Below are 65022 nucleotides of genomic sequence, written 5' to 3'. Positions count from 1 at the left end.
AGAGTTGCGTCCCTTAGGTGTGCCAGAAACCAATAACCATGGATGTTAGCCCCAGACTTGCCTTGATAATGATTCTAGATTGGTCGGGTCAGTAGGGGGTTAAACTTTACAATTTAACGTCGTATTGGAATTATTTCAGCCATATCGCGACGGTCGGCCCAGTAGTGGGTTAAAATTTATAATTTGACGTCGTATCGGAATTATTTCAGCCATATCACGACGGTCGGCCCAGTAGTGGGTTAAAATTTAAAATTTAACGTCGTATCGGAATTATTTCAGCTTTATTGCGAGGGCCGGCTCAGTACCTGTGTTTGTCGGTGTGTTTGTCAGCACCTTACCTGCCTCATATGTTTCCCCAAAGTCGGAAACGTATCAGACCTTCATCACTTCTGGCTTTACTCCCCCATGAAGAGACCCGTGAAGATCCGGGGTAGAATAGGTCTTCATCAACCCATGCTTGCCGTAAAAGGCGACTATGCTTGTCGTAAAAGGCGACTAACGGGATCGGGTGGTCAGGCTTGCTGACTTGGTTGATGCATGTCATCGATCCCAATTGCGTGGACCGATGCTCATGATATTAATCACTGGATTGTCTGGTCCAGACTCGATTATTTACAGACCGCCTTCATATAGCTGGAATATTGCTGAGTGCGGCTTTAAACAACAAACCAACCAACCAACACCCATGAAGCTGACATGCCGTGATGTAACTAGAATATTGTTTAAAACGGCGTTTCATCAAACTCACTCACTCACTCATGTTCCAGGTGGGTTGTCTCTTGGCAAGCGGCCTGCTTGTGTTTCTGGTAGTACGGCAGAGCAGAGAACAGAGCCTCAACAGAGCCTCAAGACAGACCAGTGTTGGACTTGGAAGTAAGGTCTTCGTGGTAATAAATGTACAGTGTTACAGTTTATGTGTTCATAGCATCAGTCAGTTCAGTTATGCCCATCGATCCTCCCGAAGCATAGGCCGCCGACAACAGTCCGCCAGAGGCCTCGGTCCTGGGCTGCCCTCTCTAGTTGTTTCCAGGCGTGTTCATAGCATCACAAAGAGGTTAAAGATACAATTGTTATTTAAATTCCATAGCATCAGGTGGAGCAAAATGGGCCACTGAAACGGGGAATATGTTCCAGATAATTCGGCAGTGTATGGGTATCCGGTGGGAAAAGATGCAACAACTAACAAGCTGTCATGGTTTCACATGGAACATGCGCATTTTGATTGAATAGATTTTGTGGAATAATTATAACAGTAACAGCAGCAACAACAATACTACTATTTCTACTTTCACTACTACTACTACTACTACTACTACTACTACTACTACTACTACTCCTGCCACTACTACTACTATACCAAGTCCAAATTTGTTCGACTCCTCATTGTTCTCGGTGCCTTAGGTTTGGTACCTCCCAAACTGTTGACTGACATAGGGAGAGTACCCGGGTTTGCTACCAGGAATACAGCCCTTCTGACAATCTGGGTAATGCAGAAGGCTGCAGTGTTGGGGAGTCTTCACATTCTCCGAAAAGTTCTGGGTGGGTTTGACTAGGCAGCACTTCCTGGGAGAAGTCCGATTCGTTGTCTGGGCTGCGTGTAGAGGGGGCAAGGGCCCTGAGCTGCTGATGAGCCTAACCAGTCTGCCTGTGCCAGGATCACCCAAACCCTCTTTGCTGCATTTTATATTTTAATCTGTAAATGATAATGATAATAATTGTGTCATGTATACCCTTCCGTCAGGCCCGTCAGGCCCGTCAGCTGAGCTGGTGAGCGGCTCCTACCAATGGGAAGGTCGGGTTTTCATCAGGGGTCCCAGTGGTAAATATGGCGCCCTGTGCAGTTCGTACGTCACCTCAAAGGATCTCGACGTGGTCTGCAGGAGCATCTTTCCTAATGAGTGAGTGTTGACTGGGAACATAATGGCTTCATCGTGACTAAAACTGAATAAAATGTATAAGTGTTGACTGTGAACACAAGGGCTTCATCGTGATGAACATTGACTACAATGGGTGTTGACTGTAAACACAAGGGCTTCATCGTGATTATAATTGAATACAATCAGTGAGTGTTGACTGTGAACACAAGGGCTTCATCGTGATTATAATTGAATACAATCAGTGAGTGTTGACTGTGAACATAAGGGCTTCATCGTGATTATAATTGAATACAATCAGTGAGTGTTGACTGTGAACATAAGGGCTTCGTCGTGATTATAATTGAATACAATCAGTGAGTGTTGACTGTGAACATAAGGGCTTCATCATGATTATAATTGAATACAATCAGTGAGTGTTGACTGTGAACACAAGGGCTTCATCGTGATTATAATTGAATACAATGTGTGAGTGTTGACTGTGAACACAAAAGCTTCATCGTGATTATAATTTAATACGATCAGTGAGTGTTGACTGTGAACACAAGGGCTTCATCGTGATTATAATTGAATACAATGAGTGAGTGTTGACTGTGAACATAAGGGCTTCATCGTGATTAAAATTGAATACAATGAGTGAGTGTTGACTGTGAACATAAGGGCTTCATCGTGATTAAAATTGAATAAAATGTATGAGTGTTGACTGTGAACACAAGGGCTTCATCGTGATTATAATTGAATACAATGAGTGAGTGTTGACTGTGAACACAAGGGCTTCATCGTGATTATAATTGAATACAATGAGTGAATGTTGACTGTGAACACAAGGGATTCATCGTTATTATAATTGAATACAATCAGTGAGTGTTGACTGTGAACACAAGGGCTTCATCGTGATTATAATTGAATACAATCTGTGAGTGTTAACTGTGAACACAAGGGCTTCATCGTGATTATAATTGAATACAATCAGTGAGTGTTGACTGTGAACACAAGGGCTTCATCGTGATTAGAATTGAATACAATCTGAAAGTGTTGACTGTGAACATAAGCGCTTCATCTTGATTAAAATTGAATACAATCAGTGAGTGTTGACTGTGAACATAAGGGCTTCATCGTGATTAAAATTGAATACAATCTGTGAGTGTTGACTGTGAACATAAGGGCTTCATCGTGATTAAAATTGAATACAATCAGTGAGTGTTGACTGTGAACATAAGGGCTTCATCGTGATTATAATTGAATACAATCTGTGAGTGTTGACTGTGAACATAAGGGCCTCATCGTGATTAAAATTGAATACAATCAGTGAGTGCTGACTGTGAACACAAGGGCTTCATCGTGATTATAATTGAATACAATCTGTAAGTGTTGACTGTGAACATAAGGGCTTCATCGTGATTAAAATTGAATACAATCAGTGAGTGTTGACTGTGAACATAAGGGCTTCATCGTGATTAAAATTGAATACAATCAGTGAGTGCTGACTGTGAACACAAGGGCTTCATCGTGATTAGAATTGAATACAATGAGTGGATGTTGAATGTGAAAATAATGGCTTCGTCATAATTAAAATTGAATACAATGAGTGAGTTTTGACTATAAACATAATGGCCCCCGGCAGCGTCATACCAAAAGATGTGAAAAAATGGTACTTGTTGTTACCCTGCCTGGCGCTCGGCATTAAGGGGTTAAAACACAGACTGATCGGCTCGGAGTCAGGATTATGTCTCTGAATGGGGTATTCATGTTAAACTGTGGCATGGTATCTCAGTGGGCTAGGACTATGAATCGGTCCCGACTAGTAAAAGCAGCCACAACACACGTCCATGCACGACGCAACATAAGTGCAATAGTCTTGGACGTGACGTTCAACCCCATTAAACCTCAACTTGCGTCTCTCTGTACCAGCAATCCTTAAAGTGAAAGAACAATGCATTGGCAACAATATGCAGGTATGTTGTAGTCTAGCAACAGATCCTGATATAAAACTATCCGATAACCCCAAGCACGTCTACTGCACATTAGCAAAGCTAGATTTCAACAGTTTCAGTTGTTTACCGCCTGGTTTAAGCTACACGAAATCAATTTGATTATAAATGCATGACTAGACCGAGAGGTTCATGGCTCACAAGTCTTTCATACAGACCTTGAAACAATATCATCCGACATTCCCAAGCAAGTCTACGGTAGTTTAGTAAGTCTATATTTCTTCAGTTTGAATATGAACAGATTATCCAGGCTCCTTTCTATCACATACAAATTAACACAATATATCTGAAAATAGTTTCATTCTGTCTCTATGTAATGTGTAATCTGTCTTCAGGGAAGTCAAGGGTTACAGCAGTCCAGTGACAGCCTTTGGTGGGAGTTTAGAAAATAACGTCATGGCCAACTCTCCCCGTTGCTTTGGGACCGAGACTGACATCCTGCAATGTCCAGGGGGTGTTATCACCTGGGTTGATAAATCTGTCTGCGTCCGGGGGCAAGCCGCGGTCAACTGCCAAGGTCAGTAGAGGTCAAGGTCACAGTTTCCGTAAATCTTAACCAAAAGCGAATTCAGCTCGAAAAAGAGGGCCTCACTTCAATTTGTGAACACACTTTAACAATCCGCACCAAAAGTGAAAAAGATATCACGTTTGTTAACAATAAACTTTTAATTATTCACGCTAATCTTTTTAGTATTTCATATTTATAAGTGATGCTTGAACCTTTATCGGTAATGTATTATTTAGAGTGATTAGTTTTTACTTGTTTCTGATATTACCCAGCCAACACCCCTATGCGGCTGACGGGTGGCACTTCACTCTACGCGGGGAGACTTGAGGTGTTCTCCAACTCCACGTGGGGCTCCGTGTGTAATGTCGGCTTCACCATTCTGGATGCGCGAGTCGTTTGTGATAAGCTGGGATACTGGTGAGTCCAGAATGAGTGAGTGAGTGAGTTGGGTGTGGCGCCGGATTGAGGCATAGCTCAGCTATATCAAGGGTTGATGTGGGAGGAAAGCCCAGAGTGATGCAGGTCTTGTGCTGACAAGTATAGAAACACAATCAGAGAGAATCTGATATTCGCACAGTGAATTCCGGCGCCACAGATGTCCGGTGGGTCTAGATGTGGATGAGGAAATGTGTCAATTAAATACTTGGTTGTTCAATATTTTCATGTTTATATACCTCATACTTGCTATTCGCTGTTGTTTCAAAATAAAGAATTGACGTCAGTCACTGGATTGTCTCGCACAGATTCGATTTTTACAGCTGGAATGCAGCTGAAATATTCCAGAAAGCAGCGTTAAACAACAAACAAACAAACAAACAAACAGCGAGTTATTGTCTACGTTTTATCGACACCCCAAAGAGTTCAAAACGTTTATGCTTTCGATAACCATCTTTTTGTTCGAAATTTTTTGATAGTGTCGCTTGAGTTAATACGGTGTTCCGTGATCAATACAACACACAGAATGCTTCACTGAAAACATTTCACTATAACAATCGGCCACAAAAAATTCAAAGCCAACTAAATTTAATTTTTACTTCTTGCAGAGGGTTTGTTGTTGAGATTGCGTTCACAAAAGTGTTTCAGAATACAGTAAAGTACGGTTATAACGAACTCAAAGGAAGTACTAATTTTAGTTCGTTATAACCGTAGTTCGTTATAAGCATATATACAGCATAACTACAGCAAATAGTCTGGACCAAAAAAGTAGGTTCGCTATATCCGTCAGTTCGTTGTAAGCGTGTTCGTTATAACCGTAGTTTACCGTATAACAATCAACTCTACCACCAATATCGTGTCTTTACAATTCAACAGGTTCAGCTTGTATTGTACTTTTTTAACAAATAATTATTTTTATAGGAAATAATTGGGACCAGTCAGGAATAGGAATAATTTACACCAAAATATCGTTTGACGGGATTGATGTCCGTTATAAAATACAACATATTGTAGGGCTTGTCTGTTTAAAGGCGACCGCCTCCGTGGTCTAGTGGTAGAGCGTCCGCCCGGAGAGCGGAAGGTCCGGGGTTCGATCCCCGGCCGCGTCATACCAAAAGACGTTAAAAGATGGTACTTGTTGTTACCCTGTCTGGCGCTCGGCATTTAGGGGCTTAAACAAGGACTGGTCGGCTCGGAGTCAGTATACTGTGTCTGAGTGGGGTATTCATGTTAAAACTGCGGCATGGTATCTCAGTGGGCTAGCACTATAAATCGGCATCAGTCCGGACTAGTACAAGTAGCCACACAAACACACACACGTACATGCACGTCGCTATATAAGTGCAATAATCTTTGACGCGACGTTAAACCCCATTTCACCTCGCCTCACCTGTTTAAAGGCATTCCGGTGCTGTTGTGGCATCGGCAGCGTCGTATGGGACGGGGACAGGACCAGTGCACATGGAGAACGTGACGTGCAGGGGGACTGAGCCGGACCTGGCGTTCTGCTCCTTTGACGACGACACGACCTGCAACCACACAAGTGACGTCGCCATCAGCTGTCAGCCCGCACTGTTGGGTGAGAGTTGTTTTGCGCCGCAGTAAGCTGTCTGTAACTAATCGAGGCTAGCCAGCCGTTGGTATTATGAGCAGTATTCCATCTTTCTATCGGCTGTTGTTTAATATCGAATCGGGACCGGACAAACCAGTGGTCGATATAATGAGCAACATCACAATCCTATTAGTCGGCACTTATGGCAAGATCCCGAGAAGATCTGGGCAGAAAATCACAATGGCAGACCTTTCTTAAGGGTCAAACAAATGCCACAGGTATTGACATATACAAAATAAAAGATAAACACAGCAAAAGAAATGGGAAGCTGTAACCGCAGTGAGTGTGAGTGAGTGAGTGAGTGAGTGAGTGAGTGAGTGAGTGTGTGAGAGTGAGTGAGTGAGTGATTCCACCACCATCAGGGGAACAATTACTTTTGGATTCACACATTGTTCCCATGCGGGGAATCGAACTCGTGTGACAAGCGAACGCTTAACCCACTAGCCTACCCAATCCCGACATCTGAAACCCACTTGATGGCAATCATATGGTACTTGGCAAACAAGGATCAAGCTTTCAGTTATTCATTATATTTGTGATCTACCTTGAACGACATGACTTTGGAAAGTCTAACGTTGAAAATAGTTTGTTTTAACTTGTTTAGCTGCCGGGTACGTGCGTCTGACGGACGGGGTACAGCCATGGCAGGGACGGGTGGAGCTGTACAGCGTCTTCCGTCACGCCTGGACCCCGGTCTGCAGCAACAGCTGGACAACCACCAACTCGAAAGTCACATGTACCAACCTTGGATACAAGTACGTCACATTGCATTGTTTCACGCCATTGTCAGCAATTTCCGGCGGCCTCGAGTCGGAACCAGACACTCCAGTGATTGATATTATGAGCAACTGTCAACGCTGGGGTACGATGACACCTCAAGAGAGCCTTAAACCCGATCAGTCAATTTCGCCTCTCACGATAAGTATAGCTTGCTTTGGACAAGTCCACACTCGGAATTTCCATACGGTCGCGAGATGTTGTAACTACAAGAGCATAGTTCTGACGTTCTAGTGGCCGGTCGGGGTAGAAGGGTTTCGGTGTATACATGTCACAGAATATAGTCGTGAGTTGTGCATATTGTTAACATTGTCACGTTCCCCCCTCATAAGCTCTTTTACTCAAGTGGGGATTCATGGATAGAATAGATCCCCGACAACATGCGCTCGTTGCTCAAGGCGACTAGTGGATCAGATCGGTCGGATGGACGACGTGGTCGATTAATGTTATTATCTCCGCTAGCGTACGTTGTTGCTCGTAATATTAATCATCAGATTGTCTGGTAGTCAAAGAGCTGGATCATTGCGGCGTTAAAACAACAAACAAACAAAACATAATTTTTTTTGCGGAGTGGTGATGGGAGCGATGCCCGAGGGAGGTACACGTGTCTGGTCCGATGTTCCGTTATTTCTTCCCATGAGTATGTTCCCATGTGTCAGGTACGGCGGAGTGGTGATGAGTGCGATGCCCGAGGGAAGTAGACGTGTCTGGTCCGATGTTCCGTTATTTATTCCCATGAGTATGTTCCCATGTGTCAGGTACGGCGGAGTGGTGATGAGAGCGATGCCCGAGGGAAGTAGACGTGTCTGGTCCGATGTTCCGTTATTTATTCCCATGAGTATGTTCCCATGTGTCAGGTACGGCGGAGTGGTGATGAGAGCGATGCCCGAGGGAAGTAGACGTGTCTGGTCCGATGTTCCGTTATTTATTCCCATGAGTATGTTCCCATGTGTCAGGTACGGCGGAGTGGTGATGAGAGCGATGCCCGAGGGAAGTACACGTGTCTGGTCCGATGTTCCGTTATTTATTCCCATGAGTATGTTCCCATGTGTCAGGTACGGCGGAGTGGTGATGAGAGCGATGCCCGAGGGAAGTACACGTGTCTGGTCCGATGATCCGTTATTTATTCCCATGAGTATGTTCCCATGTGTCAGGTACGGCGGAGCGGTGATGAGTGCGATGCCCGAGGGAAGTACACGTGTTCTCCTGAACCGCCTGACGTGTCACGGCAACGAGACGAACCTGGCCCAGTGCCTGGGCTACTGGATGAGACACAGTTATGACTGTGGCGCGTTCCCCCCCACCACTGCTGCTCTAGACTGCTCAGGTAAATAGGACACCCGCAAACAGTACATTAAGGCCTTGTTAGCTCGTGAAAGTTCAGCTCACTTTAACCCTGCAGAGGAACTAGGATATTCAGTCCTAGAAAGGTTTAGTGAGATTAAGTCTCTTAATAGAAGAAAACATACTCAGTGTCTCATATGGATCGCAAGGGTCGCCTGAAATCGTCGAGTTTTGTCACTTTTATTCAACTAAATTGCAATTTTTTGTCACTTTTATTCGAAACATAATGGTGTTCAATCAATGGTGATCACGCTATCGACATCTGGTTTGCTTGGCTGCTCTAATAGGTCGTTATATACCAGAAGTTCTTATCCATAAAGCTGTGCGTTTAATACACTGATAATGACGGCTGGACCTGGACACACACACACACACACACACACACACACACACACACACACACACACACACACACACACACACACACACACACACACACACACACACACACTATGCACACACACACACACACACAAACATACGCACTTACTTACACACAAAGACAAGCACACACACATAGACAGTTCGGGAAGCACAGGTCGAAACCTGTTGGTAATGTCAGGTAATAGTAAATAGAACAAGGAGGCATTAAATCGACGTACGCAGCTTATTTATAAAGTCTTCTTATTCAAGGGTGTAGCCATAAGCCCAGGATACAGGCAATAGGCACAGTACATTTAGTTCCTGCATGGAACCTCATTGCTTACTGCATGTATTCTTCTTCAACTAATCCATCCATCCTTGCATTTCTGTGTTGGTTCCAGGAGGCATCAAAGTCCAGCTGACGGGTGGCACGAAGCCTCTGGGGGGTCTTGTGGAGGTCCTTCAGTCTGGAACCTGGGCGACTGTTGACAACAAGTCCGTGCAGACTGAAGAAGCCTCGGCCCTCTGTGCTTCTGTTGGATATCAGTGAGGACACATCATTGGGGGACCGGCAATTATTTTAGAAACAATAGTTTTTCGATAACCTATTACCGACATTCATTTTTCTCTCTTCAAGCAGGAGCAGAACAATATTTTTCACAAATGTAAAATTCAACGCCAGAGAATAACCAGTCTCGATTATCTGCCGAAACATATTCCACTGGGCTTAAAGGGCCAAATGGTGCTGAAATTAAATTAATAGATCAATGAAAATCCGTGATGACAACAGGTGTTGACATGAGTAAGCATGTCCTGCCTTGCAACACCCTTCTTTGGTACAGCCAGCACGTTCGGTGAACCGATAATAAAATAAAAACATTTTTTTTGAACAATATTCTTTTTTTTCTAGAAAAACAGCCCAGCCCAGAATATGTTAAAGTAACCTTTGACATTACAAAACAGCTTACCTATCTAAAAAAATAGTCATGTTATTTTATTCGTGTAATGGGCAGAAATCAATCTTGTAATATGGCGGCCATCGGAATTCCCCGGTCATCTATAAGAGAACCATTGCAGGAATCAAACATGGAACGTTTCATTTTCAGCCCTGGGGGTTTCATAGATGTCGTAAATGAAACAAATACATGATAGATTCTTATTAAAGACAAGATAACCATGTGCTGAGAATGTTATTTTTTTCAGGAACACAAAGCCGCAGGTGTTACCTGGCAACACGTTCGGGAGGGGCACCAACAGTACCATCTCGACTTTAGTGTGCTCGGGTGCCAGGCAACACATATCCCAGTGCACCATCTCTGCTCCGGTCGTCAACACTAAGTCCATCCATGCTGCTATCCGATGTTTCAGTGAGTCGTTATGGTGTTAAGAGACCGTGTTGTGTGTGGAGGTAGGGCAGCCGAGTGGTTAAAGCGTTTCTCGTCACACCTTAGACCCGGGTTCGGTTCCCCACAAGGGTACAATGTGTGATACCGCCGTGATACTGCTGGAATATTGCTAAAAGCGGAGTAAAACCATACTCGCTACCTCACTTTATTATGTGTGAATGAGTTGGGTTTAACGCCGCTTTTAACATTATTCCAGTTACATCGCGGCGTATCAGCTTAATGTGGGAGGAAAGCCCGAATTGATGCAGGTCTCAGACGTTAACCACTTCGGTATGGTGCTGACAAACCTACAAACATAATCGGGGCGAACAGGGATGCGAACCCACAATCATAGGTTTGTGGTGTGCCCAAGGGACGCAACTCGCGGTGCCTTAGACGACTAGGCGACCCGTGCCCTAACTGTGTTATGTGCTTGTACTGATGCTTCGATTGCATGGTTGGCTCAGCCCTCTTAGGCACCTTACTTCGTTGTGTAGAACTGCGCCATAATGCGTACCAGAAACCTATCATCTCGGGTTCGAATCCAACATCCAGACCGATTATGTTTCTAAGTGCGTTCACGGGTATCCCCAAAGAGGTAAACGTCTTAAACCCGTGCTTCCCTTTAGCCCGATTCTGTTTGCTACCGGGGTCCCGTTATCTCCACAGGTGATTGCACATGAGGTCAAGAAAGTAACCCGTATATCTCGTCATGTCGGCTTACAATTTTAGTCTTGTAAGAGAGGAGGTGAGGTGAAATGGGGTTTGACGTCGCGTCCAAGATTATTGCACATATAGCGACGTGCATGTACGAGTGTGAGTTTGTGTGGCTGCTTGTACTAGTCCGGACTGATGCCGATTTATAGTGCTAGCTCACTGAGATACCATGCCGCAGTTTAACATGAATACCCTACTCAGACACAGTATACTGACTCCGAGCTGACCAGTCCTTGTTTTAGCCCCTTAATGCCGAGCGCCAGACAAGGTAACAGCAAGTACCATCTGTTAACGTCTTTTGGTATGACGCGGCCGGGGATCGAACCCCGGACCTTCCGCTCTCCGGGCGGACGCTCTACCACTAGACCACGGAGGCGGCCAGTCTTGTAAGAGATGACTTATTGGCTGACCACCCGATCTCGTAAGTCGCCTTTCACGACAAGCATAGTCTCTTCTCACGGCAAGCATGGGTTGCTGAAGACCTATTCCAACCCGGATCTTCACTGGTGCTGAGCGATGCACCGGCCTCATGTATGTAGCCACGTACATCCACCCCACACACTCGTATCAATCTTGATTATACTGTGGTCTTTTCTCCTCAGCTTGTGGCGACACCTACAGATCGGACTCAGGCAGCATCCCCTCTCCCGGGTACCCAGGCAGCGCCTCTAACAACATTGACTGTCTGTACCACATCAGCCCACAGGGTTCCGCCAAGCGCTACAAGCTGTGGTTTACTAATTTCAGACTGTCGGCTAATGACCTGGTTGAGGTACAGTACAGACGACCTGGATGCTCCAGGTGGACATTGTTGGTTGTTTAACGCAGTACTCAGCACTATTACACGATTAACGAAAAAAGTAATTCTTGAAAAAACAAGATTTATATTGTTGCAAGTTGTTTTTCTATAAAAAAGAGATCATAGTTTTAAATAAAAGAATATATTCATGATCAAAAGTACAGCCCCTTCCCCACACCCACCCACCCACCCACCCACATACCTCCGAAGATCAAATAGTCGGTCCCCTAGAATAGTCCGCCTATAAATGACAATTGCGTAGATCGATGTTCATGATGTCATGATGGATATTGATGAGTGCGGCTTAAAGCAACTAACAAACAAACAATTGGCTGCAATATTGCTGAGTGAGGCTTTAAGCAACAAGCAAACAAACAAATAGTTTGAATATTGCTGAGTGCGCTTTTAAGCAGCAGGCAAACAAACAAATAGCTGGAATATTGCTGAGTGTGGCTTCAAGCAGCAAGCAAGCAATCAAACAAATGGCTGCAATATTGCTGAATGCGGCTAAAAGCAACTAACAAACAAACAAATGGCTGTAATATTGCTGAGAGCGGCTTTAAGCAACAAGCTAACAAACAAATAGTTGGAATATTGCTGAGTGCAGCTTTAAGCAACAAACAAACAAAACACTAGCTGGGATATTGCTGAGTGCGGATTAAAGCAATAAACCAACAACAAAATAGCTTGGATATTGCCGAGTGCAGCTTTAAGAAATAAACAAACATAATAACACGTCTCTGCCAAGGTATAACTCAGCAATATTCCAGCTATATGACGGTGGCCTGTACATAATTGAGTCTGGACCAGACAATCCAGTGATGGACATCATGAGCATCGATTTACGCAATTGGGATCGATGACATGCATCAACCAAGTCACCGAGCCTGACCACCCGATCCCGTTAGTCGCCTCCTACGACAAGCATAGTCGCCCTTTACGGCAAGAATGGGTTTCTGAAGACCTATCCTACCCCTGATGTTCACGGGTCCCGTTTCTAGCTAGATTCTACAATAGTAATACTGTTTTCCTGTTCCTCAGATCAAGGAGGACCCCCTGTCAGCGCCTCTTGCCGTCTACAAAGGCGGCGCCACGCCAGGAGAACACCTCTTCAACAAGGACGTTTACATTAGGTTCAGATCGCAGTGTTGTGGCTCAAGGATGTTTTACGTAAGATGGGAAGGTAAGGGTACATCTTTGTGTTCTCGAGGATTATCGTGCACGTCTGAGATGTAGTCACGATATGGCTGAAATATTGCGATGTGACTAAGTATCTTATGAATGGATTTTGAAGTCACTGGAATGTATTGACCTCCCTGACCGACTACTCGTTTTACTCAAGTCTTTTATGAATTGCTGGTCAACTCAAATTGTGATGTATTCGCGGGAGCAGGCGGTGACTTCGGTACCCATTTCTTTCAGAAGAGGAATATCTCAGGGCGATTCATTACGTCCTTTGTTTTTCTGTTTGTCACTAAATCCTTTAAGCATTTTGCTTAGCAAGGAGGAAGGTTATCATCCTGGATCTCCTCAGCACAGATCCTAAACACCCCTTACTCACCTCCTTTATATAGGTGAACTTGAATTTATTGCCAATGGACTCGCTTAAAAAGAAAATTCTCCTTGACGAGTCCTTATCGGCATGTCCTTTTGACTCGACAAATGCAACATTCTTCATCTGAAATGTCGCAAGGTAGAAGATCAATCACTTTACTTGGGGGAAGAGTCATTGACACCAATGTGATTGACAAGATTCAGTAAAAAAACATGGCAAATATGCGGACCTCGCTATCGAAATGTCACGCTTGCACCCCATGTACCAAGTTCTCCGTCTCCCCATTGGTCTCTGTGCCTTCGGTTTGGCGCCTCCAAATCTGTTGACTGACATTTTGATAGAACCCGGGTTTGCTACCAGGAATACAGCCCTTCTGACAATCTGGGTAGTGCAGGAGGCTGGGGTGTTGGAGAGTCAATCATAAGTAAGCACAGATCGGGAGAATGACCGGCTTTCCATTGAGAATACAGACTTTCTGACAATACAGGCAATACAGGAGGATGCAGTGTTGGGGAGTCTACGTATCTTTAGGAAAGTTCTTAGTGGGTTCGACAAGTTCCCTTTACTATCTGGGCTGCACGCGGAGGGGTCAAAGGTGTGGAGGGGACAAAGGCACCGTAGCTACTACTGCTACTACTACTACTACTACTACTAATAATAATAATAACCCAAGCCATTTGATCCACTGGCTACTACAGCTGTCACCATAGAGAGTACGGTGTCCTTGACCTGCACCGACGCCGCCATGGACATTAAAGTCAACATCACGCAGCTAAGATGGCTGTACCCGGACACAAATCCCGCCTACATCTCGCTGGTTAACGAGGGTTGCACGGGATCTTATGCTGGAGACACGTGGAGCATCAATAACCCCCACTCTCAGTGCTACACTAATAGGGCGGTAAGTGGGGAATTAGTTAAACTTGTTTGAAATGTTAAATACTTTTTAGCAATGTTCATGCAAAACTATTTAGAGAATTATCAACGAGTATGAGTAATTACAAAGTACCTGTCCGTAAAAAAGAGGGAATGGGGACAACCAAGGCAAGGGGCGTAATCATCATTCATCAATCATTCACGAGGGAGAGATAATCCTAATTTCAGTGTATAGAGTAGGCTATTCTGTATATTGTCCCTCGTCTTTTCAAGAAAAGGGGGCACGGGTGGCCCAGTCGTCTAAGGCGCCGCGATTCGCTGTGCAGAGTTGCGTCCCTTGGACACGCCAGAAACCTATGATTGTGGGTTCGAATCCCGGTTCGCCCCGATTATGTTTCTAGGTTTGTCAGCACCATACCCGTGCTTGTGGGTTTCACCGAAGTGGTAAACGTCTGAGACCTGCATCACTTCGGGCTTTCCTCCCACATTAAGCTGACACGCCGTGATATAACTGGAATACTGTTAAAAGCGGCGTTAAACCCAATCACTCACTCACTCTTTTCAAGAAAGAAAAGACTATAATCCCTGCAGAGAAACGTCATTAGCGTCAACCTGTTGTTTAAATGATGTAATGTTATCAATACGTGACGTCATGAACAATGGATCACGTAGTATCATATTCTTCGCAACAATGAAGGAATGTGACGTCATATGGGTTCAAATGATCAATCACGTTTGACCAACGAGAATAGCTAAAATGCACATGTGTACATATATACAAGTTATTACACGCGGTTGTTCTCCCATTAGAGGTAATCTTACACAGAACAGTTTAATGCCATAAAGAAAACGGTCACATTACCGGCGTTGAAAGCTGCAGCGTCCAGCAAGTACGCTCAGCAAAGTGAGAATAAGCTCCATGTATGCCTCCGCTGTACGTTGACCAATGAGATGAAGACACGTGTCTGGTCTCAACTGGTTGAATTCAAATGATTATACCTGCGCGTTGTCCGTCACCCGTATCTCTGCTGTCTGTAAGCACTAAAATGTGTTTAGGTCTGGTCATTTGACTTCACGCAGCGTTTATATTTTGCTGAACACTTGAGATCAGAAAGTGAAAAAGATATGAGACGTAGAGTAGCATGAGTAGTATTTCTGCAGATCGACCCGACGTACGTCACGTACCGCAACGCCCTAATCTACAAGGAAATTGGTAGTGGTCCAATCGTCAGAGAGCACCGCTGGAGAGTGGATATGGAGTGCGCCTTTATCAGGGAGAGGAAGGTCAGTGTCGTGCAGTCTTGGTGTGTGTGTGTGTGTGTGTGTGTGTGTGTGTATGTGTGCGCGTGTGTGTATGTGTGTTTATATGTGTGTTTGTGTATATGTAAGTGTGTATATGTTTGTGTATATATGTCGGTTTGTGTGTATGTATGTGTGTATATGTGTGCTTACGTGTATTTGTGTGTATGTGTGTATGGATGTGTATATATGTGTGAGTATGTGCGTGTGTATGTGTGTGTTGTTTTTCATAACAAAAACGTGTTTGTGAAAATATATTGAATTTCTTATGTTTCTCTTTTCAAAGCACTAAATTTTAAAAACTTGAAAAGTCGCCTATCATTCGGGGAGTCACTAGCAATGTCGAGGCCTTCCTCGTTCCTCAATATGATCCACGTGGTCCTTACAATGTTTCTTCCCACACATTAATGTCACAAAATCCTCAAACGAATCCCCTGTCCTTGCGTTCTGAACACAATGTCTGACGCTGTGACGTTGGCGCTATTTCGGCACATACCTTACTCGGGATTTAGTACATTACGTACGGAACTCTACGATTTCTGCCAAACACAGTCGTGCCTTAAAAAATGTGCGTGACGCCATAACATGCAAATAAAAGAATCTACGCATGACTTGGAGGATATGCACGGTTTTAACAATAGTAGAGTGAGTGAGTATAGTTTAATGCCGCTCTTAGCAATATTTAAGCAATATCGTGGCGGGGGACACCAGAAATGGGCTTCACACATTGTACCCATGTCGGGAATCGAACCCGGGTCTTCGGCGTGACGAGCGAACGCTTAAACCACTCGGCTACCCGACCGCCCCTAACAATAGTAGAGGCTGTCGAGATCATCATCCGGCTGACGGATTCTCACAAGAACTGGATACTTGTCTCAATGAAATGCGACTTTGACACGAAGAGCTGTAGTATTGACTTCTCAAAGTGCTCCCTTCTCTCCCATTTCTTCAGATAAACCAGCAGTACAGTGTCAAAAACGAGTTCAACTACTTCCGGAATCTGTCATCCGACTACTCAGCCGAAATCCACCTGTACAACGACTCCACGCTTCGTAACGAGATGAGCTTTGATCCAATCAGAGCAAAGCTCGGAGATGACCTTTATGTCAAGGTCAACCTAAAGGGCAACTGGAACGTCTCAATGAGGATACAGAGCTGTGTTGGCAAGCCAGATCCCAACTCCACCATATCATACGCTTTGGTGCGAAACGGGTAAGTTGGATAATATTTATACTATTTTTGACGTTGAAGACCTAATATTTGGTCAGATATGTCGAAAGAAAACTCAGTAGAATACCTGAAAGCTCTACAATCAGCTTTTTTGACACATTTTAGCCTTAACTGTACGTTTAGTGTTGTCATGAACACGTCCGTTTATTTTCATTATGATCTGTAAGGTTAAAATGATTTCTTAAGTGATTCATATTCTGTTCTAAAAGTTCTAACAAACCCTGCCATCTGAAGGCTGAATCTGCCAGACATAACACTACTAGTTGTTGAACATTGCAGGTGCTCGTCTGACAAGGAAACCCACGTAGTGTACGAGAACCCTACCACCACACTGTTCCACTTCAAGGCATTCGAGTTCTACGCAGGGTACAGCACGGTCTATCTCTCTTGTGACGTCAAGTTCTGTACTCCAGGGGACGCCACGTCCGCGTGCAACTGGAAGTGCAACACTCTGCTCAGGAAACGCCACATCTCCAACCTGAAGGGCACAGACTACACTGTAACAAAACGTCTTCAGATTGTATGAAGTTAGCTCTCATTATGTCAACATATGAAATAAAGATAGCATGAAAGTTATCCCGTAGTCAAAAATGTTTCAGCTTTTTCCGGTGCACGTTTGAAAGTTCAATACGGGATATATTTACAATTCCAAAAGAAGTACCCATGACATGAAACTTTAGAAAAAATGTCTTTTTGATCGAAATTAAACATATTTTTTTATATTCCGATGTTTTTTCAAAATGCAGATGCATTTTAACATTGTATAAGAATGTAGTCTATTTGAAGTTATTGGAAGGTGCGTCGGGGTAGCCTAGTGTTTAAAGCATTCGCTAGTCACGCATGAGGTCCGGGTTCGATTCCCCATAGGGTACAGTGAGTGAAACCAATTCCTGGCATCACCCGATGGGATATTGCTGGGATGTTGCAAAAAGCAACGTAGAAACCACTCACTCACTCACGTTATTGATCCTCTAATCAGCAAATTATAAATCACCTCTGACAAGTGATACCATAAAATAAGTCAAATAAATTGGGACGTTTTGTTTTACATTTCGGGGAATTTATACTGACGTATGGTGATACACGCGGGCACGGATCTGGTGCTGACGGTTCCCTCCCATTTTCTACACCCACCATTTGTCCCCCCGCCCCCGTCTGCAGGGGTAAGGTGCTGGACAGTCTTGACTCATAGTTTAGATAACTAATCCCAATTATGTTTCTATGTTTGTCAGCACCACACCCGTGCTCAGTGTTTTGTCAAATTGGTAAACGTCTGAGACCTGCATTATTTCGGGCTTTCCTCCCACATTAAACTGACACGTCTTGATACCATGCTGTGGGTACCCCACTGAGACACAGTATACTGACTCCCAGCCGACCAGTTCTTGTTCTAACAGCTTAATGCCGAGCGCCCAACAGGAAACGACAAGTGCCATTTATTTTGTAAATGTCTTTTGGTATGACGTTTCGGATTAAGCAGCGTTTGCTATGTGCACTCAATAACTACCTTTCATGTTTGAGGTTTAATGCGACTGCAGTTACATGAATAGCCTATACATTACTACGGGGCAGCCTCCGTGGTCTAGTGGATAGTGTGTCTGCCCGGAGAGCGGCAGGTAGGTGGTTTGATACCCGGCAGTGTCAGACCAAAGTACTCTAAAAGATGTTATCCTACATGGAGCTCGACATTATAGGGATAAACCAAATTGTTTATCGCACGGAATTGTGATGATACCATGAGAAAGTAGCGTTAGTAATGACAACACAGATTAACAAACACACACAGACAGGTCACTGCTAAAACAAGAGAAAAAAACCTTTGTGTATTTACTTCACGCGGCAGTGCTCGACAGGATTAGATGAACGCTGGCATGTAGAACGTGGGCATGTGGTAAGTCACTGAAAAAAAAGTATGTGTTGTATATGTTTTGAAAGGGGTTCGAACTCATAAACAACATGGTGGAAATGTACATTGAGTAATAGGTAATAGGACATAAGACACTAAGAGTTATGTCCCCTTCACCTAACGGAAGTTAACGCCAGACATGTATTCAAGCATGTGTTTGTGTCGGGACCGGTAACATGCTGTCGGATGGAGTGTGCACGACCTATAATACAACATGAAGCCATGAGAGGTTGTCCGAACAAGATGATTGGAAGGGAATGTGTAGAAGAAGGAATGTCTTACCATTGAGAATGTATTACCACAACTCGACAGTGTCGTTGTTAAATACAGTTATAGTCTGATTGCGCATAAAATAATGTCACCATCCACAGTATACTAAACTGAAATTTGTAAGAATAAAGTTAAAGGATAAACATTTCGCTATGGAATTACAGATTAACTGTCGGACAAAAGAAATTATACACCATGTTTGATGGTGGCTAGAAATTAAACAAACAAGATTTTTATTTTATTTGATACGATATCATTGATGTGTTCCTATGGAGTATATGTATTACCACAGGTTTCATTGATGTGTTCCTATTGAGTATATGTATTACCACACGATATCATTGATGTGTTCCTATTGAGTATATGTATTACCACAGGTTTCATTGATGTGTTCCTATTGAGTATATGTATTACCACAGGTTTCATTGATGTGTTCCTATTGAGTATATGTATTACCACAGGTATCATTGATGTGTTCCTATTGAGTATATGTATTACCACAGGTATCATTGATGTGTTCCTATTGAGTATATGTTTTACCACAGGTATCATTGATGTGTTCCTATTGAGTATATGTATTACCACAGGTATCATTGATGTGTTCCTATTGAGTATATGTATTACCACAGGTATCATTGATGTGTTCCTATTGAGTATATGTATTACCACACAATATCATTGATGTGTTCCTATTGAGTATATGTATTACCACAGGTATCATTGATGTGTTCCTATTGAGTATATGTATTACCACAGGTATCATTGATGTGTTCCTATTGAGTATATGTATTACCACACGTATCATTGATGTGTTCCTATTGAGTATATGTATTACCACACGATATCATTGATGTGTTCCTATTGAGTATATGTATTACCACAGGTATCATTGATGTGTTCCTATTGAGTATATGTATTACCACAGGTTTCATTGATGTGTTCCTATTGAGTATATGTATTACCACACGATATCATTGATGTGTTCCTATTGAGTATATGTATTACCACAGGTATCATTGATGTGTTCCTATTGAGTATATGTATTACCACACGATATCATTGATGTGTTCCTATTGAGTATATGTATTACCACAGGTATCATTGATGTGTTCCTATTGAGTATATGTATTACCACAGGTATCATTGATGTGTTCCTATTGAGTATATGTATTATCACAGGTATCATTGATGTGTTCCTATTGAGTATATGTATTATCACACGATATCATTGATGTGTTCCTATTGAGTATATGTAGTACCACAGGTATCATTGATGTGTTCCTATTGAGTATATGTATTACCACAGGTTTCATTGATGTGTTCCTATTGAGTATATGTATTACCACAGGTATCATTGATGTGTTCCTATTGAGTATATGTATTACCACAGGTATCATTGATGTGTTCCTATTGAGTATATGTATTACCACAGGTATCATTGATGTGTTCCTATTGAGTATATGTATTACCACAGGTATCATTGATGTGTTCCTATTGAGTATATGTATTACCACAGGTATCATTGATGTGTTCCTATTGAGTATATGTATTACCACAGGTTTCATTGATGTGTTCCTATTGAGTATATGTATTACCACAGGTTTCATTGATGTGTTCCTATTGAGTATATGTATTACCACAGGTTTCATTGATGTGTTCCTATTGAGTATATGTATTACCACACGATATCATTGATGTGTTCCTATTGAGTATATGTATTACCACAGGTATCATTGATGTGTTCCTATTGAGTATATGTATTACCACACGTATCATTGATGTGTTCCTATTGAGTATATGTATTACCACAGGTATCATTGATGTGTTCCTATTGAGTATATGTATTACCACAGGTTTCATTGATGTGTTCCTATTGAGTATATGTATTACCACACGATATCATTGATGTGTTCCTATTGAGTATATGTATTACCACACGATATCATTGATGTGTTCCTATTGAGTATATGTATTACCACACGTATCATTGATGTGTTCCTATTGAGTATATGTATTACCACAGGTTTCATTGATGTGTTCCTATTGAGTATATGTATTACCACAGGTATCATTGATGTGTTCCTATTGAGTATATGTATTACCACAGGTTTCATTGATGTGTTCCTATTGAGTATATGTATTACCACAGGTATCATTGATGTGTTCCTATTGAGTATATGTATTACCACAGGTATCATTGATGTGTTCCTATTGAGTATATGTATTACCACACGATATCATTGATGTGTTCCTATTGAGTATATGTATTACCACACGATATCATTGATGTGTTCCTATTGAGTATATGTATTACCACACGTATCATTGATGTGTTCCTATTGAGTATATGTATTACCACACGATATCATTGATGTGTTCCTATTGAGTATATGTATTACCACACCTATCATTGATGTGTTCCTATTGAGTATATGTATTACCACAGGTATCATTGATGTGTTCCTATTGAGTATATGTATTACCACAGCTTCATTGATGTGTTCCTATTGAGTATATGTATTACCACACGTATCATTGATGTGTCCCTATTGAGTATATGTATTACCACACGTATCATTGATGTGGTCCTATTGAGTTTATGTATTACCACACGTATCATTGATGTGTTCCTATTGAGTATATGTATTACCACAGGTATCATTGATGTGTTCCTATTGAGTATATGTATTACCACACGTATCATTGATGTGTTCCTATTCAATTTCCATAACTCTGTGTAGGAATTCAATCAGGCCTATTTTTACACATTTTATCCCATTGGTCATCAAAGAAGCATATACTTGCATGAAGAAGACATAAATTGTAACATACTTTCATTAAACTTTGATTTGTTTGTAAAAATGTACTTTTGAAAAACTTGAATAAATTTACTTTAATCTTGACTTTTAATGGGAAATAATGATTTCATTCATGAAAATAGGGTAATTTCTTCTGCATACTACAAACTTCATATTTTACTTACATTAATTAATCATATTACACAATTAATGAAGTTCGGTGTAAACGGGAGGGCGTGTGGGTGTGATTGATTGAAATTGACTTTTAAATATGTTTTGCATAAGTCACCAAAAGTATGGCTTTTGTTTGGCTTTTATTTTTGTCTGGCCTTTCAAGATTATTCCAAGTGTTTTAACGCACTGCCATGATATTAGGTATGCTCTCCCTTCTGTCCATACGAGATGTCTGTACATCCATTCCACACAACATCACGCAAGTCTGACAAAAATACTCATTTATATCCTTAATGACAGATTCATGTGTCATTTTCGGAAACTGTGTCACATTTGATGTTATTTGTTCACACTTTGCAAATTTCTATTCGTGACCGCATTTAGTACAGAACGTCATGTGAAAGCAAGTATATGATATTTATAAGGAGGGTAAGTTAAATGCAGTTATAATACCCTCAATACTTGCAGTGTTTGCATCTATAAGTAAAAATGTGGAGCAAATGTCATTTAAGTTACTATTTTTGTGTAGTGTTAACTCATGTCGGTGCTATTCCGACGCTAATAGCACCAGTGGCACTAGTTGACACTATTGCGAGTCAGCTACATTAACAAAGATAAGCGAAAGGTCAGAAAGACGTCTACTTACTTTGATTGCTCTGAACTTGACTGTTTCCTCGTGGGTTCCCGGCTAGCTGATTGGCTGGGAGGATTTCCGGGTCCTGCTGCTTCCCGGGCACGGGCTGCGGCTCTCGGGTAGCTTCGGCAGTATTGGCGGACATGACCGACCACCACATTTGTGAAAAAGCATTAGGGTTGGAAGTATTTTATAGGGTCGGTAGGGTAATCGAAATCACAAATCTCGTTTTGTTAGGCCTTACCGATACCTGTCACTGTTTGTAATTGTCGTACCTGGACAGATTGCAAAGGGCAAAACGATCGCCAATTCAGGGAATTGATGTGAGGTCAGCCACAAGACCGCAGTTTCCAGGAAATGCAAGAGAAGCACTCGTACTGTGCACAATGACACACGACGAAAATTAAATTATATTTGAGACTTAAAAAGAGCTCAGATTGAACAGAATACGGGAATAGCTATACTATCTATATCATTTAGGCCTTTTGGCCTAAAATAAGCCCCACGATGCTAACTATACGTCCACGATACTCTGAATTTCGATTGAGCTTGAAAATCGACTTTCTGTCATGCTCATGTTCACTGATCCAGCATAGTAAACACTTCCATATATAGAATGTTTCCAAGAACTGACGAAACTTACTGCAGTAACAGGTTGATGACAAGATTCTAGCTCGACCTCATGAGGGATATTAGGCCTAACCTGGGGAGCACTTACCTACATTCTGCAACAATGTTAACATCACTATGCCAACAGGTATTCAACAGGCCTAACTGGCTTTACTAACCCAACAGATGTTCATGTTGCAGTAAATGTATTTGAGAAGGTTATTAACAATTTCTACGGCGGATACTCAAAGTATATTTTCGAAACAAGGGGTGTGTTTGTAAAAAAATTAAACGGTAAGAGTGCAAAGCATAATGCCACGTGAATGCAAATCATTCGTTGAACCATTTTCGTTGTTACCCTTGTTGAATATATGTCACCAAATGATTTAGGTATTAGTCCTGTTATAGGTAAACATGAATAGAATGTTCCACAAAGAAAGGGAGGGATGCGACGGTGCACCCTGCTCTGGATCCAGGTATGACTATTAAATAACTATTCTGATTTGGGTTGAAGAAATGTAACACTTACCCATGTACGGTGGTGCGGTGTCTTGCGGTGGTAAAACTTCCATCCTGCGAAACACTGAATTTCCATGAAATTCATCCGTTAGTTTGAGTACACACATTATAACACGATTCCTCAAATTGTACACAAGCCGGTAGAAATCCTTTGAGAAGCATGCTTGGGGAATCTGGGCAACCTTCACTATCACAGCTAGGTATCCACCAAGATTTGAATCACAAAACTTCATGCTTGGTAACAACAAAACGGCACCGTCCAATACCGCAAACTTGATGTTCCAACTGACAGCATTCATCACAACATACGGCATGTCAAGTGTTCCTGACTGTCTTCTCGCATACAACACATCGATGTGACATTATGAAGAGTGATCTGACAACGCCCTGTCATGCATCGTAAACATTGAATAAACTAGTGGGGCCTCTACACAGGATGGCGACCTTCGTGCCTCCCGTGTGCGACCATAACATTTGCCAGGTCGTCGTTGGAGGCTCAAAGGAGGCAGAATGGTTGCCTAGGTCATTCCAAGGTGGTACACAGGAGGTTCAGACATCGCCATGGACGCCATGGTCGCTGTGAATTTTTGAACATGTTCAAAACAGTCGGACAAAGGTCGCCGAGGAGATTGGTTGCTCAAAGGTGGCTCAAAGGAGACAGAAGGGAGGCACAAGCATTGCCGTTGTTGCAGAAGGAAGGCACAGTGGTCGCCCAATTGTCGACAGGTAATTTTTCCCTTCAGTCTGGGTGATGCTTCTGCCTCCCTTCTGCCTCCTTTGGGCGACCAACAGCGTGCATTGAACGATGACTGTGGCGACTGCCGTGACTCCATTCGGCGACCACGGCAACCCTTGAAACACAATGGCAATGCTTCTGCCTCTTTTCTGCCTCCTTTGAGCAACATGTAATCCCTACTCAGCCTGCCTATAAATAGAGGGCTTGTATCTGTAGTGTTTAATTGTGATTGCAGACGCTGCACAACTCGAGCAGTTACTGCTGAACAACTGCTAGAGCAGTTACATAGAAACATAATTTTCTGGGTTTAGGCGACCATTGTATGTCCTGGCCAGTTTTTGATCGCTCAAAGGTGGCACAAAGGTCGCTGCCCTGTGTAAAGGGGGGTTTATTTAAATTAAAACACCAAAGTGTGTGATGGTTTCACAATAACGTTATTTGTGTGGCCAAGTCAAGTTTTAAGTATTTGTACATATAAGTTAGATATTTCAGATGTTTCATTTTAGCTTTAAACTTTACATACAGTACACTACAAACACTACAAAGAGTTATACAAGCCCTCAATACAATAAGCCGAGTCCTGCACCCTGCATTAGCCACCTTACTGGGTTCATTGGTTGGTTTGTTTTTAACGCCGCACTCAGCAATATTCCGGCTATATTACGGCGGTCTGTAAATAATCGAGTCTGGACCAGACAATCCAGTGACTGATATCAGGAGCATCGATCAAAGCATTTGCGATCGATGACATGCATCAACCAAGTCTGCGAGCCTATTTATAGTTAGAATCCGAGGGCTTCTTCAAATGATAATGCTCTAAAAAATAGCGTTACCGTTATTATAGCTAAAATGAATGGAATTTGTACCAAATAAAAAGAAACAACAATATTTTGAAACATTTATTGCAATCAACACAAATATCAGTGACCCACTTTTACAAATATGGAAACGTCATAGAACAAACCAGATGGCGCTACTATTGAACGTGACGTCACCTATCCCTACCTATCACGTGACCTAACAACGGGCGTGATAATGGCCCGTCGTCACGCAATATGAGGGCATTATCAAGTTACAGTGGACCGCTGATATCTGATAACATGCGGACGGTTTAATGATAATTCTATCCATTTCAGCTATAATACTAGTTACTAGTATATGACGTACATGCCAGATGAGTTGCACGAGTATATGGCGTACATGCCAGCTGAGTTACCCGAGTGTATGACGTACATACCAGCTGAGTTACCCGAGTATATGACGTACATACCAGCTGAGTTGCCCTAGTGTATGACGTACATACCAGCTGAGTTACCCGAGTATATGACGTACATACCAGCTGAGTAGCCCGAGTATATGACGTACATACCAGCTGAGTAGCCCGAGTATATGATGTACATACCAGCTGAGTTGCCCGAGTATATGACGTACATACCTGCTGAGTTGCCCGAGAGTATGACGTACATACCAGCTGAGTTGCCCGAGTATATGATGTACATACCAGCTGAGTAGCCCGAGTATATGATGTACATACCAGCTGAGTAGCCCGAGTATATGATGTACATACCAGCTGAGTTCCCGAGTATATGGTGTACATACCAGCTGAGTAGCCCGAGTATATGATGTACATACCAGCTGAGTAGCCCGAGTATATGATGTACATACCAGCTGAGTAGCCCGAGTATATGATGTACATACCAGCTGAGTTACCCGAGTATATGACGTACATACCAGCTGAGTTGCCCTAGTGTATGACGTACATACCAGCTGAGTTACCCGAGTATATGACGTACATACCAGCTGAGTTTCGGAGTATATGACGTACATACCAGCTGAGTAGCCCGAGTATATGATGTACGTACCAGCTGAGTAGCCCGAGTATATGATGTACATACCAGCTGAGTTCCCGAGTATATGATGTACATACCAGCTGAGTTTCGGAGTATATGACGTACATACCAGCTGAGTAGCCCGAGTATATGATGTACATACCAGCTGAGTAGCCCGAGTATATGATGTACATACCAGCTGAGTTCCCGAGTATATGATGTACATACCAGCTGAGTTTCGGAGTATATGACGTACATACCAGCTGAGTAGCCCGAGTATATGATGTACATACCAGCTGAGTAGCCCGAGTATATGATGTACATACCAGCTGAGTTCCGTAGTATATGACGTACATACCAGCTGAGTTCCGTAGTATATGACGTACATACCAGCTGAGTTCCGGAGTATATGACGTACATACCAGCTGAGTTCCGGAGTATATGACCAGTTACCAGTTGACTTGACCAGTTACCAGTTGACTTGCCCTGGTATATGACGTACATACCAGTTGACTTGCCCTGGTATATGGTGTACATACCAGTTGACTTGCCCAAGTAGATTACGTATCTACGAGTTGACTTGCCTGAGCAGATAACACATGTATCAGTTGACTTGCTTGAGTAGATAACACATGTACCAGTTGACTTGCCTGAGCAGATAACACATGTATCAGTTGACTTGCTTGAGTAGATAACACATGTACCAGTTGACTTGCTTGAGTAGATAACACATGTACCAGTTGACTTGCTTGAGTAGATAACGCATGTGCCAGTTGACTGCTCGTACATCCGAGCCACAATATAACTGGTATACTGTTAAAAGCGGCGTTAAACCCAACCCACACTCGTACATCCGATCACATGACACTCACTGTATGCTAAAGTAAACTCAGCACAGAACCTTGAGCGACAACAGATTGCAGGCAAATCATGTATTCCATGCAGTCATAGTTAGGTATATAAGGGTGTGGTTTGGGTGATGGTGGATACGACAAGGCGTCACATTATCTATGTAGAGTTGCGTCCCTTCGCTGCGAGAACTGTGTCCGATCTGGGCTTCTTTGCATATCCCTGCTCCGCCCAGCTGACACAAAATGGTATAACTGATAAACTATTTAATAGAGTGTTAAACCAGACACATACAAATCATCAGGTTCCATGTATTTTTACTGATTATTATTCGGCTGTCCTTTCATCCTCTCGTGCAGTACTCCTGCCCTTCCGGTGGGTCTGAAACACAATAATTTTATTTATTATTTCCCTGGATGTAATCCAGCATAATTCCCACAATGATACAACATGGTCCACGCCCACTCGCGGTCTACTGTTTCCTGATTGGCTGAGTTGGCGGGACTGGGCGGGTGCATTATTGAACTGAACCGTGTCCCCGATTTCGTATGGTTGTCTACAGTTCTTTTGTGTTAATAATAAAATAAGCAGTCTAATAGTCATTAACGTTGACCTATTTTCATAACGCAAAAAGATATGTTTGTAAGAATGCATCTATTATTCCAGCAGTGCATGGGTACCCGGTCGAATGATGCGGGTCCTGCACATTGGCGTTAAACCCAACTCACTCACTCATCGGACATTGACAAAAACGTTTCTGCTAATAAAGGAAACGTGTAATTTGGAGTGGTTCTGTCAATGTGAATGAGACTTGACCTTGAACGGAAAAAGGCAAGGTACCCCCTGAAACTCGTTGATCTACTTTGGTATTGTTTTCGGTTGCTACCGGTAGGGCAGGACATGCTTACCCTTTTCGCAACACCCTGATGCCATCACTGATTATTTATAATCCATTCATACAATTTTCAGCGTTATTTTGCCCTTTACTCGCAGATATTTTACACGCATTCTGTCTAAATATGTTTTGGCGGATAATTGATATACTTGAGGCCAGATGAAACAAGTATTAAAGTCAATCCATTCGACTGTGTATTAAAAATAAACATTACCAAAAAATAACCTGAAAACACATTAAAAATGACAATAATCATTTCATACTCAATATTCAATCATAAACAGCACCTGTTGTAATCATGGGTAGAATCCTGTTGATGAAGACACATTCGTGATGGACTACCCCATGTCCTGCTGCTAAGTTGTTGCCCACGTCAAGGGCCATGTAGGTGAGGTCAGTGTTGTCAGAGGCCGGCCAGTCCACCTTCACTGGGACAGGAGCGTTAGGGTCACTGCCAATAGATGTCAAATGTTCTGAACGTCTAGGATGTTTTTAACAATGCCTGCATGTTGTGTACCATGTAAACATGATCGGGTCAGTGTTGTTTTACGTCACTTTCAGCAATATTCCAGAAATATCATGACGGGCTACCACAAACAAATGGTCTTCATACATTGTGCACATGTAGTTATTAGAGCCCAGTTACATACCCTCCCCCGAACGACACCCAACCCCTAATCAAAATTATTTTAAAAGGATAAATACGTCTTGCTGCGTGTATGATTTATAGACGTTAAGTTTTTGTAACTGACGTAAAGTTGTTTTCCATCACTGATGTAATGAAAAATTCATTCACTCAGGTATATGCGGTATAAGTGTGTGGTGCAAAGTGACATTCTGTACATCAAAGACCCGTGAAGGTCCGGGTAGAATAGGCCTTCAGCAACCCATGCTTACCATATGAGACGACTATGCTTCTCGTAAGAGGCGACTAACGGGATCGGGTGGTCAGGCTCGCTGACTTGGTTGATGCATGTGATCGATCCCAATTGCGTAGATTAATGCTCATAATATTAATCACTGGATTGTGTGGTCCAGACTCGTTTATTTACAGGCCGCCGTCATATAACTGGAATAACGTTGAGTTCGGCATTTAACCACAAACCAACCAACCAAATGTGCATCAAAATGCCATCATAGCATGAGAGTGAGGTATAGATAACGAGTGTTGCGACTGCAGACTGTTGCGACTGCAGACAATATCAGACTGAGTATCTTGGCGCACTAATACCTGATACTCACTCACTCACTCACTCACCCTGACTTGGCAAAGTTGGTCCAGTAGGTCATGATGGTCCTGCTGAGTTCCACCTCCTCCTGTGTACATCCTAGAGTCTCATCGATTACCAAACCAAACACATACTCAACCTCGTAGGAGTGAGTTGCTCCTATCCACTGTGGATAGGGAATAATTGATAGCCGGTGGTTAAAACTGTACACATACGTAGGGTTAGCGGGAGAGTACAATCTGTCAAACTCAAGATGAGGACATTTCATTTCCGTATCCGAAAGCAAGTGATTTACGACATCAAAATAGTGTGCCTCCTTTAAGGGGGCTTTCTGACTTTCATAAAACAGACGAAGGGGTTCTGGAATTCCTTTACCACTTGCAAATCTTTTTAAGACAACTGAAAGAAAACGATCATACTCTGGGCGACTTAAAATCAATGTTTCCGGTAATGTCGATACGTTTCTCATCTGCATCAACATTATTGCCGAAAACAGTGTTGTTTCATCTTTAGTAAAACCATGCAATACACTGGTCTGTTTGATGGAACCGCTGGACAGAAGAGTTGTGGGGTCATCGGGGAGAAAGTAGCCATCCACAACTGGTATGAATCCAAGTCCTTCGTCTAACATACCGAGCTGAACGTCAGCCATAGTTTGGGCATCTGCTGTCTTCAAGCAGTCATAGATGTCTGCATCAGTTGAAGATGATGGACATTCGAGGAGATCAGCAAACCACTTCATCTTTCGTTTTGCTGTTTTGGGCACAGCGTAAGCCCATGGAGAAATGTGAGTCCCGCTCTGCATGATGGCTCTGTCAAACACATCGCGTGACAGAGGTGACACTAAGTGGTGACCTACGCTGCCACTACCAGCACTTTCTCCAAATATGGTCACTTGGGATGGATCCCCGCCAAAGTTGGCAATGTTATCTTTCACCCACTGTAAAGCCAGTCTTTGATCCATCAAGCCCATGTTGCCAGGAATGGTATCTGGCCCCAGGTAGCTGAACCCTAAAGGCCCTAATCTGTAATTCATTGATACAACGATGACGTCATTCTCTGCTGCAAGGTATTTACCTTCATACGGTCGTGTGGATCCAAAATACCAACCCCCACCATAGATCCAAACCATCACTGCTAGATGGCCACTATTGTCTGTTGGCGCCCACACTGTAAGATGAAGACAGTCTTCACTGTAATCACCAGGGGTCTGTCTGTAAGTCTCAATAGGCACAAACGCATGTTTAGGTTGAATGCAAGATGGCGTCGGTTTCTGTGCATCCCTAGCTTCCGGTCCCCAAGACTCTGAAGGCTGAGGGTACTTGAAGCGGAGGTCGCCCAGAGGGGGCTTAGAGTATGGGATTCCATAGAATACGTCAAGAGATTTGCCTAGCACTGACAAACGTTGTCCCAGAAGAAGGCCATTTAGAGTTGACACTTTCTGTAGCCTCGCAATTTGAAACACCGCCAACAAAGCCACAAGCGCAAACCTCATTCCTGTCCACATTCTGAAACAATTTCATGATTTCATAGATTTTGGTGACCTAATTTCACTCCTGTGTCATGTTCACAGTTTATTTTTGTCCCGCTGCTCATGACAGGTGATTCTAATGGTCCAGACAGTTACGCCAAATACACTACTATCTATGATTTTGTTTAAGTCACTCTATTTGAGATGCGAAGATAGTGAAACTGTTAATTTTATAATTTTCCATGGCGCCGTCTTTATAATTGTAGGTCGTTCAATGAATGGAATCAAAACCAAAAGCTTGGCGAAGACGGTAATATTTTTAGTAGTAGTAGTGGTAGTCGTGGTAGTAGTAGTAGTAGTAGTAGTAGTAGTAGTAGTAGTAGTATGCATTCACGAGCTGTCTTATGAAGTAGGTAGATGTGGAAAACAAGGCGTTCAGATCTTTCCTGACATAAAGATTTTAAATCCTGTATTTGCTAAAGATGGAAATAAACCGCTATGGTTGGGACTTACTCTTTTGGGGCTCTCGTATGTCTTCTTGATTGTCAAGGTGACTAAAAATGTAATCAATCACGACAAGAAATAGTCTTTGTATGACTTCTACCGGTGCAGGCTGACAGGGTAATGATTTGGGGTCTAATCAACTGACTATTAGAAGGGACAATTAGGAATTAAGATATTGTATTCTACGATATTAGTGTTTAATACACTACGATTTTGGGTTCGAATCCCGGTTCGCCTCGATTATGTTTCTAGGTTTGTCAGCACCATATCCGTGCTCATTGGTTTCACCGAAGTGGTAAACGTTTGAGACCTGCATCACTTCGGGCTTTCCTCCAACATTAAGCTGACACGCAGCGATATAACTGTATTTCTGTTTAAAGCAGCGTTAAACCCAATCACTCACTCACTCACCTTACACCCGACCGTACAGCTGAGCTCAAGACTGCATTATCTGTACAAATCGACGCGCTGTTATACGGGGTGGCATATCACATGATGACCTGGATACTGTGACTCAAAGATATGTAATGTCATGTTTCAATTTACCTGATACCTGACAATACGGGTGTGCTCTAGGCTCCACTACGTGTGTACACAGCAACGCGGTGTTATGCAGGGACAGTTATCACATGCTGACCTGGTTACTGTGCACAATCTAAGTTATAGCTACGTACAAAACGTCTGTTTACCTAACCACATTCGCACATACCAGCTGAGTTGCTCGAGTGTATGACGTACATACCAGTTGCGTTGCCCGAGTATATAATGTACATACTGGTTAGCTTGCCCGAGTATATGACGTACATACCAGCTGAGTTGCCAAAGAAGATAACTTATCTACCAGTCGAGTTGCCCGACTATATAACATATATACTGGTTAACTTGCCCGAGTATATGACGTACATACCAGTTGAGTTGCCCGAGTGTATGACGTACATACCAGCTGAGTTGCCCGAGTGTATGACGTACATACCAGCTAAGATGCCCGAGTATATGACGTACATACCAGCTGAGTTGTCCGAGCGTATGACGTACATATCAATTGATATTTGATATTAAAGTTATAGCTACGTACTAAATGTCTGTTTACCTAACCACCTAAATATTTAGAGTGAATGTGTTTCCTGGGTGGTTGGATAGGTAGGATTCTATCAATCAGTCAGTATTCTATTTGCTCCACAGCCTGGTTAATTTGCACGAGCACATGACGTACATGCCAGCTGAGTTGCCCGAGTGTATGACGTACATACCAGCTGTGTTGCCCGAGTATATAATGTACATACTGGTTAACTTGCACGAGCATATGATGTACATTCCAGCTGAGTTGCCCGAGTGTATGACGTACATACCAGCTGAGTTGCCTGAGAATATGACGTACATACCAGCTGAGTTGCCCGAGTATATAATGTACATACTGGTCAACTTGACCGAGTATATGGCGTGCATATCAGCTGAGTTGCCCAAGTGAATAACTTATCTACCAGTGGAGTTGCCCGACTATATAACGTATATACTGGTTAACTTGCATACAAGCTGAGTTACCCCAGTGTGTGACGAACATACCAGCTGAGTTACCCGAGTGTATGACGTACATACCAGCTGAGTTACCCTGAGGGTATGACGTACATACCAGCTGAGTTGCCCTAGTATATGACGTACATACCAACTGAGTTTCCAAAGTTTATGACGTACATACCAGTTGAGGTACCTGAGTGCATGACGTACACACCAGCTGAGTTACCCGAGTGTATGACGTACATACCAGTTGAGTTTCCCAAGTATATGACGTAGATGCCAGTTGAGTTTCCCAAGTATATGACATACATACCAGCTAAGTTGCCCGAGTATATGACGTTCATAAAGGCTGAGTTACCCGTGTGTAGACGTACATACCAGCTGAGTTACCCGAGTGTATGACGTACATACCAACTGAGTTGCGCGACTATATGACGTACGTACCAGCTGAGTGACCCGAGTGTATGACGTACGTACCAGCTGAGTGACCCGAGTGTATGACGTACATGCAGTCTGAATTGCCCGAGTATATGACGTACATACCAGTTGACGTGCCCAAGTTTATTACTTATCTACCAGTTCCTGAGTAGATAACACATGTACAAGTTGACTTGCTTGAGTAGATAACACATGTGCAAGTTGACTTGCTTGAGTAGATAACGCATGTGCAAGTTGACTTGCTTGAGTAGATAACACATGTGCAAATTGACTTGCTTGAGTAGATAACACATGTGCAAGTTGACTTGCTTGAGTAGATAACACATGTGCAAGTTGACTTGCTTGAGTAGATAACGCATTTGCAAGTTGACTTGCTTGAGTAGATAACACCAGTTGACGTGCCCAAGTTTATTACTTATCTACCAGTTCCTGAGTAGATAACACATGTACAAGTTGACTTGCTTGAGTAGATAACACATGTGCAAGTTGACTTGCTTGAGTAGATAACGCATGTGCAAGTTGACTTGCTTGAGTAGATAACACATGTGCAAGTTGACTTGCTTGAGTAGATAACACATGTGCAAGTTGACTTGCTTGAGTAGATAACACATGTGCAAGTTGACTTGCTTGAGTAGATAACGCATTTGCAAGTTGACTTGCTTGAGTAGATAACACATGTGTAAGTTGACTTGCTTGAGTAGATAACACATGTGCAAGTTGACTTGCTTGAGTAGATAACACATGTGCAAGTTGACTTGCTTGAGTAGATAACACATGTGCAAGTTGACTTGCTTGAGTAGATAACGCATGTGCAAGTTGACTTGCTTGAGTAGATAACACATGTGCAAGTTGACTTGCTTGAGTAGATAACACATGTGCAAGTTGACTTGCTTGAGTAGATAACACATGTGCAAGTTGACTTGCTTGAGTAGATAACACATGTGCAAGTTGACTTGCTTGAGTAGATAACACATGTGCAAGTTGACTTGCTTGAGTAGATAACACATGTGCAAGTTGACTTGCTTGAGTAGATAACACATGTGCAAGTTGACTTGCTTGAGTAGATAACACATGTGCAAGTTGACTTGCTTGAGTAGATAACGCATGTGCAAGTTGACTTGCTTGAGTAGATAACGCATGTGCAAGTTGACTTGCTTGAGTAGATAACGCATGTGCAAGTTGACTTGCTTGAGTAGATAACGCATGTGCAAGTTGACTTGCTTGAGTAGATAACGCATGTGCAAGTTGACTTGCTTGAGTAGATAACACATGTGCAAGTTGACTTGCTTGAGTAGATAACACATGTGCAAGTTGACTTGCTTGAGTAGATAACACATGTGCAAGTTGACTTGCTTGAGTAGATAACACATGTGCAAGTTGACTTGCTTGAGTAGATAACACATGTGCAAGTTGACTTGCTTGAGTAGATAACACATGTGCAAGTTGACTTGCTTGAGTAGATAACACATGTGCAAGTTGACTTGCTTGAGTAGATAACACATGTGCAAGTTGACTTGCTTGAGTAGATAACACATGTGCAAGTTGACTTGCTTGAGTAGATAACACATGTGCAAGTTGACTTGCTTGAGTAGATAACGCATGTGCAAGTTGACTTGCTTGAGTAGATAACACATGTGCCAGTTGACTTGCTTGAGTAGATAACACATGTGCCAGTTGACTTGCTTGAGTAGATAACGCATGTGCCAGTTGACTGCTCGTACATCCGAGCCGCAATATAACTGGAATACTGTTAAAAGCGGCGTTAAACCCAACCCACACTCGTACATCCGATCACATGACACTCACTGAATGCTTAAGTAAACTCAGCACAACCAGGCAAATCATTTATTCCATGCAGTCATAGTTAGGTATATAAGGGTGTGGTTTGGGTGATGGTGGATGCGAGAAGGCGTCACATTATCTATGTAGAGTTGCGTCCATTCACTGCGAGAACTGTGTCCGATCTGGGCTTCTTTGCATATCCCTGCTCCACCCAGCTGGCATGCAATGATATAACTGATAAACTATTTAATAGAGTGTTAAACCAGACACATACAAATCATCAGGTTCCATGTATTTTTACTGATTATTATTAGGCTGTCCTTTCATCCTCTCGTGCAGTACTCCTGCCCTTCCGGTGGGTCTGAAACACAACAATTTTATTTATTATTTCCCTGGATCCAATCCAGTAATATTCTCACAATGATACAACATGGTCCACGCCCACTCGCGGTCTACTGTTTCCTGATTGGCTTGGACTTGGAGGGCGGGACTTGGGGGTGCATTATTGAGCTGAACCGTGTCCCCGATTTCGTATGGTTGTCTACAGTTGTTTAGTGTTAATAATAAAATAAGCAGTCTAATAGTTATTAACGTTGACCTTTTTACAAAGCACAAAAATATATGTATGTAAGAATGCATCTGTTCATCCAGCAGTGCATGGGTACCCGGTAGAATGATGCGGGTCCTGCACATTGACCACTTTCATGAAGCCAATTAGCATTGATAGGATGATGAGAAACAAAGAATCAAAATCAAATCCTGGATTAGAAGCTCAATATTTGAAGCATGTGAGTTGAGAAGAGGTGTTTCCAATGTGTACCCATTAATGACAAAACCAGCAATCAGTCAAGTGTTTCCACAGAGTGTCTTTATTCTTATCACTATACGCTGCACGTCATTTCCAAACTGTACACGCTAATCCTGCACGGGACAAATGGTACCTCTCGAGTCATGGATCTATGATGTCACATTTGATGCATTCATGAGTGTGTGAGTGAGTATGGTTTAACGCCGCTTTTAGCAATATTCCAGCAATATCACGGCGGGGGACACCAGAAATGGACTTCACACATTGTACCCATGTCAGGAATCGAGCCCGGGTCTTCGGCGTGACGAGCGAACGCTTTAACCACTAGGCTACCCGACCGCCCCGATGCGTTCATTAGCATCAGTTCACACAACATACCACTATGTTTGTTTGTGCATCGAACCAATCTAATATCTCTTGAACATGAGTAAGTCTTCATACATTAACCAACGAGTATGGTATTCGCGTTTCTTTTGGCGGTAAGTATACATTTGGCTATTTATACACGTTGCTGTGTTTGGCGTTATTTATGCTTTCAGCCGTTCTTCAAATTATACCATAGACATAGCGATATAGGTCAATTTTTGGACCGGTTCCGGGATGATTATGTGGTGGTTTAATCGCAGAGTTAGATCCATGATGTTAAAGAAGAACCTCGTATTTTGACACCATGATCGATTTACAGGAACTAGTCAACTCCTATAGATGGTTCAATGGACATTGGCGTTAAACCGAACTCACTCACTCACTCATTGGACATTGACAAAAACGTTACTGCTAATAAAGGAAACGTGTAATTTAGAGTGATTCTGTCAATGTGAATGAGACTTGACCTTGAACGGAAAAAGGCAAGGCACCTCCTGAAACTCGTCGATCTACTTTGGTATTTCTTTACGTTTTTAGTGTTTTGGGTTGCTACCGGTAGTGTAGAACATGTTACCCTTTTCACAACAACCTGATCCAATCACTGATTATTAGTAATCCATTCGTATAATTTTCACCGCTATTTTGCCCTTTACTCGCAAATATTTTACACGCCTTCTGTCTTAATATGTTTTGGCGGATAATTGATATACTTGAGGCCAGATGAAACAAGAATAAAGTCAATCCATTCGACTGTGTATTAAAAATAAACATTACCCCAAAATAACCTGAACATACATTAAAAATGACAATAATCTTATCATACTTAAGATTCAATCATAAACAGCACCTGTAGTAATCATGGGTAGAATCCTGTTGATGAAGACACATTCGTGATGGACTACCCCGTGTCCTGCTGCTAAGTTGTTGCCCACGTCAAGGGCCATGTAGGTGAGGTCAGTGTTGTCAGAGGCCGGCCAGTCCACCTTCACTCGGACCGGAGCGTTAGGGTCACTGCCAATAGATGTCAAATGTTCTGAACGTCTAGGATGTTTTTAACAATGCCTGCATGTTGTGTATCATGTAAACATGATCGGGTCAGTGTTGTTTTACGTCACTTTCAGCAATATTCCAGAAATATCATGACGGGCTACCACAAACAAATGGTCTTCATACATTGTGCACATGTAGTTATTAGAGCCCAGTTACATATCCAACCCCGAACGACACCCCACCCCTAATCAAAATTATTTTTAAAGGATAAATAGGTCTCGCTGCGTATATGATTTCTGGACATTAAGTTTTTGTAACTGACGTAAAGTTGTTTTCCATCACTGATGTAATGAAAAACTCATTCACCGAGGTATATGCGGTATAAGTGTGTGGTGCAAAGTGACGTTCTGTACATCAAAGACCCGTGAAGGTCCGGGTAGAATAGGCCTTCAGCAACCCATGCTTACCATATGAGACGACTATGCTTCTCGTAAGAGGCGACTAACGGGATCGGGTGGTCAGGCTCACTGACTTGGTTTGATGCATGTCATCGATCCCAATTGCGTAGATTAATGCTCATGATATTAATCACTGAATTGTGTGGTCCAGACTCGATTATTTACAGACCGCCGTCATATAACTGGAATAATGTTGAGTGCGGCATTAAACCACAAACCAACCAACCAAATGTGCATCAAATGCCATCATAGCATGAGACTGAGGTACTGATAACGACAGTGTTGCGACTGCAGACTGTTGCGACTGCAGACAATATCAGACTGAGTATCTTGGCGCACTAATACCTGATACTCACTCACTCACTCACTCACTCACCCTGACTTGGCAAAGTTGGTCCAGTAGGTCATGATGGTCCTGCTGAGTTCCACCTCCTCCTGTGTACATCCTAGAGTCTCATCGAGGACCAAACCAAACACAAACTCAACCTCGTAGGAGTGAGTTGCTCCTATCCACTGTGGATAGGGAATAATTGATAGCCGGTGGTTAAAACTGTACACATAAGTAGGGTTAGCAGCAGTGTACAATCTGTCAAACTCAAGATGAGGACATTTCATTTCCGTATCCGAAAGCAAGTGATTTACGACATCAAAATAGTGTGCCTCCTTTAAGGGGGCTTTCTGACTTTCATAAAACAGACGAAGGGGTTCTGGAATTCCTTTACCACTTGCAAAGTCAACTGAAAGAAGACGATCATACTCTGGGCGACTTAAAATCAATGTTTCCGGTAATGTCGATACGTTTCTCATCTGCATCAACATTTTTGCCGAAAACAGTGTTGTTTCATCTTTAGTAAAACCATGCAATACACTGGTCTGTTTGATGGAACCGCTGGACAGAAGAGTTGTGGGGTCATCGGGGAGAAAGTAGCCATCCACAACTGGTATGAATCCAAGTCCTTCGTCTAACATACCGAGCTGAACGTCAGCCATAGTTTGGGCATCTGCTGTCTTCAAGCAGTCATAGATGTCTGCATCAGTTGAAGATGATGGACATTCGAGGAGATCAGCAAACCTCTTCATCTTTCGTTTTGCTGTTTTGGGCACAGCGTAAGCCCATGGAGAAATGTGAGTCCCGCTTTGCATGATGGCTTTGTCAAACACGTCGCGTGACAGAGGTGACACTAAGTGGTGACCTACGCTGCCACTACCAGCACTTTCTCCAAATATGGTCACTTGGGATGGATCCCCGCCAAAGTTGGCAATGTTATCTTTCACCCACTGTAGGGCCAGTCTTTGATCCATCAAGCCCATGTTGCCAGGGATGGTATCTGGCCCCAGGTAGCTGAAGCCTAAAGGCCCTAATCTGTAGTTCATTGATACAACGATGACGTCATTCTCTGCTGCAAGGTATTTACCTTCATACGGTCGTGTAGATCCAAAATACCAACCCCCACCGTAGATCCAAACCATCACTGCTAAATGGCCACCATTGTCTGTTGGCGCCCACACTGTAAGATGAAGACAGTCTTCACTGTAATCACCAGGGGTCTGTCTGTAAGTCTCAATAGGCACAAACGCATGTTTAGGTTGAATGCAAGATGGCGTCGGTTTCTGTGCATCCCTAGCTTCCGGTCCCCAAGACTCTGAAGGCTGGGGGTACTTGAAGCGGAGGTCGCCCAGAGGGGGCTTAGAGTATGGGATTCCATAGAATACGTCAAGAGATTTGCCTAGCACTGACAAACGTTGTCCCAGAAGAAGGCCATTTAGAGTTGACACTTTCTGTAGCCTCGCAATTTGAAACACCGCCAACAAAGCCACAAGCGCAAACCTCATTCCTGTCCACATTCTGAAACAATTTCATGATTTCATAGATTTTGGTAACATAATTTCACTCCTGTGTTATGTTCACAGTTTATTTTTGTCCCGCTGCTCATGACAGGTGATTCTAATGGTCCAGACAGTTACGCCAAATACACTACTATCTATGATTTTGTTTAAGTCACTCTTTTTGAGATGGGAAGATAGTGAAACTGTTAAAGTTAATTTTATAATTTTTCATGACGCCCTCTTCATAATTGTGGGTCGTCCAATGAATGGAATCAAAACCACAAGCTTGGCGAAGACTGTTATATTTTTAGTAGTAGTAGTGGTAGTAGTAGTAGGAGTAGTAGTAGTAGTAGTAGTAGTAGTAGTAGTAGTGGTAGAAGTATGCATTCACGAGCTGTCTTATGAAGTAGGTAGATGTGGAAAACAAGGCGTTCAGATCTTTCCTGACATAAAGATTTTTAATCCTGTATTTGCTAAAGATGGCAATAAACCGCTATGGTTGGGACTAACTCTTTTGGGGCTCTCGTATGACTTCTTGAATGTCAAGGTGACTAAAAATGCAATCAATCACGACAAGAAATAGTCTTTGTATGACTTCTACCGGTGCAGGCTGACAGGATAATGATTTGGGGTCTAATCAACTGACTATCAGAAGGGACAATTAGGAATTAAGATATTGTATTCTAAGATATTAGTGACTAATACACTATGATTGTGGGTTCGAATCCCGGTTCGCCCCGATTATGTTTCTAGGTTTGTCAGCACCATACCCGTGCTCATGGTTTTCACCGAAGTGGTAAACGTCTGAGACCTGCATCACTTCGGGCTTTCCTCCCGCATTAAGCTGATATGCAGCGATATAACCGTAATACTGTTTAAAGCGGCGTTAAACCCATCTGACTCACTCACTCACCTTACACCCGACCGTACAGGTGAGCCCTAGACTGCATTATGTGTACAAATCGAGGCGCTGTTATACGGGGTGGTATATCACATGATGACCTGGATACTGTGACTCAAAGACATGGCGTATACGAGTAAATGTACTTTATTTTTCAAGTAGGGACGGACACATAAAGGAATTCTTTTCTTGTCAAGATGACTAAAAAGTGCAATCAATTACGACAAACAATATTTATCGTATGACTTCTACCAGTGCAGGCTAACATGATAAGTGTTAGGGAACTAGTATGTTGACAATGAGAAGGGACACTTATGAATTTAGATATTGTTTTCTAAGGTATAAGAGCTTCAAGATACACTAGACGGATCCACAGTAACACCACTGCTGTAATCATTATACATATTTAGGACAATGTTATATTGTAATGTCATATTTCAACTTACCTGATACCTGACAATACGGGTGTGCTCTAGGCTCCGCTATGTGTGTAGACGGCAACGCGGTGTTATGCAGGGACAGTTATCACATGCTGACCTGGTTACTGTGCACAATCTAAGTTATAGCTACGTACAAAACGTCTGTTTACCTAACCACCTAAATATTTAGAGTGAATGTGTTTCCCGGGTGGTTGAATAGGTAGGATTCTATCAATCAGTCAGTATTCTATTTGCTTCACAGCCCGGTTAACTTGCACGAGCATATGACGTACATGCCAGCTGAGTTGCTCGAGTATATGACGTACATACCAGCTGTGTTGCCCGAGTATATGACGTACATGCCAGCTGAGTTGCTCGAGTATATGACGTACATACCAGCTGAGTTGCTCTAGCATATGACGTACATGCCAGCTGAGTTGCTCGAGTGTTTGACGTACATACCAATTGAGTTGCCCGAGTATATGACGTACATACCAGCTGAGTTACCCGAGTGTATAACGTACATACCAGCTGAGTTGCGCGAGTGTATGACGTACATATCAATTGAGTTACCCGAGTATATGACGTACATACCAGCTGAGTTTCCCCAGTAGATAACACGTGTATTAGTTAACTTGCCCAAGGTGATAAATGTACGTAACAGTTACTTGCAGAAGTATAAAACGTACATCCCAGCTGAGTTGCATAACGCCCATACTAGTTGACTTGCCAGAGTAGATAACACGTGTACATGACACTGTAAGCTGAGGTAGACGTCAACATAGACCCGACAACTGAATGTAAATAAAGTGACAAAACCCTTTCCATATCCAATAGAAATATCTGCATAAAGCAGAGTCGACTGCACGATTCCGACTATATCATGAGCTTGTGTTTATGAATCACTGTCAAATAGAAACGATACCAGGTGTTCGTGAAAAGGTGAGCGTACGCTACCCCACCGGTGGCACCCACCACAACGTTAATCGAGGTGTTTTTTTCAGGGACGTCAATGATCGGTGTTTGGGGGAGGGATTGTGTGGTTGGGTGTACAGATGGGCGTCTGAGTGGTATATAAAGTGCACCAATATCTACGAGTTGCGTCTGTTACCTACGAGGATTTTCCTGAGACGCTGAGCTGACGCACGGCGATAGACTATTTAAAGGTCCGTAAACTCATACCTCAACAAAACATTATGATACATTGGCTTTTAGACAGACAGACAGACAGACAAATTTATTCGGTACTTCAGGCCACCGGCCCATAATACAATGGAAATATACTGTATATATATTTGCATACTGGGTAGATTTAATAATGATTTACCGTTCCACACTATTTCCTTTCGATGTTCATGACTTGGGAGAGAAATTTACCTAAGGTGATAATTTCTTCGTTTTCAGCTGACATAAGTCTTATAAAATTCTCAATAGAGGGAGGGGTAACGAGACGCTTGGGAAAAGAGTTTCTTCTTGCTCTAGAATACTGGTCACAAATCATAACAACATGGAATTCATCTTCAACATGGTTATGTCCCTTTGAAAAACAGAAAGTGCAGGCACGTTCATTATATGGGATGTTGTTGTGACGCCCCAGTTCGACAGCAAGTCTGAAATTATTACATCGGAACATGACCATAAGTCTACAGTGGTAAGAAGACATATCACAAGTTAAATATGGGCTTTTACTCGGGCTCTGATTATTGTTATGCTGTCCTTTCATCGTCTTGTGCAATACTCCTGGCTTTCTCCTGGGTCTGAAACACAACGGTGTCATTCATTTTCCCCAAGCTACATTTCAGTGTAGTTCCTACAATTATAACCAGGTGCTAGTGAGAGTCTTTCCTTCTGGTCATCAATCAAACGTGTTGTTTGCATTAAAACCAACCCTTTCAAGCCACGATGTCAGTTATGAGTGGAAGAGTTGGACGCAATGCCGCTTTGAACAGTATTTCAGTTACATCTCGGCGTGTCAACTTCATGCGGTAGGAAAGCCAGAAGTGATGCAGCTCTTGGCATACCCACGTATGGTGCTGATCAACCCAGGACATAGGTTTCTTGCACGCATAGGATGCACCTGCACAGCAATTCGCACAGTATGGGGCGTCTCGGCAAGCTAGTTAGTGACAAATAATCACGTCAGCAAACAATATACATTCCCGATTCTCACTGCCTTTAGTCAGTCTTTCCTGTTCAAAATGCAGTAGTATGCTCCTCGAACTTAATGAAGCACCACACATATTTTCATGAATTTTCATGAATTTTCATGAATGCGTCAAATTTCTTGACTAGTTAAAAATTGTATATACACATCATCATTATTAGAAGTAGAAGTAGCCATGTCCTATTTTGAAGCTGAAGGATTTACAATAATATTTATATGATCTCTAATAATCCAGTTTGGAGGTACTCTAGATGTAAGCTTATATGCATGCAAAGCTTCAAAATCCAAAGGTTAACCACTGATAATTCATTACATAAATATTCTAGGGGTAAACCATATCGGTGCAAATTTTCCTGATATATGCGGAGTGTGCACATATCACTTTTCAATAGGCATATGATTAGCTGATTGTGAACCCTGACCTTTGAATGCACGATGGCGTGGGGTGTTGTGCATCCCTAACTTCCGGTCCCCATGACACTGAAGGTTGGGGGTTCTTGAAGCGGAGATCGCCTACAGGGATTAACGTATGGGATTCCGTAGAAAACGTCGGGGCACTGACAGACGTTGTCCACGAAGTGAGCCATTTAGCGTTGACACTTACTGCGTCTATGTAACACCGCCAACAAAGTCACAAGCGCAAGCCTCATTTCTTTCCACATTCTTTAACAGCATAATGATTACTTAGATACACGTTTTATAACCATATTTGGGCATCACAAAGAACAGCGAATTTGTTATGTCAAACTTCTTGATATGGGAAGCCAATGGAAGGTTAAAGTGCGTTTACTGCAACGCCTTCTTGTGCAAGGTGAAGCGATGGAGGTAAAACGAAAGAAATTGATTGTAAAATTGGCTTCATACAGGGTTGACTGCTTTTATTTGCTGATGATGAAAATGAAACGCTAACGTGGGAATTATATATTATCTTCTGTTCAGTGGTTGGGCTCAAAAACATGTGTCCATTTATCGCGACATTTATGATCTTTTTGCAGCCTCCGTGTTTAGACCATGCTCTGCACAGTTTTCCCCTAAATTGCCAAACTGAAATTTGGCATTTGTTTCTGCTTTTGATGACATCACAATTTGTGACTCATTGTTAGTTTTGGTCTATCTACGATCCAAAAGACCAATAGATACTGGTTTGCTCTTGTGTGCAGTGTACTGTGTCTGAGTGGAGTATTCACGTTAAACTATATGGTATTTCAGTGGACGAGCCCTATAAAACCGGCATTAGTCCGGACAAGTACGAGCAGACACACACACACACACACACACGCACACGCACGCGCACGCGCACACGCACACACACACACAGAATCCCAGATTGGTCCTGGTCCTTGTCCCTCGGAACAATATTCAAGCCATTGTGCTCCATCCACATGGAAAGCGTCTGAGACCTGCATCACTTCAGCTTTCCCCCAAAAATTATACTGACTTACATTCACTAATGATTTAAAATCTGGATATGTGTTCACTGGCACGATGTCACCTGAAAAGATAACGTCCGGAATAATGGGGTTCCTCCGTACACTATTTCTCAGGCTCCACCGCAAGTGCGTGTGGCTGCAGTCTGACAGCATCGGTCTCTCGCAGCCGGAGAAAAATCAATACATGGCTGAGCTGAGGAAAGCATCCAGGTCAGTTGCACATCCCCACAACAGCCAGACAACCGTCGTGACTCTGACTCAAGCACTCCTACACAGGTAACCATACCGATCTATTCATCTAGTTATATCCTAGTGTCAAACGTAGCATCTATGCGAGGGTACAGTGTGTCGAAAACAGGTGACGCATGATGATAACCAAGGTAACGTTGGGCACAATACGCGAATTTACAAGATAACCCTTGAATATAAGTTATTTCTTGAGCTTCTGCATACAGTGTCAGATCAGCCGGGACGAATAAGGGACCAATTTTTTTTATATTTTATGTAAATGTAAATGTCAAGGACGTTCCAATATTTTTAGCGGATCGTTTAACTTGATGAGAAAATAGAGTAACTTCCCTTGATCCGTTCACCGACATGTGTCTTCTGTAGCAGGAAGAGTGAGTGAATATGGTTGTATGCCCCTTTTAACAATATTCCAGCAATATCACGATGGGGGACACAAGAAATGGGCTTCCAACATTGTATGCATGTGGGGAATTGAACCCGGGCCTTTGTCGTGACGAGCGAAAGCTTTAACCACTAGACTACCCCACCGGTGCCCTAGAATCATGTGTTTGCCCGTTCTCAGTTTACTACTAAGTACCTATTTAGGATATCAATAATTCATTTTGTATATCAATATATGAACTTTGATATCACAAAATTGTTTTTTTACGACAAAAGGCAAATTGTGATTCAGTAAAATAGTCATTCTTAATAATACTATTATTTGTTTCAAATAGGATTTTGTGACATTAAGTAGTGGCTTCTTGGTGTATAATTAAGTTTTTAGATAAGAGTTCATGTACGACATCGAAATATCAAATTAGTCATAGCCCTCAACTGATATATTCAACCTAAATATCCTGCAAACAAAATTAAGTTGTGATATGAATATTATTTCATTGCACAAAGATATCATTAAATGGTGTCTCGGGAGCTTGGACAGATTTAAATGTGTCACTTCATATACCGAAAACTCGTATTGGTGCGGTTCAAAGTCGAAGGTTCGTTTGTTTGTTTGTTTGTTTGTTAAACGCCACACTCAGCAATATTCCAGCTGTATGACGGAGGTCTGTAAATGATCGAATCTGGACCAGACAATCCTGTGGTTGACATCATGCGCATCGATCTACGCAATTAGGGATACAATGACATGTAACAACCAAGTCCACCCGATCCCATTAGTTACCTCTTTTGACAATCAGTCGCCTTTTACGGCAAGCATGGGTTGCCAAAGATCTATTCTACCCCGGTTACTCACGGGTTTCAAATTCCCGAATTTGTGATATCTACCAATTGATTTCGCGGTATCAATTAATAAATCTTAGGTATCTATAACTCGATATAAAAAGCAACTTTGACTTCACAATTTCAAGTTTACGATATCACTAAATAATCATACAAACCACAGACAGAAGAAACATTACAACGTTGCCTCTATACTGTAGACATACATTCCTAATGGTGTACGCAACATACCTTGCATGATTAGTTTATCTGACATTTAAGGCTGTAAATGCAGTAGACATAGAAATACCTTGACCTATACGTATCTGAAATTGTTGTCGATCCACTACACTATTTTGTCGGAAAAACGAAAGTTTGATGGTGGTTGAAATGAAACGATCGATGCTCATGATATCAATCACTGGATTGTCTGGTCCAGACTCGATTATTTACAGACCGCCGTCATATAGCTGGAATATTGCTGAGCGCGGCGTTAAACAACCAACCAACCAACCAACCAACTTAAATGAAACGTGTGTGGTCCAAGTAATGAGTGCAGCCCTTTCTGGTACGCATACATACATACGCACGCACATACATGCATACATGCACACACAAAGCCGACATCAGTAATATTCCAGCCTTATGACAACGGCCTGTGAATAATCGATTCCACACCAGACACATCAGTTATATGAGCAACGATCTACGTACGATGACGCCCGATTCACTAAGTCGCACCTTAGGACCAACCGTAACCTGGAATAGTTTAGAATGGTAGTTTTAGAATGCTTATCTCTCAAAGCTTATCTCTTACCTTGTATTTCTATACTTTTAGATCTGTGAAGGATGAGCCACAGCTTTGTCGGCAGCATTTATGGTTTTCCTGACAATGCTGTAAGCTTAGGCCATCAGAATGACGGTGCTGGAAAACTGTGGACCGCAGTGGCCAACACGCAACATGGACCAGTCGGTGGCAAGGCGAAAGGGGACACTTGCTGGTATTCCTACGGGGGACGAGAGCACACCACAAAGGACTTCTCTTGGCTTATAGCACCAGAAGGGAGAGTGGTCTCTTTCAGAAACATCGGCAATGGTCCGCCACCTAAAGTGATATGTTTTGGTCGACAGAGCGACAACCTGGAATACTTTGCAGCATTGGCAGTGTGTGAAAATGGTCTGATCCCTGCCAAGGCCAGAGACAACAAGTGCTGGTACCCGTATGGCTGCAAAGAACTTACCACGTCAGACTTCTTCTGGCTTGTTAGTGTATAGAACACCAATAAACAATATCGAACATATTGATCTGGGTTAGAAGTGGACTCCAGCAACCCATGTTTGTCGTAAGAGGTGGTGGGTGGTGGGTGGGTTTGTTGTTTAACGCCGCACTCAGCAATATTCCAGCTATATGACGGCGGTCTGTAGATAATCGAGTCTGGACCAGACAATCCAGTGATTAATATCATGAGCATCGATCCACGCAATTGGGATCGATGACATGCATCAACCAAGTCAGCGAGCCTGACCACCCGATCCCGTTAGTCGCCTTTTACGACAAGCATAGTCACCTTTTACGGCAAGCTTGGGTTGCTGAAGACCTATTCTACCCCGGAATCTTCACGGGTCTGTCGTAAGAGGTGACCAACGGGATCGAATGGTCAGGCTTGCTGACTTGGTTTATACGTGTCATCGTATCTCAACTGCCCGGTCCAGACTCGAATACTTACAGACCGCCGTCATATAGCTGGAATATTGCTGAGTGTGACGTTAAACAACAAACAAAAACAAACGTAGGTCGATGTCAATCACTGGAGTGTCTGGTCCAGACTAGATTATTCAAAAACCATACAGCTGGAATGATGTTAAATGGGATGTTAAACAATAGAGAAATAAATATATTATTGAATCAGTGCTGAAGCTTGGTTGGTTGTTGCGTACCCCAATCGGCATTGGACGCTGCTCATAACATCAATCACTGGTTTTTACTGTCCAGACTCCATTACGTACTGGTCGTCATCATATCGCTGGAATATTGTGGAGTTAACAACAAAGAAACAAACAAGTATGCACCGAATGTGACAATTATTCTGGGTGACCCACTTTGTTAACCTTAAAGGGGAAGTGTACACGCAAAAATCACTTTCTTTCTTTTTCTAAACAAAACGCAATTTTAGAATTAGTTAGTATCTGTGTTTGAAAATATACGCTCATTTTTTTTCACAGTGAAAGTAGGAAGCTCACAATAGTGTTAAAATGATATGTCGTTATGAGGCCTTCGTTTTACGAGCGAAATAGGCCTGAGTTATCCCCCTTAGATTATGACGTAATTGGTGCCAATTCAACTGGGTCCCTGTCTATTCTCAACGCAAAAGATATCAAGGACCAGTTTGCGGTAAAACAACATGGTCTACGACACACTCCGGCGCAGTGGTGACTCAGCATAACACAATTCTGGCTGGCATCTGAGACGCTAGAATCACAAAACTGCCCCTACACCACGTGAAGCGGCTCTAACAAAGCATGATGACGTCATAATGTTTATCAATTGGCACCAATGACGTCATATTGCAAGGGGCATAAGCCATGGTGTTTTTGTTATGGAAATAGAACACTTGGTAAATGTGAAAAATATAAATCGTTTTAACGCAAAAAATATGTTAATTAAATATGATGTTTTTATATTTTTGTCTATGACACTTCTATGTTAACACTTTTAATGTGGAAAAAGTACAAGCAAAATTGGTTCATTTCCGTGTGAACTTGCCCTTTATTTCCTTGCCCTGCATTTCACAGAACACAACAAATGACACCAGTCGTCCATATTTCTACACTTCTCTTGTTTTTCTTGTCAGTTAATATCAAATCTTGAAATTGTGACCTATCAAAAAGTTATGACTTTACATAGAGGAATGCTTGTCGTAAAAGGTGACTAAGGGGATCGGGTGGTCAGGCTCCCTGACTTGGTTGATGCATGTCATTGATCCCAATTGCGTGGATCGAAGCTCATGATGTCAATCACTGGATTGTCTGGTCCAGACTCGATTATTTACAGACCGCCGTCATGTAGCGGTAATATTGCTGCGGCGTTAAACAACCAACCAACCAACCAACCAACGTAGAGGAACGGATGGCCCATTGGACAAAGGAGCAATAGCAAGTAAGTGAATGTGGTTTTAGGCCGTTTTAGAAATATTCAAGCACGATGTTTGCTGGGGACTTAAGAAGTGGTCTTCACACATTGTAATCATTTAGGGAATGGAGCCAAGCGTGACGCTATGATGAGTCATTCACCGTGCATGTTAACGGACTCCTGAGTTCGAATCCCAGATGCGACTCGTGGTAATGAGTTTTTCTAGCATGGTAAATGTCTACCGCTCGCATAGATTTACGTCAAAATGTAATCCAGCACACTCACTGTCAATGGACGTCTTTATTGTGTGTGCGCTACGTAAGCTTCAGTACACAGTGACCAACATAACAGTAGGACTCAATATTAGAAAACTTTTCGTTCACGTGACTATCACATGACACAACACGAACTGGCGGCAGTTGTCAACCTAAGGTGAGTGATGTCACTACTCCATTGTTGCACGAGATATCAGATAGCGGCATAAGCCGAGTGGATTCGATTGCAAGTAACAGGAAGCAGATTGTGAAGGGGGTCAGGTGCATATGAGCTTGAAGCCTACAGCGGGAGACAATCGACAGCAGGCGACGGCCGTGGCATAAATACAGTGTTGAGCGACGGTAAGAATTTAATGACACCACAACCCTTGTGTACGTGCCGTTCCCTATGAACAGCAAAACATGGAAATTAAAACGTGTCGACAATGCTAAAAGAGTAATGCATGTGTGCCTGTGGCACGTCTACGTTTACGATGAAGTGGGTTGCCCCGATTTAATTATACCAGAAACATTATTGATGTTGTAATTGTTAGTATCAATATTAGTATCAGTAGTGTTACGATTGTTGTTATTAACACTGTTATTACTATTGTTGTTGTTGATGTTGTTGTTGTTGTTGTTTTGATGCCAACAGAGCTTGCAATATATCCACTGATCTGTATGACAAACTGAAAGCGAAAGTAGACATGAGTCATGCTTTGTTGTTCTGAAAACCTTGTCATAGAGGATAATTTGTTTCCGGGTGCGTTCTTTTTATCACTGTATTACTTGACACCAACACATCGGGGTCGCTGCTGAAGGTTTTATACTCACATGTTAGTCATGTGATTTATACACACTACACCAAGTCAACCCCACTTATCGGAGAGCAATATGGTTGGGACTGACCTAATTAAAATCGCGTTTTGGGGCACGGGCGGCCAAGTCGTCTAAGGCGCCGCGATTCGCGTTGCAGAGTTGCGTCAATTGGGCACGCCAGAAACCTATGATTATGGGTTCGAGATCCGGTTCGCCCCGGTTATGTTTCTAGGTTTGTCAGCACCATACCCGTGCCCCTGGTTTTCACCGAAGTGGTAAACGTCCGAGACAAGCATCACTTCGGGCTTTCCTCACACATTAAGCTGACACGCCGCGATATAACTATAATACTGTTAAAAGCGGCGTTAAACCCAGCTCGCTCACTAAAATCGCGTTTATGTGAGGTCGCGCTAAAAATAGCACGCCAGCGACAGCCCAGTTGTGTCATATATCAAGCAGTGGTGCAATACTTGTTGCTGGGAAAGACCCGCGGTATAGCCAGAAGTCTTCCGTCTCCCTCGTGGTATCTGCCCCATGAAGATCCGCGTTAGTACAGGACTTCAGCAACCCATGCTGCTGTGCCGTAAGTGGCGACTATGCTTGTCGTAAGAGGCGACTGGCGAGATCGGATGGTCAGACCCCCTGACTTGGTTGATGCATGTCATCGTATCCAAATTGCACCGATCGATGCTCATGACATCAATTACTGGACTGTCTGGTCGAGACTCGATTATTTACCGCCGTCATATAGCTGGAATATTGCCGAGTGCGGCGTTAAACACCAAACAAACACTAACCCTCATGGTATTCGCATGTGCAAAATGTATGTGAAACAGCAATGTGGTATTCATGACAGCGAAATATCTCTGTCCACTTGATCTCCACTTAAGTGAGCTCTCATGACACACGTTGGATATTCGGGTCATTCCGCCCAGGAGTCCACCCGGAGTCCACACAAGAGTCCAATACACGGAGGGAAACATTGTTTACTGGTCATGGTCGATATCAATAGAACTGAAACATGTACTCAATATTTCCCGCGTCATTTATATGCTGTCAAAATATACTTTCAGATCTGTGAAGATGAGTTACTGTTTCGTGGGCAGCCAATATCACTTCCCTAGCACTGCTGTAAGCCTCGGCCATCAGAATGACGGTGCTGGAAAATTGTGGACCGCAGTGGCCAACACGCAACACGGACTGGTCGGTGGCAAGGCGAAAGGGGACACTTGCTGGTATTCCTACGACGGCCGAGAGCACACCACAAAGGACTTCTCTTGGCTGACAGCGCCAGAAGGAAGAGTTGTAACTGTCCGGAACATGGGCAGTACTCCACCTGGTGCGGTATGTTTTGGCCAACAAAGTGACAAGAAGGAATACTATGCAGCATTAGCAAAGTGTCACCAGGGCCTGATTCCTGGGAAGGCCCTGGGCAACACGTGCTGGTACCCGCATGGGGGCAAGGAACACCTCACGTCCGACTTCTTCTGGCTGGTGGCTGCGTAGGTCAATGCAGACTTAGTGTTGGGAACATCATACATTTATATGAAGTTAATTTTGATTACAGAGACCTTTACTATTTCATTAGACATGTGAAGACAAGAATATTGATGCATTCCTTTTTGAAACGAGGTTGTTGAATACCCGCAGTTTTCTGATGCTTTCAACTCAAGTCTATTCTTCTGGCTGGTGATTGCATAGGTGGAAGTATTCTTGATATATCATTTATCAAAGAAGTTAATTTATGATTCAATGAAAACCTCTTACGTTCACCTAGACATAAAAAGACAGGACTATTGGTGTATACTTTTCAGAAAAGAGGTTTCTCAATACCCGCATTTTACCATTGCTTCAAATCTTCAGAAATTTTGTAAAATTGATTTACGAAAACCAGGAAAACTTTAACAATAGAACGAGGAAGCCATGTGATCAATGGAAGTGACGCCACTTTGAGGAAACTTCCTGAAACTATTAAATGCCAAAGAAAGAAGCATAAAACGAGCCAATGCGATCTGATCTGGATCATCGTATGTAAAAGCCAATCTCACTTTGTTTCTGTGTCAATAAAACCGTAAGCCAAGTTAACCTGACCTGAACTATTTCCTGTTTAAAGTTGCAATACCCAGATACGTATGACTAAGACATAATGAACGTCCCTCGTTTTGTGTTCATCTCTACATAAGTCAGTTATCCTGATCTGAACTATTTCATGTTTGCAATACCCAGATAAGCAGACTGAAACATAATGAACGTCCCTCATGTTGTGTTCATCTCTACATAAGACAAGAAGCGAAATGGTCGTACGCGCTGATTAGAACCACAATGTTTTAACTGTTTCATTGATCCTTTATCAATGGGAGGCTACCAATGTGTGTTACAAGCTTAAGACAACCACATGTGTACACTCGGCTCATAGACTAACGCTTAGCATTGCTCCAAGGCTGCACTGAATGATAATTCCAGGGGTGTACAGTAATTCTAGCCTTATAATAGTCTGGAATACCGGACACAAAGAACGCCGGTCTCTTAAGGGGACAACTTGTTCTTATTATTTATATATTCTAGAATATATCATTTAACTAATAAGCATTGCCTTATTAGTCACTTCTGCAAGTCTAACTAACGCTCTGTCTCGGTAAATATACAATTTCGGGAGAAAACTCTATTTGAACTGAAGAGGAGACCTAGTGAGATGGAACGTGTTGAAAATCTAGACTTGCTCAGGTAAGGGCTATAGCACTGGATTGTCTGATCCAGACTCGATTATTTATAGACTGCCGTCATATAGCTGGACAAATGCTGTGTGCGGCGTTAAATAAAAAATAGACAAACACACAAACAAACAAATATAGTCTGTCTTACAGATCCTGATACAAATATATCAACTACAGCCCATGCAAGTCTATAATGTTTGGCAAGCCTAGATTACTGCAGTATCTGAAAATGAAGAGAATCACTGGGCTCCCTTTTTATTATATTTTTATTAAGATAACTGAACAACTGTTTTTTTCTGTACGATATGTTCATTTCAGAGACCATATGTTAGTCTAAAGCAAATATAACATCTCAGATTGTTGGAATATTACTGAGTGTGGCCTTAAACAACAAACTCACAATGTGATTTGGATACCTACGATAGTGTACGATGAACACATTAGCAGATAGGTCACCCTACTTACACTATAAACTCATCCACGCATCAAGCAATAACGTTACAAATCCCGTGGAAGAGCCTTTTCTAGGAAACGTAATGAATCAGTGACCTTCCGAGAAAGACGCAATCCGATAGTTCGGCTGTATTGCGTGTACTGCACAAGTAGAATACGCTTGAGAGTCTCTCGCTCACATGCTGAATGTTATGATCCGGTGTAGCTGCAGAATCCAGGTCAGCGTAAGCTCAGGTATGTTGTTATCTATATTATAGGTTCATGACATGGCGGCCTCGGTAACACATTGCGAGCAATGATTGAACACTTATCGATCCGAGACAGCTATGTTCTATCCTGTTCACCGCTACGGCGAACTCTGTATATTTGTTTGTTCCTTTGTTGGTTTGTTGTTTAGTGAGTGAGTAAGTTTGATTTTACGCCGCTTTTAGCAATATTCCAGCAATATCACGGCGGGGGACACCAGAAATGGGCTTCACACATTGTACCCATGTCGGGAATCGAACCCGGGTCTTCGGCGTGACGAGCGAACGCTTTAACCACTAGGCTACCCGACCGCCCGGTTTGTTGTTTAACATCGCACTCGGCAATATTCAAGATGTATGGCGGCTGTCTGTAAATATTCGAGACAATCCAGCGATTCACTTCTTGAGCATTGACCTACACAGTTGGGATACGATGACATGCATCAACCAAGTCAACGAACCTGACTACACGATACCGACTCCGTCTAAAAGACGAGTATATGATATATCTTTACAGTAGCCTAACTGTGGAATGGGTTAAAGACGGCGTTGGGAGTTTTTGAATAAATACTGGAGTGGAAAAGCTTTATTTCATCAGCTTCGTTAATAAGTGAAATGAATGTTGTTTAACGCCGCAGTAGTCCTGCTATGTCAGCCCGGCCTTTATGTAACGAGGCTGGGCTTAAACTCAAGTAATCAGGCAAGGGATAAGGAACATGACCACCCGACACAATGTATTGACCTCTCAGGACAAGCAGGTCCTATGCTAACCCGAACCCCTACGGAACTATATATATATATGCCTTGTGTTTTCAAGAAGATATGGAAAGTATATATTTGTGTTGACTCACACTTGAAGTTGCACTTGCAATGTCGCCATCAGGGGACTATCGGGTTACTGTGACTGTGCGAACGCTCTGCTGAAGTGAATAGCTTAATTGTTAACCTCACGCAAACAACATTGTCATATCGCTAGACGCATTGTTTCAGTATGTCCAGCTACACAAATCCCACATACTAAATCTGTGTTGTGTACAGCAGACTGTATTGTGACACCGCGTGTACGTTTACCTCTATCAAGAAACAGATCAACACAAATGGCTCGCTCAAGCGGCACGTTGCTGTCCGGAAGAATGTATAGTCTTTTTCACAATATGAAAACTTGTCGCAAGCTTGTTTCATATTGGGACGAAATAGCCTTTCTCTCGCAATGCTGGAGCCTCCCAACACTGTACTCCAGCCTATACTCGCCATGCTAGAACCTTCCAACACTGTACTTAAGCCTATACTCGCCATGTCAGAGCCTCCCAACACTGTATTCCAGCCTATACTCGCCATGCTAGAGCCTCCCAACACTGTACTCCAGCCTATACTCGCCATGCTAGAACCTTCCAACACTGTACCCCAGCCTATACTCGCCATGCTAGAGCCTCCCAACACTGTACTCCAGCCTATACTCGCCATGCTAGAGCCTCCCAACACTGTACTCCAGCCTATACTCGCCATGCTAGAGCCTCCCAACACTGTACTCCAGCCTATACTCGCCATGCTAGAACCTTCCAACACTGTACCCCAGCCTATACTCGCCATGCTAGAACCTTCCAACACTGTACCCCAGCCTATACTCGCCATGCTAGAGCATCCCAACACTATATTCCAGCCTATACTCGCCATGCTAGAGCCTCCCAGCACTGTACTCCAGCCTATACTTGCCATGCTAGAACCTTCCAACACTGTACTTAAGCCTATACTCGCCATGTCAGAGCCTCCCAACACTGTATTCCAGCCTATACTCGCCATGCTAGAGCCTTCCAACACTGTACTCCAGCCTATACTCGCCATGCTAGAGCCTCCCAACACTGTACTCCAGCCTATACTCGCCATGTCAGAGCCTCCCAACACTGTATTCCAGCCTATACTCGCCATGCTAGAGCCTCCCAGGACTGTACTCCAGTCATACTTGCCATGCTAGAGCTTCCAAACACTGTACCCCAGCCTATACTCGCCATGCTAGAACCTTCCAACACTGTACCCCAGCCTATACTCGCCATGTTAGAGCCTCCAAACACTGTACCCCAGCCTATACTCGCCATGCTAGAACCTTCCAACACTGTACTCCAGCCTATACTCGCCATGCTAGAGCCTTCCAACACTGTACCCCAGCCTATACTCGCCATGCTAGAACCTTCCAACACTGTACCCCAGCCTATACTCGCCATGCTAGAGCCTCCCAACACTATGTTCCAGCCTATACTCGCCATGCTAGAGCCTCCCAGCACTGTACTCCAGCCTATACTTGCCATGCTAGAGCCTCCCAACACTGTACTTAAGCCTATACTCGCCATGCTAGAGCCTCCCAACACTGTACTCCAGCCTATACTCGCCATGCTAGAACCTTCCAACACTGTACCCCAGCCTATACTCGCCATGCTAGAGCCTCCCAACACTGTACTCCAGCCTATACTCGCCATGCTAGAGCCTCCCAACACTGTACTCCAGCCTATACTCGCCATGCTAGAACCTTCCAACACTGTACCCCAGCCTATACTCGCCATGCTAGAACCTTCCAACACTGTACCCCAGCCTATACTCGCCATGCTAGAGCATCCCAACACTATATTCCAGCCTATACTCGCCATGCTAGAGCCTCCCAACACTGTACTCAAGCCTATACTCGCCATGCTAGAGCCTCCCAACACTGTACTCCAGCCTATACTCGCCATGCTAGAACCTTCCAACACTGTACCCCAGCCTGTACTCGCCATGCTAGAACCTTCCAACATTGTACCCCAGCCTATACTCGCCATGCTAGAGCCTCCCAACACTGTAGCCCAGCCTATACTCGCCATGCTAGAACCTTCCAACACTGTACCCCAGCCTATACTCGCCATGCTAGAGCCTCCCAACACTGTACTCCAGCCTATACTTGCCATGCTAGAGCCTCCCAACACTGTACTCCAGCCTATACTCGCCATGCTAGAGCCTCCCAGCACTGTACTCCAGCCTATACTCGCCATGCTAGAGCCTCCCAACACTGTACTCCAGCCTATACTCGCCATGCTAGAGCCTCCCAACACTGTACTCCAGCCTATACTCGCCATGCTAGAGCCTCCCAACACTGTACTCCAGCCTATACTTGCCATGCTAGAGCCTCCCAACACTGTACTCCAGCCTATACTCGCCATGCTAGAACCTTCCAAGACTGTACTCCAGCCTATACTCGCCATGCTAGAGCCTCCCAACACTGTACTCCAGCCTATACTCGCCATGCTAGAGCCTCCCAGCACTGTACTCCAGCCTATACTCGCCATGCTAGAGCCTCCCAACACTGTACTCCAGCCTATACTCGCCATGCTAGAACCTTCCAAGACTGTACTCCAGCCTATACTCGCCATGCTAGAGCCTCCCAACACTGTACTCCAGCCTATACTCGCCATGCTAGAACCTTCCAAGACTGTACTCCAGCCTATACTCGCCATGCTAGAGCCTCCCAACACTGTACTCCAGCCTATACTCGCCATGCTAAAGCCTCCCAACACTGTACTCCAGCCTATACTCGCCATGCTAGAACCTTCCAAGACTGTACTCCAGCCTATACTCGCCATGCTAGAGCCTCCCAACACTGTACTCCAGCCTATACTCGCCATGCTAGAGCCTCCCAACACTGTACTCCAACCTATACTCGCCATGCTAGAGCCACCCAACACTGTACTCCAGTACTTCAGTATAATAAAATCGGCATTCTACGCGCACTTATCCCACATAAAGATCCGGGTTACACTTAGGCTTCAGCAACTCATCCTTGTCAAGAGAGGCGACTAGGCACGTGGTGACTAAAGCGATCGGGTGGTCAGACTCGCTGACTTGGTTGATGCATGTCATCGTCATCTCAGGAGTGTCAAGTCCAGAATCGGTTATTTACATAATTAATTATTTGAATTCGGCGTAAAGCAAGAAACACACAAATAAACAAGCATGTCATGGAAGGATGATATATGTATAGTTTTAGCTTCGTCGGTCTAGTGGTCGAAACGTAATTTATCTTTATTTAAAAAAACAAATGTCACATTCATTTGCTCATGCCAATTTTGCTTGTTAAATTCAATAAAGGACCTTCAATAATGTTATAACGTATATATATATATATATAAATAAATATATATATATATATGTGTGTGTGTCTTCCCACATTAACAATTAATATTTTAAAGGCATTTATACAACTCTTCATAACGTTTGCTTAAATTGATATACTTTATATTTATCAATAACATAAAATTGCAATATTTCGCAAATTATTGTCGCTACTTAATATTTCTCCAATTCCAAACTCTCAATCCTATTATGTTTAACGGATGTAATAAATTACAACAAGGTACAAAGTATGTTGTTTCAGACACCTCCACTCGTATTTAATCATTAGCAACCTGCTATGCTTTCTTTAGTTGGAGGGGCGGTCGGGTAGCCTAGTGGTTGAAGCGTTCGCTCGTCACGCCGAAGACCCGGGTTCGATTCCCAACATGGGTACAATGTGTGAAGGCCATTTCTGGTGTCCCCCGCCATGATATTGCTGGAATATTGCTAAAAGCGGCGTAAAACCATACTCACTCACTTTAAAGTTGGATGTTTGTGGATACATCTGTGTTAGGGAGGAACATGTCGAACTGGAGATGATCTGTATCACAACCTATTAGCTACAACTACCGCATAAAATAAAGTGATAACCAATTTAAAAAATTTAAAAATAAATTAAAAAAAAATATCGCATTGGAATAAGGGACTCCGGGAAGCGTGACCACACGGCCGAGCGGTCCTGTAAGGCCCCGTACGAAAGAGCACCCCCGTGAAGATATAGAATAGGTCTTCAGCAACCCATGTTTGTTGTAAGAGGCGACTGACGGGATCGGATGGTCAGGTACGTTGACTTGGTTGATGTCCCAGTTGCTCATGATGTCAATCACTGGATTGTCTGGTACATTCTCTGATTATGTACATACCACCATAAAAAAGCTGGGATATTGCTAAGGGGCGGTAAACAACAAACAAACAAACAAAACTATACGAGGATACCCAGCCAATACTAGAAGGAACCAGCGTGTCCAGTATTTCCCAGATTTAGCCAAACATACCCGCCAAAAGAGAGCATTCGCAAATTTGTACGGGGATAATAAGACATTAATCTTGAAGCTATTGTTTCGTTCCCAGGAGAAAAGATTACACGTTATAGCAATGATCGAACAATGTTTACTTACGAGAGAGATTTCCTGCATTGGTTTGACAATTTCCGGAATCAAAAGGTTTCCGTGAGGCAATACTGAATCGTGAAACAGGTCTTTGGTGTCTAATTGCTAGTAATGTGTCAGTAATGATCTGTACTATCGGACCTGTGAAGATTCCGGGGTAGAATAGTTCTTCAGCAACCCATACTTGCCATAAGAGGCGACTATGCTTGTCGTAAAAGGCGACTAACGGGATCGGGTGGTCAGGCTCGCTGAGTTGGTTGATACATGTCATCGATCCCAATTGCGTGGATCGATGCTCATGCTGTCAAACACTGGATTGTCTGGTCCAGACTCGATTATTTACAGACCGCCGTCATATAGCTGGAATATTGCTGAGTGCGCCGTTAAACAACAAACCAACCAACCAACTGTACTATCGGGTATAAAACATTTTGGAGTTTATTATGATCACGAAAGCTACTGTATCGTCTCAGACCACGTCAGCTCGTATACGACGCGATATTTCGCTTTGCTGGGTACGTGTCCGTAACAGTACTAGTGCTGAGTGAGTGAGTGAGTTGGGTTTAACGCCGCTTTTAACATTATTCCAGTTATATCACGGCGTGTCAGCTTAATGTGGGAGGAAAGCCCGAAGTGATGCAGGTCTCAGACGTTTACCACTTCGGTGAAACCCACGAGCACGGGTATGGTGCTGACAAACCTAGAAACATAACCGGGGCGAACCGGGATTCGAACCCACAATCATAGGTTTCTGGCGTGCCCAAGGGACGCAACTCTGCACAGCGAATCGCGGCGCCTTAGACGACTGGGCCACCCGTGCCCCCGTACTAGTGCTGATATAAAATCACGGGTGTATCTTCCCGAAAACTAGCCTTTCCGATACTGTATGGTGCTTCACCGACTCTGACGTTAAATATTCAACACCCCGTGTGTGATCATAATAATACAATAAAAGTGAACGGGTCAGTTTGGGTTATTCCCGCATGGAACATTACTCCTGAATCAAATATATGGCGGCGTGTCAGCTTGATGTGAGACAAAATCTGATAAATATTCATCTATAAGGAACGTACTCAGGGCCAACCAGGATTCGAACCCACAGCCATACGTTCCTGGCACGCCTAAGAAACACAACTCTGCACCCACATCGTATTTACATTATAACTACGTGTAGGGTAATTAAAAGAAAACATTTATAACCATGAATATATATTATAAATCGGATAAATTCTTCCAACCTTTAATTGAGTGGGAGTCCTGTCCTACATATCATTAATGCTGGAATCCAGAAATATGCTAATCTGAACGATTTTTGTTGATACGACACCATCCAAATTAACAGTTTTTAACTGTATATAAATTTAAACAAAGTGTTGTTTTATGCCGCATTCATACTTTACCTATATAACAGCGGGTGACATGGACAGTTTGCTTCGGACACTGTACCATGTCGGGAATCCAGCCTCTGGTCTTCCACTCCAAGCACAAGGCTTTACCTAGTAGTTGACATTAGAAACCCTTCCATAATAAATCCCGCAAAGAACAATATGTCTTTTTTATATTTCAGATTAAAGACATTTTCCCACTTCATAGGCCCTGGTTGCGTTGAAAAACAAACATGGTCACCCAATGGCTGAATATATGGTTGACTGTGTGCCTCGCCACATTGGTCTATACTGGTTCCACACATGAACATGTCCGAGTGAAACGAAAGCCTGGAGACCGCCCCGCACCAGGTAATGACCGTCATCCATAATCGTCTTGCATGTGTTTGTGACGTGTGCCACTGGTGATGCAGTATACGCCCATCTTTTTGTGCGAACACCTGGTTTATTCACTATTGAATAATGATTCATAAACGCGTGATTATGATGCACCAACTAACCAGCCATTCATGAAGGTTGTGTTATTTCTGTTTTGATTGTCTGTTGGTTGTACTCGGCAATATCCCAGCTATATGCCGGCTGTCTGTACATAATCGAGTCCGGATCAGATAATCCAGTGATTGACATCATGAACTTTGATCTTTGCAATTGGGATCGATGACATGCATCAAACCAATCCAGCGAGCCTGATCACCCGATCCTGTTAGTCGCCTCTTACGACATGCATAGTCGCTTTTTACACAAGCATGGGTTGCTGAAGATCTATTCTAATCCGGATCTTCATGGGTAGTGTTATTTCTGAGAACGTTTAAACGTGGACGATAATTCATAATTGTTCACAAGAAGGAAATGGAATTCGTCTCCTATGGCTTACTTGACTTGACAAGTTCCCTTCTTCCTGTACTTATTCTCAACTGGAGTTCTGATGATCTTGATAGCAACAGTAAATGTCAAAATGGTCCGGTTTTACAGCAGTCAATTTAATAGAATGATGTACTTAACAAATATTTCAAACACTGATAAATAGCTTCCTCGGTTATCGGACTATTGTACCATTCTTGTAAATATCAAAATTGTATCCCTTCAGAACAACTTGTTCTGACATATGTCCGTCCGCTTGTCATGCCGAAAACCCGGTTCGATTCCCGACATGGGTACAATGTGTGAAGCCCATTTCTGGTGTCCCCCGCCGTGATATTACTGGAATAATGCTAAAAGCGGCGTAAAACCACACTCACTCACTCACTCTGACATGTGTCACCAGCAATATCTTGTGATAGCCACAGCCGAGACGTCTTCTCGCACATACAGGTAAACTGTTGTCTTTCTGTTTGTCCAGGTAAATGCCTCTCCTTCAACAGAGGTGGGAGTAGTCGAGTGCATTTCTATGCCTGTTGCAACAACATCAACGGCACCGACTCCTCCTGTGATGGACGAACCTACCAGAGAGCGTCAACTACAAAGTACTGCAACTCCGGAGGATCAGACAAGGGAAATGGGGTAGTAAAGGCAGAATTTGCCTGTGGGGGCTGTGTCGGACAGGGTAGTGTAGCGAACAAATGCAAACCTAGCATCAAATTATTTGATCTTCCTGGAACATGTTGGATGTTTACTAAATGTTTCAAAAAACACTGTAAAAAACGATACAGTGACCAGAGGAGAGGTTTAAATTTGCAGGTTGTCGACCCATCGACTTCCTCAATGCCTGACACCTGTTACAATCACGTATGCGATGCTGGTGAAACTACGGACAACTGCCCTGCCGACTGTTGTTTCAAACAGAACCCATCTCAATGCACATGGGTTGCCAATGGCACCTGCAACCCGGAGTTTTGTGACACACCCTCTTGTGCCGTTTATGGCGGAGTAGGGGTCTCCTCGACCTTAGGCACATCCAATATCGGTGTGTTAGTTCCTGGGCTTACGATAATGTTCCTATATGTGTATGAGCATGAATAATTTAGGTCGCAAGAAACGAAGTATTTGTTATTTTGAATCTCAAGTTATTTAAGAAAACATTTTGTGATGTTCTGATCCTGATCACGTCATGTTTGGCATTGAACCCAGGCCTTGGGCTCGCCGAAAGAACGATTTAACCATAGGGCTAACATACTTTGGCATGTAAAAATGGTAGATTCACAATAATTGTCAGGGCTTCAGGGCGGTGGCAATCGCTTGTGATGCCAAAGGCCTTGGGTTGATTCTCTATATTGTTTAAATATGTTCAGCCCAGGGTCGATTCTCTACATTGTTTAAATATGTTCGGCCCAGGGTCGATTCTCTACATTGTTTAAATATGTTCGGCCCAGGGTCGATTCTCTACATTGTTTAAATATGTTCGGCCCAGGGTCGATTCTCTACATTGTTAAAATATGTTCAGCCCAGGGTCGATTCTCTACATTGTTAAAATATGTTCAGCCCAGGGTCGATTCTCTACATTGTTAAAATATGTTCAGCCCAGGGTCGATTCTCTACATTGTTAAAATATGTTCAGCCCAGGGTCGATTCTCTACATTGTTTAAATATGTTCAGCCCAGGGTCGATTCTCTACATTGTTAAAATATGTTCGGCCCAGGGTCGATTCTCTACATTGTTTAAATATGTTCAGCCCAGGGTCGATTCTCTACATTGTTAAAATATGTTCGGCCCAGGGTCGATTCTCTACATTGTTTAAATATGTTCAGCCCAGGGTCGATTCTCTACATTGTTAAAATATGTTCAGCCCAGGGTCGATTCTCTACATTGTTAAAATATGTTCAGCCCAGGGTCGATTCTCTACATTGTAAAAATATGTTCGGCCCAGGGTCGATTCTCTACATTGTTAAAATATGTTCAGACCAGGGTCGATTCTCTACATTCTTAAAATATGTTCGGCCCAGGGTCGATTCTCTACATTGTTAAAATATGTTCAGACCAGGGTCGATTCTCTACATTGTTAAAATATGTTCGGCCCAGGGTCGATTCTCTACATTGTTTAAATATGTTCAGCCCAGGGTCGATTCTCTATATTGTTTAAATATGTTCGGCCCAGGGTCGATTCTCTATATTGTTAAAATATGTTCGGCCCAGGGTAGATTCTCTACATTGTTAAAATATGTTCGGCCCAGGGTCGATTCTCTATATTGTTTAAATATGTTCAGCCCAGGGTCGATTCTCTACATTGTTAAAATATGTTCAGCCCAGGGTCGATTCTCTACATTGTTAAAATATGTTCAGCCCAGGGTCGATTCTCTACATTGTTTAAATATGTTCGGCCCAGGGTCGATTCTCTACATTGTTTAAATATGTTCGGCCCAGGGTCGATTCTCTATATTGTTAAAATATGTTCGGCCCAGGGTCGATTCTCTACATTGTTAAAATATGTTCGGCCCAGGGTCGATTCTCTATATTGTTTAAATATGTTCAGCCCAGGGTCGATTCTCTACATTGTTAAAATATGTTCGGCCCAGGGTCGATTCTCTACATTGTTAAAATATGTTCAGCCCAGGGTCGATTCTCTATATTGTTTAAATATGTTCGGCCCAGGGTCGATTCCCTACATTGTTAAAATATGTTCAGCCCAGGGTCGATTCTCTACATTGTTTAAATATGTTCAGCCCAGGGTCGATTCTCTACATTGTTTAAATATGTTCGGCCCAGGGTCGATTCTCTATATTGTTTAAATATGTTCGGCCCAGGGTCGATTCTCTACATTGTTAAAATATGTTCAGCCCAGGGTCGATTCTCTATATTGTTTAAATATGTTCGGCCCAGGGTCGATTCTCTACATTGTTAAAATATGTTCAGCCCAGGGTCGATTCTCTACATTGTTAAAATATGTTCAGCCCAGGGTCGATTCTCTACATTGTTTAAATATGTTCGGCCCAGGGTCGATTCTCTACATTGTTAAAATATGTTCAGCCCAGGGTCAATTCTCTACATTGTTTAAATATGTTCAGCCAAGGGTCGATTCTCTACATTGTTAAAATATGTTCAGCCCAGGGTCGATTCTCTATATTGTTAAAATATGTTCGTCCCAGGGTCGATTCTCTATATTGTTTAAATATGTTCAGCCCAGGGTCGATTCTCTACATTGTTTAAATATGTTCGGCCCAGGGTCGATTCTCTACATTGTTAAAATATGTTCGGCCCAGGGTCGATTCTCTACATTGTTTAAATATGTTCAGCCCAGGGTCGATTCTCTACATTGTTTAAATATGTTCAGCCCAGGGTCGATTCTCTACATTGTTAAAATATGTTCAGCCCAGGGTCGATTCTCTACATTGTTTAAATATGTTCAGCCCAGGGTCGATTCTCTACATTGTTTAAATATGTTCAGCCCAGGGTCGATTCTCTATATTGTTAAAATATGTTCGTCTCAGGGTCGATTCTCTATATTGTTTAAATATGTTCAGCCCAGGGTCGATTCTCTACATTGTTTAAATATGTTCGGCCCAGGGTCGATTCTCTATATTGTTAAAATATGTTCGTCCCAGGGTCGATTCTCTATATTGTTTAAATATGTTCAGCCCAGGGTCGATTCTCTACATTGTTTAAATATGTTCGGCCCAGGGTCGATTCTCTATATTGTTAAAATATGTTCGTCCCAGGGTCGATTCTCTATATTGTTTAAATATGTTCGGCCCAGGGTCGATTCTCTACATTGTTTAAATATGTTCGGCCCAGGGTCGATTCTCTACATTGTTAAAATATGTTCGGCCCAGGGTCGATTCTCTACAATGTTTAAATATGTTCGTCCCAGGGTCGATTCTCTACATTGTTTAAATATGTTCGGCCCAGGGTCGATTCTTTACATTGTTTAAATATGTTCGGCCCAGGGTCGATTCTCTACATTGTTAAAATATGTTCGGCCCAGGGTCGATTCTCTACATTGTTAAAATATGTTCGGCCCAGGGTCGATTCTCTACATTGTTTAAATATGTTCAGCCCAGGGTCGATTCTCTACATTGTTTAAATATGTTCGGCCCAGGGTCGATTCTCTACATTGTTTAAATATGTTCGGCCCAGGGTCGATTCTCTGCATTGTTAAAATATGTTCGGC

The 65022-nt window shown here is 42.8% G+C and overlaps 6 protein-coding genes across 7 annotated transcripts in view; 3 read left to right on the top strand and 3 right to left on the bottom strand.

Annotated features, from left to right (window-relative positions):
- LOC124151626 (deleted in malignant brain tumors 1 protein-like) overlaps positions 1 to 17341 on the top strand; it is a 17912-nt gene extending 571 nt beyond the window's left edge. Inside the window, exons 2-16 of the mRNA XM_046524185.2 lie at positions 768 to 873; positions 1742 to 1898; positions 4201 to 4382; positions 4646 to 4790; positions 6209 to 6387; positions 7025 to 7175; positions 8352 to 8524; positions 9306 to 9450; positions 10108 to 10271; positions 11609 to 11778; positions 12847 to 12988; positions 14059 to 14261; positions 15398 to 15520; positions 16488 to 16747; positions 17045 to 17341. Coding sequence (XP_046380141.2) covers positions 768 to 873; positions 1742 to 1898; positions 4201 to 4382; positions 4646 to 4790; positions 6209 to 6387; positions 7025 to 7175; positions 8352 to 8524; positions 9306 to 9450; positions 10108 to 10271; positions 11609 to 11778; positions 12847 to 12988; positions 14059 to 14261; positions 15398 to 15520; positions 16488 to 16747; positions 17045 to 17291 — 2547 coding nt within the window. The 3' untranslated portion in view covers positions 17292 to 17341. The remainder of the gene's footprint in view (positions 1 to 767; positions 874 to 1741; positions 1899 to 4200; positions 4383 to 4645; positions 4791 to 6208; positions 6388 to 7024; positions 7176 to 8351; positions 8525 to 9305; positions 9451 to 10107; positions 10272 to 11608; positions 11779 to 12846; positions 12989 to 14058; positions 14262 to 15397; positions 15521 to 16487; positions 16748 to 17044) is intronic.
- Positions 17342 to 27416: 10075 nt separating this feature from the next.
- LOC124151624 (cholinesterase-like) lies at positions 27417 to 31795 on the bottom strand. Its single transcript, XM_048380772.1, has 4 exons — positions 31735 to 31795; positions 29243 to 30721; positions 28327 to 28435; positions 27417 to 27470 (listed from the first exon to the last, which is right to left on the bottom strand). Exons 2-4 carry the CDS (start codon positions 30718 to 30720, stop codon positions 27417 to 27419), a joined length of 1641 nt encoding a protein of 546 aa, XP_048236729.1. The 5' UTR covers position 30721; positions 31735 to 31795.
- Positions 31796 to 33249: 1454 nt separating this feature from the next.
- Positions 33250 to 35038, bottom strand: LOC125372009 (balbiani ring protein 3-like). Its single transcript, XM_048380813.1, has 2 exons — positions 34934 to 35038; positions 33250 to 34790 (listed from the first exon to the last, which is right to left on the bottom strand). Exons 1-2 carry the CDS (start codon positions 34984 to 34986, stop codon positions 33557 to 33559), a joined length of 1287 nt encoding a protein of 428 aa, XP_048236770.1. The 5' UTR covers positions 34987 to 35038; the 3' UTR covers positions 33250 to 33556.
- Positions 34973 to 40843, bottom strand: LOC124151622 (acetylcholinesterase-like). The gene is made up of 4 exons (XM_048380812.1): positions 40720 to 40843; positions 37922 to 39391; positions 36945 to 37108; positions 34973 to 35284 (listed from the first exon to the last, which is right to left on the bottom strand). Exons 2-4 carry the CDS (start codon positions 39388 to 39390, stop codon positions 35247 to 35249), a joined length of 1671 nt encoding a protein of 556 aa, XP_048236769.1. The 5' UTR covers position 39391; positions 40720 to 40843; the 3' UTR covers positions 34973 to 35246.
- An 8404-nt stretch (positions 40844 to 49247) lies between these two features.
- On the top strand, positions 49248 to 52026 carry LOC124151621. 2 transcript variants are annotated; one of them, XM_048380854.1, is made up of 2 exons: positions 49248 to 49300; positions 51015 to 52026. In XM_048380854.1, the coding sequence occupies exons 1-2, from the start codon at positions 49263 to 49265 to the stop codon at positions 51445 to 51447; spliced, it is 471 nt and encodes a 156-aa protein (XP_048236811.1). In that variant the 5' UTR covers positions 49248 to 49262; the 3' UTR covers positions 51448 to 52026. The 2 variants fall into 2 exon arrangements, 1 of the variants encoding a protein (XP_048236811.1); XR_007217941.1 differs by lacking the exon at positions 49248 to 49300 and adding an exon at positions 49307 to 49485.
- Positions 52027 to 54563: 2537 nt separating this feature from the next.
- Positions 54564 to 55325, top strand: LOC125371996 (transforming acidic coiled-coil-containing protein 3-like). Its single transcript, XM_048380771.1, has one exon. It carries the CDS (start codon positions 54564 to 54566, stop codon positions 55323 to 55325), a length of 762 nt encoding a protein of 253 aa, XP_048236728.1.
- Positions 55326 to 65022: the final 9697 nt, after the last annotated feature.

Source organism: Haliotis rufescens, unplaced genomic scaffold (assembly GCF_023055435.1).
Source record: "Haliotis rufescens isolate VD_foot unplaced genomic scaffold, xgHalRufe1.0.p SCAF_33, whole genome shotgun sequence".
NCBI lineage: Eukaryota > Metazoa > Mollusca > Gastropoda > Lepetellida > Haliotidae > Haliotis > Haliotis rufescens.
Note: the sequence above shows the minus strand (reverse complement) of the source record. Positions and strands in the feature narration are given on the sequence as shown.

Coding starts and splice junctions, on each gene's coding strand:
- LOC124151624 (XM_048380772.1), bottom strand. CDS start 30,720: ATGTGGACAGGAATGAGGTTTGCGCTTGTGGCTTTGTTGGCGGTGTTT. Junction 28,436..29,242: donor ACCAACTTTGCCAAGTCAGG/GTGAGTGAGTGA, acceptor ATCTATTGGCAG/TGACCCTAACGCTCCTGTCC. Junction 27,471..28,326: donor ACTTAGCAGCAGGACATGGG/GTAGTCCATCAC, acceptor ATTGTGTTTCAG/ACCCACCGGAAGGGCAGGAG.
- LOC125372009 (XM_048380813.1), bottom strand. CDS start 34,986: ATGATTTGCCTGGTTGTGCTGAGTTTACTTAAGCATTCAGTGAGTGTC. Junction 34,791..34,933: donor CATTCAGTGAGTGTCATGTG/ATCGGATGTACG, acceptor TATCTACTCAAG/CAAGTCAACTGGCACATGTG.
- LOC124151622 (XM_048380812.1), bottom strand. CDS start 39,390: ATGTGGACAGGAATGAGGTTTGCGCTTGTGGCTTTGTTGGCGGTGTTT. Junction 37,109..37,921: donor ACCAACTTTGCCAAGTCAGG/GTGAGTGAGTGA, acceptor ATCTATTGGCAG/TGACCCTAACGCTCCGGTCC. Junction 35,285..36,944: donor TCTACCCATGATTACTACAG/GTGCTGTTTATG, acceptor GTTGTGTTTCAG/ACCCACCGGAAGGGCAGGAG.
- LOC124151621 (XM_048380854.1), top strand. CDS start 49,263: ATGACACAACACGAACTGGCGGCAGTTGTCAACCTAAG. Junction 49,301..51,014: donor GCGGCAGTTGTCAACCTAAG/GTGAGTGATGTC, acceptor ATATACTTTCAG/ATCTGTGAAGATGAGTTACT.
- LOC125371996 (XM_048380771.1), top strand. CDS start 54,564: ATGCTGGAGCCTCCCAACACTGTACTCCAGCCTATACTCGCCATGCTA.